General features: G+C 41.4%; 2 protein-coding genes across 2 annotated transcripts; one reads left to right on the top strand and one right to left on the bottom strand.

Moving 5' to 3' along the window:
- Positions 1 to 22,488: 22,488 nt before the first annotated feature.
- Positions 22,489 to 37,419, bottom strand: CTCFL (CCCTC-binding factor like; the record flags this gene model as incomplete). Its single annotated transcript, XM_080354633.1, is given in 14 exon segments — positions 22,489 to 22,518; positions 22,522 to 22,591; positions 22,593 to 22,641; positions 24,659 to 24,779; positions 25,564 to 25,746; positions 27,200 to 27,360; positions 28,815 to 28,964; positions 29,313 to 29,433; positions 30,188 to 30,321; positions 30,779 to 30,949; positions 32,515 to 32,767; positions 33,681 to 34,189; positions 35,931 to 36,018; positions 37,276 to 37,419. Coding segments are annotated over 14 exon segments (2,184 nt in total).
- A 9,851-nt stretch (positions 37,420 to 47,270) lies between these two features.
- Positions 47,271 to 53,632, top strand: PCK1 (phosphoenolpyruvate carboxykinase 1; the record flags this gene model as incomplete). Its single annotated transcript, XM_080354771.1, has 9 exons — positions 47,271 to 47,494; positions 48,579 to 48,760; positions 49,289 to 49,492; positions 49,803 to 49,990; positions 50,943 to 51,105; positions 51,236 to 51,460; positions 51,554 to 51,685; positions 52,417 to 52,512; positions 53,111 to 53,632. The coding sequence occupies 9 exons, from the start codon at positions 47,271 to 47,273 to the stop codon at positions 53,563 to 53,565; spliced, it is 1,869 nt and encodes a 622-aa protein (XP_080210897.1). The 3' UTR covers positions 53,566 to 53,632.
- Between the last annotated feature and the right edge of the window lie 18,457 nt (positions 53,633 to 72,089).

Below are 72,089 nucleotides of genomic sequence, written 5' to 3' on the forward strand. Positions count from 1 at the left end.
CCGTCTCTGTTCCCACCGCGGTTAGCGAGAGCACAAGTGGGACTTGCCATTGAGTAAAACTTGAACCAGGCTGGAACACGGCCAGGACACCGAGATCAAGCCTCGCATTCATTTGGAAGCCCCTGGCACAATGGCCCTGTTGATCAGGACTTTGGGTTTACATCTTGTCCTAAACAATGTAGCAAGCTACAATGGGGCACAAAATTATGCCATTTTATTAATAAATATGTTGGTAATTCATAATTTTTTATTTTTCAAGCACTCAAAGATAAAAATATTGAAAGAACAAGCAAAGGAGGAAATACATCTCAATTAAAACCTTCTTAAATAAACTATCTATGTCTTAACAGAGTAGCATGTAAGCAAAGCCAGCCAGCTCCCAACCCTTTTATATACATATAAGCAGAAAAATAAATTCCTTCAAAAGAAGCATTGAAGAGCAAAATGAAGCATGGAAGTTACAATATATTAAATCATACATCTAGTAAAACAGAGTCATTAGCCCAACAAATGGGTTATTAATGATTTCAGGCTTGCCTAAAGCCATAAACTGATAAACTAGTGATTAACCAGTATATTCTGGGATGCTGCTGTTGACAGCTGGCAGCCTGGTGTCACAGCGCTTGTCCACAGCTTAGGAAATGCAGAAAAAATAAAACCAATGGGAAAAAAAAAAAAAGAAAAAAAAAACAAAACTGCACTGTCTTTGGGCCATGGAAACAACTGAAGTTTTTTTAGAGTGAAACTCCTGCTCTGAGGCATCGGGACCCACATCTCCCATTAAGACACCAGATCTGCACTCCATGCACTGGGATTGCAAAACACGGGGCTTGCCAAGTCCAAGTGGAACCAAACAGAGAAGCCAGGAGAGCCCCTTCCAAGGCAAGAGAAACTCTATCTGAATATGTCTGGGCACATTGGTGTCTACTGGAAATCCTCTGCTGGTGCCCACCTGGGACACCTCCCTGCTGCTCCTGCCCTCGGGACCAGCCACCTCCCTCTCCAAGGCCACACTTTGGTGACCCTGCAGCATTTACATGGAAAGTAACACCACAGAAGTGTGCTTGGTAGCTTCCTTCAGACATTTCTTAGCAACTGGTAATAAAAGGAAAAAAAAACAATAGGCCGTTTGGCCAGCCAGCTCTCTCCAAAACACCCATACCTATTGTCCTTGCCACAGTTTGAAGAGCTGAGAACGCAGGAAGCAAAACTTGCACAAAATAGTCCTCTCTAAGGCTGGAAACGGCAGAAGCAGGAGGATGGTGCCCACCTGCTGTTGTCTGGACTGCAGGATACACAAGAGCTTACAGAGATATTACAGTGACTTGCACAGGGCAAACTTTCTGAAATGAAAACACAAGCGTGTGCACAAACCTCACCTCCGTACGAGTGGACATTTGTCAACTCAGTTTCATAAGTAAACCACTTCTTTACAAGAACAAATACAGCGCGCTGGGTAACATTACAGGTCCAAAGAACTGGGAAAATGAAGCAAAGTTTTTCAAAGGACATATTTGCTCAGTAATTCAAAAAAGAGAAAGGAAGCAATCCAGCAAATTGAAGAAAAAAGCTGTTCACCCCTCAACCAGCATCTTCAGCAGCAGGCTCAGCAAAGCCCCTCAGCTTGGCTTTACCGTGGGCACAGGGTCACACACGAGCTCCCAAAGCTTTGAAAGAAGAAACACCAAACTATTCTATCTGCCCCTCTCCTCTCTCTGGCTGATTTCTGCTCATCGCTCCCTTCCTGTGGCGAAAGGCAAAGGTGTAGAAATGGTATTTCTTCACAGCCATGCCAGGCACTTTGCCGTTTGCTTCCCTGAGAGCTGCTAATGGTTTGATCTGACAGAAAGTTCTCACACTTAAAATGAATGGTATAAACACAGCACTCTCCAGGAAGGTCTAAAAGCGAAATGAGAGATGTTTGATTTAAAGAAGCTTTTCCTTGAGTAATTTTTAATGCTTTTAACTAACTGGTAGTTCCGATGTCTTTTTATTAAAAAAAAAAAAAGTCGAAGTATTTTCCTCCTCAACTGTTCTTGTAACCGAGGCCCAAGATTTATATTTCCATATTAAAAAAAAAAGAAAGAAAATAGGATCATCGGATCCCATTTCGGTAGAGACAATGGTAAAACTCCCACTGACTGCAGTTACCAATAGAACAAGGCCCATGTGCAAACTTCAGAAGTAAGTTTTCTGGAAACTATTTACTAAACACTGCTAAGAGTTCACAATTTTTTCTTATTGCAGTAACATTTTAAGTACAACCTCAGACATGGGTTTTTTTTAAACCTCCCTTAGTATTTCATACAAGTCATATGTATGCTTTATGATTCTTCACCTAAATGCTGGTTTTTTTCTTATTATCCCTACAAAAGGAACAAGACTTGATTCCAACAGCAGTTGCAGAGACTTCAGATTAAATATAGCAGTAATTGACTTTCCCTGAGACTGAGACACTTCTGAAAATAAGCTTTTTGGCACCCTCTAAGGAACACACTGAACATCTTCTTTAGTTACAAGCCCTCAAAATAAAAAGAACTTATAAAGTTCTTACATGTATCTATAAGAATTTGTTTTGAGATCTTATTTAGCTCTCCTCATAAATATTCAGAGCTGCTCTTGTTCTCACTGAAGTCAGAATATCTTCAGTGCAATCAGTGGTGGCATCGCAGTGAACAACTGGACAAATAAGATATAATTAAACATAAGAATAAAATTATTCCATTTTAATAGCCTCACCTGTATTTGTGGGCTTGTACCATTGAGGCCATTTAAAGGACACCAGAGATACAACCTGCACTAGATCCTGGATGCTGGCAGCTCTAAACATCTCCAGCGCACACAGCTCTGCCCTTCAGTCACAGATCTTAATATTTAAAATGACCTTTCCAAATCTGTATTGTTTTTAATATGTTAAAAAAATCTTTCCCACTGAAGTGAGTAGATTTTCCAGTGAACTCCAGCACTTAACCCTGCAGCATTTTACTATTTCGAGATTACAGCATGAGTTTCAAAATTTGTCCTGGAGAAGAAATATCCACACGAAGTTATGATGACGTTGTAGGGAGCCTAAGAGTCATCCTGGAATAGAAAACAATCCAAGCAACAGTGTTTGGCTCTGGAAAGAAATTTTCCCAGAAGTTCAGGAGCAATTACCTCTCCTCCCCAAGGCTACAAATAATTCTGATTGGGCTCCCGTGCATGGCTCCTGGGGCTGCCATACTGGATAGCCTGTCAGAATTGAATATTCTGTCCTGAATATTCAACAGTTTATATTAATACCTTTTCCAATTCTGCTTTGTTCCAAAGATTACTTTCTGAAGGGGGCTGCTCCTAATAGGTAGACATGCCTAAGTACAAATGCAAGCAGACTTTGCAGTGTCTTCAACATTTACCTTCACAAGGAACTACAACAGGTTAACAGATTCGTATTATTTCTTAGAGATGTTGTGTTTTGCTGAAAAAAAACACAAACACAAGCAACAAAACAAATGAAAACAAAGAAAACCAACCACAACAAAAACCACAAACAAAAAACCACCACTACCAACAAAACCAATACCACAAACCCAAACAAAACACCACCCAAAACAACCCAGCAGGAGTGTTTTATTACCACAGCTGACCACAAGATGGAAATCCTTTTCCATAAGATGTCTCCTGATTAGGAAAAAGACTACTCAAAAAAATTACAGCCTTTTTCCAGGAAAGTGTTTTAGAAGAAGCAAAGCAGGGTTTCTCTGTTTTGGAGGACCCATCCATTTCAAGTTCTTTCTCCATCTAGGAAAAAGAAATAGAAGGGACTTCAGAGATGATGGGGCAGCTCCGGGGCCTCCCCCTTTGCAGCCGCATCTTCCTGGCACAGTGGCAGCAGGAGCTGAGAGAGGTGGCAGCTGTGTCACCTCCAACATCCTCCCTGGCCCAGGACAAGCACAGCTCCTGGACACAGACACGAGGAGGGTTTTACCAGCAGAAATCAAGAAGATCCCTTTACCCAAGTGGATAGCCAAGCTGTCCTCAATTTAATTTATCTATCAGAAGTTTAATTATAATTAGATCAGAACCCAAGTCTTTTTCTGGGAAGTTTTCCCTTTCCAAGAAGGGCAGTTTCACTCAGAAACCGCTCTGATGGAAATCCCTAGCTTGCCCTGGTTGTCCTGCCAGCAGCTCAGATACACCGGGCAGAGAAAAGCACCATCGACGTGTGTTCATTGTTTAATTTGGAAAGGCAAAGGATAAAGTAAACTCTTTCTTCATACCATTACAAGGTTTTTTTAGAGCTAAAAAGTCCTCTGAGGAATGGTTCCAGCCACCCAAATCCTGGGATGGTAGAGCTCAGGGAATTCAGCGGGGTTTTATTTAACTTGCCACACTGCACAAACAAAACCACTGGGCTGGCATCTAAATGCTAAATGCCATTTATTTTTGTTATTGCCTGTTTACAAAAATATGTGGAGACTTGCATTGGGATGCCACCGGGCATCAGCAGAACTAAAAGGCCATTCCTGTCCCCAGGGGTAGGAGGTGGGTTCCTTTCCCACCTCAAAGCCACCCGGGAAGCAGCATCTCCTGCATCCCGGCCGGGAGGGCTGGATGCTGCGGGACCCTCGCCCGCACTGCAGCCGGCCCAGCTCGCTCTGGCTTGGCTTTGAACAAACTCTTGCTATGAAAGAAATGAAAGAATAGCTTCTATGCTTTTAATTATCTGATCGAGTTTCCTACTCTAAATCTAATTGAGACAACAAGCAGGGAGCTACATTTAAAAACAGACAAGACATTTGCATCTGTTTTCCTGCACATTTTACTTTAAACATTGATGGGTTGCAACTGCTATTCAAATTATATGGAAATTGCTACTTTATACTGAAATTTCCCTTAAGCAACAAAGAAAAGGATTAGCACATGGCTCTGTTCTTTCTTTTTCTTTTATCTTCTTCTTTTCATTTTAATAAAACACGATGGCAGTGGAAAACTCTTTGATGGTTCATGAACAACACCTGTATCTTTTAATATTTTATTCACAGCAAGTTACAGAATATTTGAATCCTTTTGTGTAACTATTATGACAACAGCTTCTAAGTAAAATATCTTTCTTTGTCTGAAACACTGAATTAACTCCATTTTCACAAGACCTCTTTACCACAAAAATATACATATACAGGCTATATGGATAAGCATGCAATGGAATTAAAGTACCAGAAATGATTTATAATTATTTTCAGATTTACATGGACCTAATCAGCTGGATGCCTTTGTAGATTCTGTCTTGTTTGCACATAACCAAGAAAAAATTCTCATGCAGTCATTCCCACTCTGTTGTTACAGAATCTTTATTATCCCATCATGTACTTTAATCTGAAGATCCCCGCTCACCATGGCTATCCAGAATCTGTGGAGAAAAGTAAAAGCACGGTACAAACGAAGTACTTTAAAAATAATCCCATGCAGAAACATTGGCAGAATTCATTTGTAAAACAGTCTGTCTAAAGAGACTCACTCACAACGTTTCTATGTTGATAGAAAAGCTTTCAGGCTTCAGGGTGCTAGAACAGTGAGAAATTATCATGTCTTGACAAAATCAGATACTTTCTTGTTCTTGAAATCAGTTAATGAATTTAAAAACCTAAAACACTGAACTCAGCCACTGGGTTCTTGTGTTCCTTAAGGGCCCAGCACAGATCGAGTGAGAAACTTTCAATTCCTCATATGTGGCTTCGAAAGAGAAACGCAAACAGAATAATTAAACACAACAGCTCCTTTCTCTCGCTACCAGGTGTCAGTGATCCCCACGATGGATGGCAATGCCGATCTAGAACTGCCTGCGCTACATGGGGACACAAATCCTGCTCTTACTCGCTCACCCCTGCAACTCCACTGCATCTCGTGGATTTTTTTCTCACAAAAGTAAAAAGGACAACGTTGCTTCCAAACACTCGCCCTGCATTCATTGCACTAAAATGCGCACAGCAGGGCCAGCTACAATATATTCATGCAGGAGCTCTGATAACCGTACTTGCACTTTTGGTTTTGTTAGTCCCACATGAATATTTATGCATGTTTCCATGACACGTCCCCTGGTTTGCATAGGGCACAGTTGTCAGCAGCTGAAAGCCATTTCCATCTGACAGCTGCTAAAATAGCTTGTTTGAAACAAATAGGTGGTCTCGGCCATTGTGCAGCGGGCAGGTGATTCAGGCTTTGTTACAAGCTGCATCTTCTCTGGCAGCTGCAGGGACAAGGATGGTCTGTTTTGCGCTGCTCAGACCTGCCTGGTGGAGGGGAGATTTAATCACTATCACTACATAATGGGTAGTTTGTAGAAGACGAAGACCTGACAGAAACAGATAGCAGGCAAACACAGGACACAAATCGCAGCCGATGAAGTAATTACAGTCCAAATAAGAGGGTACGAGCTGGCTGGGAGCAGCAGATGTTGCTGTCCATCAGCATCTCCATATAAAACATATGTTCAAACGTTGCTTGAAAGACAGACAGCAGAACATTATTTGCAGAGCTACAGGATGCTGGGGGATGCTCAGGAGGGAGACTGGGATTCTTGCTCAGTTTTTGTTCAAGTCATGGCATGTTGCTTTCTCAAAACCAAAATAAAAGCATGTGTTGGGCAGGGATGAAATGAGATGGTCAAATACAACAAAAGAGAGGTACAAGTGCAAGACAGCCCTTCTGACCTGCTGCAAACACTTGTCCTCATACCACACTAATAAACACAATTATTCCACCCAAGGCTATTTCATAAGTTTGTTGGGTTTTTTTTTTTAATGATGTAAAAGCAGGAAATGTCAACATGCACACATTACTTCCTTTCAAACCATTTTCTTGGCAACCACCCTGTCCGCTCTACCTCAATCTTCCTTCCAAAAGAGATTTTCTATTTATCTTCATAAACTTTTCATTTAAAGAACTTCTGAAACGAGTTTACCTACACAGCATCACCTTCCAGACTTGTGATGCTGTTATTTTCACCACATTTCATTCTTTCAGCATTCCTTTCTTCTTCAAAACATGTGAATAATAACCATTGTAAACACCTTTATGCATCAGTTAAAAAAACAAATAAATAAAGCCATACTCAATAGCAACATAAATTTGGGTTGTAACTTGCCATGCAGTACTCCATCGCATTATAAACGATGAGGCGCTTATACAGCTTCACTGCCTTTGATGCAAAGCCAGAATCAGACCTTTTCAACGTTTTCTTATTAAGCATGAATTACAAAACCAACCAAGCATGCTCGAATGAGATGGCCTTGAAGGGAATGGTGTCCAGGTGTCAGGATTTCTTTGTTTGACATTGATATAGCCTTTTAAATATTGCGGCCTTTTCTCTGGAGACATATAAAAGTCTCAGAATCTTGTTTGTTTTCAATAAAAGCATCATTCTTACATAATGTCGACCTGAAGAGAGAATCATAGAATCACTTTGTTTTGAAAAGACCCTTAAGATCTCCAAATCCAAGCATAACTTAACTCTGGCACTAAACCATGTGCCTAAGAACCTTGTCTCCACGTCTTTTAAACACCTCCAGGGTGACTCAGCCACTTCCCAGGGCAGCCTGTTCCGCTGCTTCACAACCCTTTCCATGAAGAAATGTTTCCTAATATCCCATCTGAACCTTCCCTGCTGCCACTTGAGGTCATTTCCTCCCATCCTATCGCTTGGTGCAGAGGAACAGGAACCCATGGAGGCTCCAAGTTCACCTCAACTCTTTTTGAGCACATAGGGAATCTGCACTTCTCCCAGCAGATTTTTTCCCATGTTCTGTTTATATGGTTACTATTATAATCACAATCACAGTGAATGTTTGTGCAAGTGATTAGTTCTGAACCTTCTTGGTACTTTGTACATCTTTGTTACTATTTTTGTTTTACTTGTACTTTTAGAAATAGTGAGTGTGAAAATATACCCCACTTTCCTGGAAACATTTGCACAATATGGCTCTAATTCACAAAACTTGACATTAACAAGAAGAGCAAACGTTTCTGCCTGAAATCACCAGTGAAGAACTGACCTCCATTATCCAGTCCCAGGGCTTACGAAATGCTCATCGCTGCGTGTTTGCGCAGTGTATTTTTAAAACATGCACTGTTTAAAACACGCACAATTAATATTAACAAAGACCTGTAGTTCTCAGAGCGAGCGGCTGGGACAAGCGCTGCCTTCTGTCTGATGTGCAATGACCTTTTGAAATATTTTTAGGCACTGTCCTATAAGCAATATGTCTTGCACAAATTACTTCTGCCCAGATATAAAGCAACATTAACCACGAGAAGCAGAGAGCAACATGGGATGAAGTTGTGTTTGCTGAAATTAAGAGAGAAAGAAAATTAGCAGGGTTTATAAGAGGATCTATAAGCAGTATAATTTTCTCTCTTGTTTCATCTAACACATGGGATCATGTGCCATAGATAAGGACATTCACAATGGACCGAAGTGTTATGTGATTCTCCCATTTTTGAGTATAGGAAGATGACTACAGTAATTAGTTCATTGTAAGAAACAGAATTATAGAATCCGTTCTGTATTTAAATATGTGTTGTATCTTCCAGGGAGGAGAAAGATTACTGTAGGTAACTACTAGAAGTTTTCAATCGTCATAGCACTAAGCTGAAAACTGAAGTTATAGAAGAAACCTGTGTGGAGAAATACCACTCTGTGGTATAAAAGTCAATGTAGAAATATTTCTGATGCAGGAAGAAAATAGAGTATTGCATAAAGGATCACCCGCTCTAGGTGACACTGCCAGACTATTTTCTTCCCTCTTACATCACTGTTGGGTCCCTTATTAAGCTCGTTTCTTTAAAAGTCACCCACAAAGGCCCCATGGCATCCTAATGCCGCGTTCACAGAGGCTTTGCTGGAGACAACAGGCTCCAGGCTCCACTGCTGTCCAGAGCACCAGGGATGGCAGCCAGTGGTGCTTCCAGAGTTAACAGCTTGTGAAGGAGCGAGATGGGCAATTTTAACACACAGGTAGCGACAGGCAAAGCCTTGCCAGCTGCTCATGTCCATCTTTCCAGCTGCTGTGGATGTGGACCTGGTTCTGATACCATGCTGCAGTTCTTTGTCTGACCCAGTGCTCTCTGAAGCTCACTAGTATAGACCATGGTCAAGCTTGAAACTCTGCCACATCTAACAGAATGAGTCCTGTCCTGAGAGGACAGCCAGAATCTCAAGGCTTTAACCCTTACCAGATCTCAGCCATCTCACATGCATTTCACATAAAAATCTCTATCTATATTCAGCTCCACAAGGCTTTATTCTTCCTTTCCTCATTAAGTGTTTGAGCCACGTTGGCATGCTCAGTCCAAAATTTGCTGCAATTTTAATGACGTATGTTGTTGAGAAACACAGAAAACAAGCTATATAATCTAACTGATATCCTAATTAAAAAAATACACTTTTTTTTTCCCATGAAATCAGATCGAAAGGTGTAATTTGTGGCATTTCATCTACTTAAGACTTGGACATTAAATTATTCTGGTGTAATGGTGCCACCAGCAGATGATAGTTAGAACTGGTTTTAGCTGAAAAACCTAGACAAGAAAATGAATTTGTCATAGGTAGGCTATTTAAGCTTCCAAAAATGTATTCTTTAATTTTTTAAAACGATATTTTGATGAGAACATGCAAGCTAAAAATCAATTCTAAATGTGATCTATCGGTAGGTAAAACTTCATAACTCTCTATATAAGTTCCTTGTGTCTTCCTCTATGTTTTATAAAGACAGGGAAGTGTTTGGGACAGTATGAGGTTTTTTCCAGCTGTAGAAACTGGTGATTTTTCATGCCTGAACAACTGACAAACATCGGAGCAGTAACAACAACATCAGACTCTGAGAACGGAATGACAGGAACTCCTCAGTTTTGTTTATATGGATATTGATCTGATAAACACTAAATATCTGAGTGAAGCAAATATTTTTCTCCAGAGAGACACAGGACTCTTGTCACTTCTGTTGCAGCGGGAGAACTGAGAGTACGTGTCTCTCCAGCCACTGCAATGACAACATTCCCGATGCTGCTGTCACCTTTCTATCCATAGCACATCTAATACTTTAAAAATAGGTTACTCCTCATTCATATTTACTTAGCGGTTTTAGGAATTTGGAATATAACCCAATCCATCCTCAGGCAGGTTTGCAAGCAGAAAGAACTCCCAAGAAAAAAAGTGCAGAATAGTGGACACCAAGAGGTGTCACCCCTCAATTTGTTAGAAAGGCGGAATAAAACCCGAACATAGAACCTCGCCACCGTTCACCAGTGCTTTTTCATTCCCTGGTCAAATTTTCATACCTCATGGAATCTTGGAAGGCATTATGTACTTCACATAAAAAAGAGGCAGCTGGCAGTTTAGGACGGGCTAAGCAATGCTGATGCTACAAAGCAAAAATGACACACAAATTATCCTCCCTGTAGAAAGAATCTCATGTAAAACTTTAAGGAGAGCAAGGAAACATCAGAATAACAGCTAACCCCTTTTTTAACCCTCAAAAATAGCCTTATATTTTGCTGCCTGTGACAAAGATTTCATGAGAAAAAATGCTGCTGTGTCAGCCTACAGCTTAGCATGGCTTTTTCTGCCATTAACTTCTCTGGATAATAAGTCAGTCTTCCACTGTATCACTTCCAAAACCACACTAAAAAAAAAGCGATAATCCATCCCCAATTTCATGTTGTGTTTTGGTTTTAGTTTGGTTTTGTGATGAAAAGCACGTAAAAAATTACAAGCTGCTCAAATACTGCAGTTAGAGGAGCTTTAAAATACCTTGATATATTTTTTTCCTGGTTTTCTCCAAATACAATTACACTGCAAAGAAGTGATCCATACCATGCAGGTGTGGATTTCCTTTCATATGAGGAGCTGGGAGTTTGCAGCACCACAACTGAGCTAAGCACAACTGCCCCCAGAAGGTTTTCTCCAGACTGAAATATGAATAGGGCAATACAAGAATCAGCTCAATTAGCAGCAAAAGAATTTAAAACAAGTCTTCTATCAGCTGATTTGCAGGTTTTGAATACAAGAATATACATAGGAAACACACATATTCTGCAATCCTTTCCAGCCATAGCCATAGGTTTAATGGGGCTAATCTGGGGCACCTCCGGCAGCCCCGGGGGTCCCTCCCTGCCCAAACCGCAGCTCTAAGTCACTGTCACCCCTTGTGCGTTCACACTCTTGCACCTGCACGTTTTATTTCACACACAAAAGGTCAAAAGCTTGCCAGCAGGCTGCCCGCCTTCTCAGACACACAATGCACCGAGAAAAAGAACTCCAAGGAGCTGCTTGCTGTAATTTTCCACAATTTAAGACTATTTATTTTTAAAACTTTTGCTGCCAACCTCCCCATCTGACTGTCGTACTCTTGCTGAATTTTATCATCAGAACACAGTAATTTATTAGAGATCAAATCCAACCAGTTATTTTATTGTCTTGGTTTTAAATACTACTCAGCCTTTTAGCTCCTCAGGGCTCTCTATAATTAATGTTTCTTTAGCAGAGGCAGTAAAGGACTGACTGCGCACAGCCCGTGTTAACCCTTTGCTGAGACCAACACAGAACCACAGTCAGGGCTGCGTTAGCAAAGGGGTCAAAACAAATGATCCACAGAATTGTTTCTATTTTGGCATTTGAAAATGACTCTAATACAAGGGGGCTGAGTGTAGCCACCATCTACCCACATGACTAGAAACTGGTCTGTGCCTGCAAATGTTAATTAACAGATGGGGGGTCGCACCCACACATATGGCGTTTTGGGAGAGAATGGAACTTCTGTAAAGGTTTTGTGGTGGCTGAAGGGATTTGAGATGAGTGAACGGGAATGATCAAGAGAAAGGCTGAATATTTGCAGTGTCAGGTGACTCATATCAGCCACCTCTACCCAGTTGTCAGAAGCTTCTGAAATGGAGCTCTGACAAGTTTTCACTTGTAACACCAAGGAGCACGTCAATGAGCACTGGACTCTCCTTGAAAAGCAGAAGTGAACCATAGAACCACAGAGCAGCCCAGGCTGGCAAGGACCTTGAGTCATCATATGGTCCAACCTTTCTTGGGAAAGGGAGACTAGATGAGATTATCCAGCTGCCTGGCCAACTGCATCTGGAAATCTTCCAGGTTGCTGCTGGCCCCTGGAAATGCTCCTTTGTCCCTAGCACAGGTAAATGTTCAAGCCAACTCCTGTGGCCTCCTGAAAAAGCTCGATCTGACCTCGTGAACATGGGTTCCCATCTACAGCAGCATCAACGCTTCTCTTGCTCTGCAGCTTGCCCTGCAACCTCACTCTCCCCCATTTTCCACACAACCAAATAGAATGAAAACAAAAATATTTGAATAAATATTGAATTTTATTCCTACATTGGAAGATAATCTCCTGTGCTCTTTAGGTCAATATTATCGTAGTGCAGAAAAGGTCAAATAGCAGGTATTTGGCAAGAAGTAAGAACGAACACCCAGTAACAGCAGCCCAATAATGAATACATTTTCCTTTAAATTTTAGCATCTTGTTATCTTATTTTTCTCCAGCCATGTGACGTATTGCCATGAATAGAAGAAATATAATCTAGCACAGGAAAACAACACTATTAATCAAGGTCTACTCTCAGCTGTATATTTTTGCATTAGTGAGTTTGTCATAGTTAGGAGGGCTGAATTTGACTTCAGAGCATTCCAATAATCTCTTGTAAAGCAAAACCACAGAAAAATTACTATATTTGATATTTACTTATAAAAAATTTTTACTGCATTTGGAATTCTGAAGGGGCTGCCCTAAGAAAGCTTTGTCCTTTTCGGGTGAACTATTTAAGGCAGTATCCTCGACTGAACTTCCAGCATTCTAGCTAATTTGACCATGTTTGTCTTCTACCCAAAGCACTCCCAGCAAAAATAGCTGCCAGTGCTCTTGGGCAGCCGGTGTCTCAAGAAGACAGTCTCCAGTTTGTGCAGTTCTCTCGTACTGTATTTTAGGAAGACTTTTCTCCAAGTCTCACCAAACAGCTTTTAGAAGCGGCACATTTGTTTGGTGTATCTGTTAGTTTCCCATGAGCAAGAGCTTTGGGGAGACTTTCAAGAGTATATTTGAATTATAGACACTGAATGAATTATAATTAAATATGAAGGCCTACGGTGTGCATGACATACTGTTATACATTGTTGCTGAATAAGTGCCAAAGAGCATAAACTAAACCACCATAATATCAGCCTATTTTTCTGTTATTGAACTAACATGAAATAACATAAAATTCTATTCTGAGCTATAGATTCATTATTTCAAAAGAATTTCTACCAAAGTAAGCAGGGATTCATTGAATTTTACAAATTGTATGCATATTCTATTGCACTAAATGAGTCTGAAACCTATAAACACTTTGCACTAATCTAAATCTAAATGTGCTAGTCTATGTTGGCATGATTTTTCTTATGACTATGTTACCTATTTCATAATAGTAAAGACAGGTTTAAATTAATACTTGCATTAGAGTTATGTGATGTAAACCACTATGTCTCTGATACTTCAGCCCCTATCAGTGTGAAAATCTCGTAGCAATTTAACTGAACAAAAAGAAAACCTGACTGAATAAATTGCAATAAGAAAGCAAAGCTTTATTATTCTAATACCTCCACTGGCATGTGCTTTAGAGACAGGTACTTGTCTTTCCTATCACACTTTTTTGAAGCTTGAGTGGAAAAATCTGTGAAGGGGGAAATAACAGCAGATTTAAAAAAACTCAAGTGGTTTCCAGAAAATTGTATGTTCCCCCCACATTTGCATAAGTGTCGTAGGAAAGGAACATGTCTCAACAAGCAAAGCAGCCCCAGAGTGCATCAGAGAGGAACAAGTCTTTGTTTAAAGCAGCGCAAGGTTCCTCCCACACTTCTTTATTCTGTCAGCTTCTTGTAACCATAGAAAACTGATATACAAAACACACAGCCTGAACGGTGAGTGCAATCGTTAATAAACAAGCTCATATGTAATGTTGGGTGCTTACTTACCTTCCTCACTAACGGTTGGCTCATCAGGATTCTTTATGTAGTTTTGTCAGAAAATGAACAGAAGAACTTCCAAAACCAAACATTTTGCTTCCAATCCCTTGGATATTTGGTAAAAAAAAAGGGTAAAGGAATAATCTATTAACATAGAAAGCATCCAGAGGTATATGCATCATTCAAACATCATGTTGTCCAAGATAAAAAACACAACCTATTTTATGTATTTGAGTTAGTTCCTGCCGCTTTAACTCCTCCTTGGTGAGCACAATCTCTGTTTAAGCTTTCTTATTCTTCATATAATAAGACTCTTAAGTGCCAAGTGCTGGACTGACAGATAATGGTGTTACTTTTTTTCCTTGGTTTTGCTCAGTAATGCAACCACAAAGCTTTTGGAGTTTAGTCCTATCCAGTGAGAAGGATGAAACTGGCTTTGTTCTGTAACACTAAAAAGTAGTGTAAAATGATGTCATTATTTTTGTATCTTTTGTAAGGCACGAATATAAGCTCAGAACAGACAGTTAATCTAAAACGTCTACGCTGCAAGGAGCGGAGTGCTGTCAGTGATCAATACTATTTACAATTTCTAAGTGCACAGTCATAAAAAATTGAGTCATATTCGAAGGGGAAAAAAAGCATTCCTAACAGCTGAGCATTATGGTAAACGTAAATAAATGTACTTATGTGCCCAGTTTGTGCTGATTCCCAGGCTAGATGCGTGTCCCAGAGAGCGTGGGCCAGAATAGAACAAATCTCATCACTTCCTCCCTTCCTCGCTAATGGTCTCTGTGTCATGCAGCACAAGGGCTTATGTAAGTTACTTCTTTATTAAGCAAGAGTACGCATGTATTCAGGCAAGATATATTTTCTCAAGTCAGAGCACTTAAAAACCCCCAAATTTCCATTTTTTTTAAAACAGAATTTGATCATGAATCTCATTCTTTCAGAGTTTTAGAGGGACTTTTACCAGTTTCATAAACAACCCCAGAACGATCTGGATTCTGAAAAATAAAAATTAATCTTCAATCAATTATTTCAGTGGATGTTACATCCCGTGGCTTTGTCTATACCCATTCAACAGTGGCTGTTGTCAAATTCAGGCTGGCTTTCACACCAAGTGCAGTCACAAACAGGCTGGAGAATGCAAGAGTTTGTTCACCTGGAAACAGCATCAGGTACCAGAGCAATCACCCACCCATTGATGCTTCTGAAAGCTACATTTAAACATATTTTGAGAAACATAAATAGCTTTAAAATTACTTGTGTATTTTCTAGGAAATTCAAATGGTTTCACCTTCTTCTCATGTACAAGTTTAAGAAGTTAGGGTCACAATATCTAGAATTGCTACCTAGCTGTTATGAGACTCATTTTTGAGTTTGAGCTCATAATAGTTGAGTGTTTATTTAACATCAGCTATTCATACACTGAGAAATTGGATGTGCTTTCATTGCCTCTCATTTCCCAATACAAATTCTCATCCTAATGCTTTACCATCGCTGACTTCTGTGCCTTGTGAAGAGGTGGAATGAAGAGTTAATTTTGTGGTGGGGATGCTGTTTGTGTTTGGTCTGTAACTGTTCACCCTCCAACAGAAAAGCTTTTTGTAGTTACTTGTAAAGAAGTCACTGGACAAACTCAAGAATAAATTACCAATAACTGTAAGAAAAATATGTACTTTCAAATTAAATATTATGAATTGTGTATACTCATTCATGCTGCCTGATGCTATTTGTTGTGAAATAGCAGCAGGTAGTGTATTCATCAAAAGATTTAACACTAAATGGTATTGTTATGTATAAATCACAACTATTTCTGCTTCAGAATGGGACTTTTTCCTGTTCACATACTGACAGAAGAAAACATGGTTGGATTAAGAAAAAATCAAAACAGAACTTTCTCCTCTTATGTCTCACAAAGGAACTTTCTTGATTTAAGGCACAGGATGAAGTTCACTGTCAAGTGTATATTTACAAACAGAACCGCTGCCTAATGCTTTGCGGTAGGAGTCGCATCCTCAGGGTGCAATTACCGCAATTATCTGGATGGATCTTCTCATCTGTAACCTTTGACTCATCTTCGACTGACTGTCAGTCTTCATCATCAAAAGGGAAAAGGAACGTATTGTTTCCATTCGATCAGCTGCTTCTGAGAGAGAGAAAACCCCAGTGCTAGGACAGCCTGCCCGCCCGGACGTGCGACCTCCTGTCGCGAGCCTGCGCCTGCCAGACGGAGCAAACGCCGGACGAGCGGCACTTCGCTCCTGTGCTGGTCTCTGTCAGGAAAGGCTCCCTCGCACGCTTCTGCATTTCTTTTAGGAGTTTCAATAGAAGCAGAAAAAAAGTCTTATTGCATGCGAAGTAAAGCTATATTACCTAATCTTCAAAGATGCTGAATATCAGTCTTCAATGTGATTTGTTGGTGAGGCACCACTTCTGGAAGTTGGCCACAAAGGAAGAGACCACTGCCTCAGCTCCCACCTAACTGGAATGAACTCACTCATCTAAGCAGATTTGCTATAAACTTACACCTAGGCAAAGATGGAGCATAGTCTTACATTAACACTATTATGACATTTATCATCATACAGTTGTTATTGAAGTAAAACTCCTGTGAAAGTTTTGCTGGAGGGCATGGCGTGGAGGATACAGATCTTTTAGAATTAAGTGATTTTAATTCACAGTCAGTAATGCTAAACAATAAAGGGATAAGTAGTTCAAAGAGCAGAACCTTTAAAATAGGATGGGAAAGTAACTACTGTAAACATTTTTATAACTCTCATTTCACAGTGAAACAGATGATTAATTACTATAGCAGAACAAGGGAGGATAGTTTAGTTCTTCCAGCCTATAGTTCTTCCAGAGAAAGGATGGCAGTTTGAAAGCTTCATTATAATCACCGTTAGCTGCTACCTACCGTTTGATTAGTTGGTAATAAAAGCAAGGCTCTTTCTCATAAAAGCAAACAGCAATGTCACTGCTTCCTTGCATTCCTCACATTACCTGTAAGCGTCGTTATGTGGGTGGGGCAGGGATAAAACCAATAATAGACTCAATTTGGGGAAAAAAAGAAAATAGAAAAGCTAAAAATAAACAAATCATTTACAGAGGTAACACAAACACTCAGCTACCAACAAAGAAAGCAACTAAATTCTTCATTGTCAGGTGCCAATTCCAAGTAAAAACAGATTGAACTAAAACTGTCAGAAAATTCTTTACTAGTTTGTAACGATCACACACCCATAACGCCAGGCAGAGCCCAACTGTTTCAGTGACTAACTTCAAACAATAGCTGGGCTGTGTAAAAGCACAACACCAGGGCATGATGCTTGCCTGAAGGCATACTGTGTTAATGGAAATTGCTTTCAAATGCGCATTTGGTTTCTTAAACAAAACAAAAAATAGATATTAAACTGTGTGAGTGGAAGTTACTGTTACAGCCATATACAACACTGTCAGCTGTAATTCAGCCATGCATTAGTGAACTTGTATTCAGTGGGGAAGACAGCAAAAGTGGCCTCTGTTTGTGCAAAGGAAAACGTCATCCGTTTTCCTCTTCCACTTGAGAAAAGCTTTAAGACTATGGAGTCCGCATCTCCTTTATGAACCTTCCAACTACCACTAGATGAAACTCCGTATTTCCTCCTTATATCCTACAGCACCACTCACACCCACAGCCGTTAGCCATGCTGCCATAGTGTCTTCATATCATCCTAAGCACTGACCTTTAAGAAGTTATAAATGTTATTTCAGTTTTAATATCCTGAGTTTAATGTCTCTGGAAGTGATTAACAACACTGGCTTAATGTCATGAGGTCCTTTCCCATTTGTTCACCTCCTTCTGCTAACACAACTTAATCGTTACACGCCGCAACACCCTGGCTTTCTATTTAGAGTTCACTGAGATCAAACTAGTAATGAGCAGCAGCATTACTGTATCGTCAGTGGGCTTCATTGCTCCTGAAGGCAAAAGGATTAAGTCAGTGATTAATGTTGTTCTGTGTAGCATCTTCCTCACCTGTACTATGAGACACCATCGCTGTGGTTGAGAGAGACAGTTAGGTTTTCTCAAAACAACAGTTAAACTCTCGTCTATTAATTTTTTGTCATGAATCCATGTCTGAGCTTCTGCCGCGGGAAACCCAGGGAAAATGAACTTCCCCAACAGCAGGAATTTGAGATTTGACAGTTCAAGAAAATATCTTGGAACACTGACAAAAATGCAAATCAGCTGGAAATCCACTATTTGCCTAATGTACTCTACCAGAATGATGCTTAGATGATGAGTAAAGGTCACGTCATGGTAAAATCTTCCATCACAGCATGCAGAGAAAAGACCTGGTCTCTGTGGTGACACTGACTGTGCACCATTTGCACACTGTTGTGTCAAAGCTGAACCTGGGGAAAAATGAAATCTATAGGTTTTGAAAAGCTCACCTTATTATGAAGGGTCTTATCACCTCTCACAGCCTGTGCACACACTTCCACTCACCTTAAAGGACTTTATAAATTAGCCTAACAAATACATTGTTTGTTAAAAGCCTTAAAATATATTTTGGCTAAGGATTTAACAAAAGATTTCTTAGATAAACATCTTAAAGTATCATTAAACAATAATTTTACATGTGCTAGAATGATTTATCAGCAACAGAAAAGATATTAACATGTTCCTAATGCACATTCCATATACCTCCCTTGCACTTGCCTGACCTTTCACTGCGCTAACTCACCCAACTAAGCTGGAGCAGATGCCAGATGCAGACGACACTTAGTACTGACATTAGGACTTATTAACTTGCTAAGGGGAAAAAAAATACGAATAATTATTTTTATATAGCCTTGAGATGCATAAAATCATCAGGATACCTTACTTAGTCAAAACGAAGACATTAAAAAAAAAATAAAGCACCTTCGACATGAATCATTTGCTCCTCCGCTTAACTAGATGCGAACATGTGCTGCCATCTACGGGCAGCTCCGCTAATTACCTCTACCAGTCATCAACTCGCAGCACAACGCTTACTTAAACGCCATCAGCCGAGCACAAACATCCAACTTACAGCCCCACCCTTGCTGACAACAGCTGCTTTTCTTCCTTTCCTTGGCAGGTTCTAGCATTTTGGGGGGAACAATTCTTGCAATTCTCTGAAGACTCCCACCAAAATGGACTTCAGCATCATCACATGCCACAAATTAGCATCGTTGAAGTTACTGTGTTTCAAGGTCTTCGTTATATTATGGAAGTTAATTAGTAAAAGTGAATGCAGAGTAATGTTTTTACTTTATCTGCTTTTATCTACCGGGTATGATGTGTTACACCTGCCTCTGCAGAACTGTGCTTTTCCTCACATTAACTATTTAAAGCACAGACAATTTCTGCCTGCAGAGGAAACTTGGACTGTGTGCTTTGTATCACAGGGAAATCTTATTTTCCAAGCAACAGAATTATCTGAGAACACTGCTAGACAATACTACCTGCTCCATGACTTGGATCATTCCTGTATATTTAACAATTCTCCTGTAATTAGTAAATCAAAATATTTTAAAATTGGCATCTGTTCAGAATATGTACTGGTTTAAAAGGTATTAATACATGTGTACTTGTCTACAGTAGATTAATGCTATCGTTAAATTATCTTTGTAAAATAAACATCTGAAAGCCATAATAATGCAAATTCTTGTTCATGAAGAACAATCACTGTTTGTGGTTAAAAAGTGCGAGAGCACCCAGAATGGCTTCTGAAGAGGTCAAAGCATTCTCCTTGATTTTCCAAAGGACACATTCCTAGCTTCTAATTAGTTAAATAGTAATTTTCCAAGTTCAGAGATAGCAACGTCTTTTATTATGACATTCGCATTCCACCTCATGCAGTCTGATTTTCAGATGTCAGCACAAAACGAGTCAGCTTTATTACTAACAGTTCCAATTAACAATATATAGTCAGAAAATGGATCAAATAAGTTATAAAACTTCCAAATTCCATTTTAACAAAGAAATCCTTTGCTTAGAACTTGTGGCACGGATGGAAACAGCACAACAAGAATGAAGTCAACAGTATTATTTATGTAATTATCATGGTCAAAAGTATCCTTGACAAAGCACCCAGAACACAACATTAACTTACTAAAACCAGATGAACATTACCATTGTGAAAACAGACACAAACCAATAATTATGAATCTTTATTAAACACTCAAAGAACACACTATAATGGAAAGAGGACCAAGCTGATGTTGATAAATTCAAATACACTGACTTCCCAGTGATTGATAAACCATAGGCTACAAAAGTGAATGGGGTTTCTATTACCACAGTGGTAATTCTTATTCATATATTTGATTGAGCTGATTGATTAAGGTCTTGATGAGGCCCCTCTAGTGTAGAGTGGTGCCCGTCTTCTAAAGTTGGATCATTTATCACTCTAAGAGAGTAAGTATCTCTTGCTAAGGCTGACACCCTTATCTCCTAACCATGTACACAGAGATACTTAGGACATTGCAGGACAGTTGAAGCTCCTGAGCACCATCAGCTTGGGTCTTACTGGCAGCAGAACAGTTCCCAAATTAAAAAAGTTATCCTGGTAGAGCCGGCATGTAGACGTTATCAAGTATAGGATAAAGCTGATTTTTTAATATACTAACTGGGAAAAGAAGACAAACCCTAAGCTTTCATTTTTTAACAGACTTTTCAAAGTAACAAAAGTGAAAACGTCCAGTATTTAGACCTCAAACTGCAGTTAATCCAGAATGAACAGTGCAGAGCAAAATTTACTGCTCCTGACTGCATGAGCGTAAGTAGCAAACACAACTTGCTCAGCATGTAAACCCAAACTATTTTATACTTGCTGGGCTCTGTATTATATTTATAATGAAGTTAAACACAGATGTTAATCTTGAAGTTAGGATACGGGTTTGGCATTTTAATTAAAATTATCTGTTACATGACCTGATATTCTTAAAAAATGGTTGGCAATGCTAGTCCTTATTTGTAATGAATCACAGAATAGCAGCATTAAAGGTTAAAATCTTAAATACTTTAAAAACATTCAACACGTTTCCGCATATTTATTATAAATGACAAAAAAAATGAGCAAAGAGTGCATAAATGGGAATTGTGATCATTGTAACTAATCATAAAAATCAACAGTAATTACTGTAATAACTCCAACTATATTATTAACTAAGCAGTAAAACCAGTAGCTCTTAAAACGTAAACAAAGTTAGAGAATTGTATCTGATAGTTAAAATTTCTCCAGTTCTTAAATGTACTATGAACATGAACTCTCCTAAGTAATACAAGTATGCTTTATTGAAGGCATAATTAAAATCAGAGTCATGGGTGTGTTACGGATCTAGTGCCAAATATATGATCCCAATCTTACATGGATACATGGGCAAGAAGGCTGTTTAAAGGGGAAGGAGTGAGGTTGGAAACAGCTACCACCTGCCATCAGGAAATAGTTTCAGGCAACAGAAAGTTTTGCATTCCCAGAAAAGAGTGATCCTGCACTTTTCTGACACCAGCACACACTTTTTCTGCTCTAACGATCGTGCAGCTCTAAGTCTGTCCAGCTAATTGATCTGACCCAAACTCAGACAAGAGAATAGATTAGTTTCTAATTAGATCTGCGTGCTGATCCAACTCGCCCTGCAGCCAGGGGGTTGCCAGAGCTGAAACAAGAGGGATGAAAGAAATGATGCCCAGGACATGGGGAAGAAGATAGAACAGGCAGGTGTTCCAGCTGTGAAAGCGGAGCCCAAAGCTTGCAGGAACTTACCTAACAAGCCAAAAAGTAAGTGACCTTCCTCTGCTACTGTTTTCCATGCTGATGTAAAACTAAACAAACTCTTCTGAAGGTAATGATGTTATACCTGTTGAAAACCACTGGGGGAAAGAGAATGGAGCTAACATGAAATGATTACTAGAAGTATGGGGCATAAAACCCTGTGCCTTTTTTTACTGCAAAATTGTGTTTTAGCGTCGTGAATTCTATTAGAAATGAATGTGTTTGCAGAAAGGAGATTACTAAGTGCTCCTTGCCTTAAAAAATCATTGCCTTTCACGTGCTCACCTCAGGAAACTACAAATAGACTGAAGTTCATGCAGCTCTGAATTCTATAGAGCTACCGAGGAATAAATTTACTTCAGTATGCAATTGTGTGAGTACATCTGGGAGAAAAATGAAATGCAAGGTGAAACAAATCTATCTACTTTTTCATAAATTACTCTGAAATCAGCTAATTTTTTCTTCATTCTGTTTTTACACATATGTAATAAAACATGTGAAGGTTCCCTATAACTTTCACACTTTAGTAATATTGTTTAGGTTACACAGTAGAAATTGCAACAAAATGAGAAATGAGCACAGAAGAGTTTCAATAGCTTTCAAACAGTGACTTCTACAGCTTTCTCACTATACACAGTCACACCCGTTGAACTGGCCAGCTATAGCCAGTGAAAACAAGGAAGACCAGAGTCTGTTCGAGAGTTATTTGTCCATCATGTTGAGAATCATTTCTCAAGTCACTTCTGTTTTCTGTTCTCTTGGAGCTGCTGTTTCTATTCCATTTAAAAGAGGATCCAACTCACTGACAATGTTGATTTTTCACAGTGGAGACATCTTGGAACGATTTCAGGTCAACTTTGCAAACAAACAAACAAACAGAAGTGGGGATTAGACAGAAAGACATGTAAATATTTCAATGCATTTAACAAACAGACAATTTAATTTAGTGGAAAAAATACAACCAATATATAACAACAGTGTATATTTTATATCACAGTTGTAAAGCCACATACAGGATCCCATAGGCCCCTGCAAGTTGAGCAAGGAATAGACAGTGATATATACTCGCAAATGTCAACTTTAGGAAAAAACCTTCTGGAACCAGCACAGAAATTCATAATATTTGTGTGAGTCAATTAATGGACTGAGTATTTGCATGAATAACTACTAAAGACGCATTATCTTAGCTCTAAAACACCAAGCTTCCAGATGAAGGTATCTGGAAGATATTGAAAAGAAATTGTTTGCACGTAGCAAAACATTAATAAACAGCAAAATCTAATTACTGCAAAAACATAAACACTGCAGCTGCAATATTTCTCTCTAACCATACCATTACAGCCTTACCAGTGAAAACACAAGTGTCAATGCTAATGTAAACTCAGCTGCTGATATATATTCATTAGATTCAGAAAAGCTCCAACATTTCTTCTTCTCACTATGTCAAATTTTCTCGGTGTCATTGGCTGCGAATCAGTGTAGATAAAATCTGATATATCAAAATGTAAGGTTTTAGGAGACCCAGACCTTAGATGTATGTCTATTCTTGTCTCCTACTCCATAAAAATCACCTGAAGAATCCTATCCAGGGGGCTACTATGGCTTTCAAATGGCACCTGGAAGCAGAGGGGCAAGAATGGCAGGATATTTCGGTCAGGTAAAGCTATTTTTTTGGCCCTGGTGGCCCTGAAAGTGACCTCAGGAACAAACCACCAGGTCTCACCCTGCAACAGCGCACAGATTTAGCATTAGGCCCATGGCCTGACCTGAATATTGTGCATTGTGCTTAGCCTAATCCAACACAAATGCACATAAATGAAAATATGAGCAGACAACCCCTCTGGGTCAAATTTAGACTGTAAGGTGAAACTGCTAGAATACTACAGATGCGGTAGCAGGCTAAGGTTTGTTTCAGAGGAAAAAGAATACTTCATAATTTTTTTAGAATTGCAAATAAGATAAAGCATAAATGATGGTATCAGGAGCGTACTAGCATAACCCAGACAGAAAAAGCACTTCATTTATTTCTCTGGAGTTCTCCCTGACAAGACTCAACTGACCAATTACTCTGGCATTTTGGTCTGCCAAAACATGAACTTCCTGGGAATCTCAACCTAGTGAGAGAAGATGAGGAGCAGAAGCAAGAGAAGGAAAGAGATAAACTATGGACTATCTTTTGGTTTATATTGAAGTTTACAGAAGAAATGCTCAGTGCTCGAGAGCTATCCACAATGAGTAACACTAAGTAATCAGAAGTGAGTTTCTGATTGCACAGACATGCGGAACCAAGAGCTCTAAAACTGGCATGATCACCTCTGCAGTACAACAGAATGAGTCCAACTACTTAAATCAGTAGGATTTTTATAATTATTTGATCACTATCTGGTCTGAGAGAAAGAAGATGAACAATTTATTAAGATGTGCCAGATCTTTTGTGATGAACACACAATTTGAGTTCTGAAACGTAAAAGTTTTCAACTGGTCTGTATTAAAGCAGTATATTATAAATCATGAGCTCTTAAGAAAACTCAGTGTGGCTCAATGCAGTAATGATGTGTTTCATTCTCTTTTATAAAGGCAGAGGGAATTTGCAAGAGGGAAAAGAAAAATGCATTTTCAAGTAGGGAGTTTAGGAAGACATTTGCAGAAGCAGGGGAATAGAACTCCCAGAATGGGTATGTGAGCAAAGACTCAACTCATGACAAGCATTTCTGGCACACAATAAAGACTACTCTGAAGTATTCTTCCATTATTAGCACTTAAATTAGCTTCATTGTGAAGCAGTAATTAAACAGCAGGGAGATTCACTGCCTTAGCCTTTTATTCTTGATTCTAATTTACATGATTAAATTCAAACTTATTCGCTGATTACCTTCTTGCTTCACATACTTTGGGTTCTCATGGGTTTTATTTTTGCCCTTGTTCCTTTTTCTGGGTGTAGCAGTTTTTGCCCTCGCCAGTCCACAATTTTCAGCGTGCTTATGCATATTGTTCTGTTAGCATAATGAAGCATAAATATATGAATCAAATATTAATGTATGTAAGCAATTTAACATGCACGCAAAAAACAAATATGGTTTTGACAGACAAATTTTGGAACACTAAGTGAAAGGCTGACTTAGATAACAACATCCATAAAACTCCTGATGATTTTCCAGGATACATATTAAAATTCTGCTTTAAAAGAACACTGTCATTTGGTGGGTATTAAAATCAAATTTATGATTTTCTGGTTCCTGGATAAGCAATAATGTTTTACACATTAAATCTGTATGTGGAGAAAAGGTTACATTTACTTTAGAAATGTGCACAGTTAACCCCAAACCAGAGATATGTTCTCACTGCATATGGTTTTGTAGAAGTGAATAATAATTTCTTACTTTCCTTGCTGAACTGGTCCTAACACTCCTGCACTTCAATTGTCTTCACAAGTTCTTTAATTTGTCTTAAAATTCAGACCTCCACGCTGCCTTTTTATTTAAGGCTACTCTATTAAACATTAGTAACTTCAATACTGGACTGCACAAACCAGTACCAACCCTGAAAACACAATGTGGCAAATATTTTCTACCTAAAGGAGAATACTGCAAAGTACTTTATTAATCCACCAATGTAAGGTTTGGGAAAGAAATCAAACAAGTTGTGCTGGCTTAGCGTTAAGGAGTGAAGATTCCAGCCAGTACCCCACTTTTTACTCTCAGTCCTTTGTGACAATATGACCTGCAATACTTATCTAAAGATAACTCCACTGAAATTCCCCAAAAAGAAGGGTCTTACCTGGGGTGAATAGCCCTTACCACACTTAGGGCATTCATAAACTGTTGGCTTAGAATTAGAATAATGGTTCTTCCTAAAGTGGGGAGTGAGAAGCTGCTTCTGTCGAAAGCTTTTGCTGCAGCACAAGCAAGTGAAGGGCTTCTCACCAGTGTGGGTTCGTTGATGTGCAATTAAGCGTCGTCTCTGAAATGAAGAAAATATCTGTAACATACCTATCCAGCTCTGTGACACATTCATAAAAAATACGTGGGCACACAGAGAAGTGCAAGGATGATGTTTAATGAACCTCCACACTGCAAGCAGATGCTGAAGAACACAGGATACTGACCACTGACCTGGAGAGGGTCTGAGGTTTTCACAGAATCCCAGAATGTCAGGGGTTGGAAGGGACCTGGAAAACTCATCTAGTGCAATCCCCCCATGGAGCAGGAACACCCAGATGAGGTTACACAGGAAGGTGTCCAAGCGGGTTGGAATGTCTGCAGAGAAGGAGACTCCACAACCTCCCTGGGCAGCCTGGTCCAGTGTTCTGGCACCGTCACGGAGAAGAAGTTTCTTCTTAAATGTAAGTGAAACCTTTTGTGTTCCAGTTTGAACCCATTACCCCTTGTCCTATCACTGGTTGTTACCGAGAAGAGCCTGGCTCCATCCTCATGACACTCACCCTTTATAGACCTGTAAACATTAATGAGGTCACCCCTCAGTCTCCTCGAGATGCTCCACTCCCTTCAGCATCTTTGTTGCCCTGCGCTGGACTCTCTCCAGCAGTTCCCTGTCCTGCTGGAACTGAGGGGCCCAGAACTGGACACAATATTCCAGATGTGGTCTCACCAGGGCAGAGTACATAGGAAGGAGAACCTCTCTCGACCTACTGGCCACCTCCCTTCTAATCCACCCCAGGTACCATTGGCCTTTCTGGCCACAAGGGCCCAGTGCTGGCTCATGGTTATCCTGCTGTCCACCAGGACTCCCAGGTCCCTTTCCCCTACGCTGCTCTCTAATAGGTCATTCCCCAACTTATACTGGAACCTGGGGTTGTTCCTACCCAGATACAAGACTCTACACTTGCCCTTGTTATATTTCATTACATTTTTCCCTGCCCAACTCCCCAGCCTGTCCAGGTGTCACTGGATGGCGACACAGCCTTCTGGCGTGTCAGCCACTCCTCCCAGCTTCCTCCAAACCGTATAAAGGTTAACAGAGAAAATAATGAGAATGGAGCAATGGTACACTCCAGCAGATTGAGGCCAAAGCAGCGCTATCCTAAATGTATTCTTTAAAATAAAATTTTCTGTTCAGACTGAATTTATTCTGTGACACATGAAATCCTATTTGAGGTGCAAATATTACATTTTGTTCTCATCACAATGTCACTGAAAGTGATTGCTCTTACTTTATACTTCTAAGCAGTTCATGTACAAAAGATTTATGAAGAAAATAGCCTCAGACTTTCCTGAATTTCAATTTTACTGTTTATTTGTGAACCATTTGTCTTGCAAATAAATGTAACTACACTATTTTAGTTAGATTGCAGTCATAGAAGTTTTTATCTTCTTAAGGTAAATACAACCCAAAGCAACCCTACCTTAGCAAACCATCAACTGAATAAGCAATCATTTCCAGTGAATTTAAATACCTGCTTACATGCGTAGCTGCACTGATCACATTTGAATATTTTTTCATTTCTGTGAGTCTTCTTGTGCTGAATAAGAGCATAGCGCTCATGAAAAACAGCTTCACAGGAACTGCATTTCATCGCCACTGCCATGTAGGAATGCAGATTGCGCAAGTGGACACCTGAACAGTTATTAAAAGCAATTAGTTTTAATGGTAAATTCTTGATTTCCACGAATTTCCACAAGTTAGTGCAAAAATACATTAATAAAGAAATTGTATAGATGTAAGTAACAATTCTGCTTCTACCTTCCAAATACTTAATAGACTTCAATGGGATCTTTATTTGAAAACATAAATAGATGCTAAAGACATCTTTGTATGTCTAAATATTATTTTATACAGCTTTTTTCAAGTATTTCTGGAAAATTAAGATTTTGTATAAGTTTTGTTGCTATTGGTCAGCAATACTGCCTCAAATACAGTAATTATGCTATATTTCTAATACACAGATTTATTAATAAAGCTCTCATCTGTACAAAACCATTTTCTTCCTAGAAAAGAAGGTGAATTTACATATAACATGTATGGATAGAGACAACTTTACTGGTATTTAACACAAGCGCTGTTCCAAAGAAGAGCAGACAAAAAATTTAGAACACAACATTCCCAGAAAATCATGGTGGCTTTTATTTCAACAACTATGTTTTGTACAAAATTTTAATTTTCCTTTTCAATTACAATTATAATTTTAATTTCTGTTTTCAGTATCAATCTGTATGTTAGTGCCATTTGATAGTGATGGCAAAGAAAAAACTCCATTATCTGCTTATAGAATGAAGATGAACTTATGCAATAATTTGTTCTTTGCATTCTGGGGAAAAAATCCCAACCAGCCAAGAGACATTTGAGTTTATTGTATCACCTTCAATGTTTCATGAGTGCTATATTGCACTTTGATATAGATGTAATAGAATTCAGAATTCTAAGAGTTTTGAATGCTGGGAGCACAGTAAAACCATTGTCTGCTGTACCAATGAAGTCAAACTTGAAATATTACTTGTAGTTTACTAACTAATGCAATTACCTGTGTTTCTTTAACTACACAATGTGCTCAGCAACTAAACACGTGGTACAATTTAAGATTAAGAGGTAAAAAGCTGATTTGGTATATGCAAAAAAAACCCCATATATAGTAAAACATTCAATCTAATTTATTTTCTTATACAGCTAGACACGTACGTACATTTTAACTAGAGCTGAGAAAGAAACACAATGGAAGAACTGAAATGGCTTTGAGAAAAAAGTTTTCAATACAACCTGGATATACATTTTTGTGAGGCACCTTCTTACTGAATAACAGGAGGTCACAATGTCACAGGTACTGAGCAAAAAGAAAATTAAATGTTTGCTTCTTTGCATTTTAAAGAAATTAGAACATCAACCACAAGATGTCACCACATCTCTTTGTAGGAGAAACTTACCTGTAGAACAACCAATATATTTTCCATATAAATATTCTGTAATGATATAAAGTCATATATAACATATTTGGTATCACTGTAAGCAGTGAAAATTAGACATTTCACCTCTAAGTATCTCTACATTTCATTTTGACTTTTTTCCTTTAAACTCACCCAAGTCACCTTTTCGTGCAATAAGGGCACTGCAACGTGGACACTGGTATTTTGGTACATTATCTCCGTGCTTCTGTAACATATGGCTTTTCATGGTACCACTTTGAGTGAATCTGGCCTGGCAAATGTAACATTCATAGGGCTTTTCACCTATAAAACATATATTAATATAGCGCACCCTTAGAAACTTTACTTATTTGACACAAATGCAAAATTCCCACTGATCTCAACATCTATGTTCTAACAGGTACAGTCTCCAGACTGCTCTCCTAATATAAAAAAAGTTCAGGAAGTACTGCAAGATTGTAACTACCAGCACTGTACAGTTAGACTTCAAATAGCCAAATCTAGAAAATCCAAAGAGAATGTGTTTTTCAGGCACATTCTTATTGAAAATCACAAATGAAAAATGTGCTAATTTAGAGTCTGAAATTAGATCACTGTAACCCTAGGAATGCTAAGGGCCTAAGTACATAGACTTGATCGTTAGAGTCCTACCTGAATGAGTTATCATGTGCCTTTTCAGTTTAGACGCATCTTTGCAAGCGTAACTGCAAAGGTCACAGGCATAAGGACGCTCTCCTGTATGTGAGCGAAAGTGTCGTTTCATTTTGCTTGCCTAGTATAAAAATAAGAATTTTTCTGCAATAATATTTACATTAGAGACATAATCAATTAAAATATAAGCAATTTTACAAGATACATCTATTGCAGTTTTAAATACTGCATCAATCCCAGAATTAGCACTTCCGCATCCTCTTTTTTCCTGTACAATCAGTCCGTGGTGGCTTTAGGTAACATTTCTGTACTCCTTCCCCAGATTATCTTGTGTCCATGTTTAGTGTCAACGCAAACAAAAGGAGAAATTTTATAAGAAGAACATAAAAGCTACAGGTTTTTACATCAGCTGAAGGGGGTACCCACTGCCTTCAGGCTATTTGGATATGCCAAATGTAAAAGTATTTGAAAATACTCAAGAAAATTAATGAAAGATGAGACTCATTTAGGAAGGTCTTTATTCACCTTCAAGTCCCAGTGACGCACTTTCATAGCAAAAGTTTAATTCATTCTACTTTTTGGTATTGTTGTTGTGATATGTCCTACATAAATATTGTAGGTATGCAAGCTAAAATAAGGAGTTTCCTTTTTCACAGTATTGAAGTATTGCAGTAACCCCCAGCTTGACCATTCCTCTGACAATAACCAAGGGTGATACGGAGACCAAAATATATGCACAGGTAGGTCTCAATTCAACCAAAATTTCTCAGGGCTAAAAATCCATACAAAAACAATGTAACTTGACAGTGCATTAAAATCGTAGTATGTGAAAACCTACAAACCCTCCCAAAAGATTCAGTTAAGGCTGTACTTACTTCTACACTAGCATATTTGCACAGTGAACACTTGAAAGGCTTTTCTAAAGTGTGCTTGTAACGCCTGTGTCGTGAAAGCTCCCCACTGGTCACAAATGCCATGTCACAGTCACTGCATTTGTGGGGTCTGGTCCCTGTAAGCATACACCATTTCTCAGAATTTTATTTAATAACGCAATTTGTCTGCCTGGATCAACATGCGCAATTTTTTAATAGACCCTGTTTTTGAGATTCTGAATTTTTATATATAATATATATGTATGCCATAAGTTTATCATAAACATGATTTATATATTTGCAAAATGTAAACATCACCAAAAAATCTATTATGCATGTAGGAATAAGACAAAACTGAAGTTAATATTCAGTTGTCAAAATTTTTTAGACTGGTATTTGACAAAATAAATGAATATATACACAGAGAGCTACTAATTACAGACCATGGCTCTTCAGTGTGGAACTCCAAAAGAAATCAGAAAAACTTCTGAATACAAAATGATCACAGAATACGGCTCTAAGACAAAGTGATTTGCCTCTTAATTAAATTTTGCAGATAATACGTAAAATGAAGTATTTTCACACACTAGATACCTGTATGTGCATTCACATGGTTATGCAGGACAGCAGCTGTACGAAAAGCCTTAAGGCAGAGGTAACACACATGACGCTTCTCATCAGAATGGGTTTCCACATGATGCTTAAGATTTGATGTTCTGAGAGATGTGAATGTGCACAAACCACAGCTGAAAACCGTTTTGTCTCCTGTGGGAACAAAGGCACATTTAGATCATAGAAGCCGCAAAATAATGACTTTATATTTTTTTTTTAAAGTACCAATTTCAACATAATTCCTCTATTTTGGGTAAAACTACTTCATACTTCTACATAAAAGGACTTCAAAATAGATTACAAAAAAAAAAAAAAAATCAAGCTGTCAGACAGAAATTATTGTATCTATTTAAGGCTTAAGTGATTTGCCCAAAAAATAGTGCCATGTGCTAATGACAGAGTTTAGAACTTTATCTCAGGAAACTCAACCCCTAGCCTGGCTCTCACCTCCAAGACAGGAGGAAACTTCTTCTCTTAATAGCATCATTAAGACGTGGTTCATCAAAGCACTTACAACCTGTGCAACACACTTCTTGATGACAACTGTATAATTAGTCAGCTTGTTGAAAGATTTGGAAAGGGCAGGTTAAGCCACTCTCAGCTTTCTGGAAGCACTATATCTGTAAAGTCTACGTCAGAACATCTTGATGTAAAAGCCTCTCTAAAATTATTCGTTGAATTTCAGGAAAAAAAAGGACTGATTTCTTGAAGAAGTGATAGAATAAAGTTATGCTTTTTGGATTACATAACATTTCCAAGTTCATGGCACAGCAGTAATGAATTTCTTTTGAGCTTAACAAGTTAAGAGTAAATGTGCAACACTTTCAGTTTTGAAGATCTGAAACTGCGAAATGGCAAATACATCATATTTTAAGAGCCTTTCCAGAACAGTTGTCTCAGCTCCCATGTGCACTCTCTGTAATAATTTTCATGCTGAGACCAAAATGTATTTTATACAATGGTTTATACCACACAGCAATGTGCAGTTAACACTTCACTTCAGTAGCAGCAAACAAAAACACTTTATTGTTATTTATTCTTTGTGGATTCATGCCCACACAAAACATTGTTAGCTTTGTTGCAGCTGCTTAAATGTGCTTCCTATAAACGCAGTAACTAAAACGAGGGACATTAACAATTTGTACTATCTCCACACTTTAAACAACCTCAGCCAAGATACCTTAATACCCAGGTAGTATGACATACATGTTTACAGACTCTTCAATGTAACTGATGTCATCCAGCTTTTTCAGTACACACATACAGTTTCTAGGGAAACAGTCACTTATCCATTCCCTCCTGAGACAGTCCTTAACTTTTGCAACATACTTTTACATCCCTAAAACGTTAGTCAGCCATTTTCTGTTACTTTTCCTTAGATTCTGGGAGATATTTTGCTGACGGGCACTGATACTTGCCCACCACCATCAGCCAGCAACATACCACATAGTGTTCAAAAGACCATTAATTTCAAAGTGTCATCCAAGATGTCTCTCCTGAACACAAGGCAGATAACATCAGCCTGAACAAGTATCTTTTACCACTTAAGGCTGAAGGGTATTATTCCGCCTTCCAAATTCCCACAGATTGTTAGATTTAACCTAATCTAAACTTAACAATAAACACTGTAAATATTTAACATAAAATGTCAACCTCACTTCAAAATCTAACTTAACATATGTTATCTAAAAATGCTACAAAGATTATTAACCTTTTACCTATTTTCCAACGCTGAGTGCAAATCTGAAATTTTGGACTCTTGGGCTTTCTTACAACTCTCTGTTCTGGTGCAGTTGCATATTGCTGCTCTTCACCTTCATCACATGTGTCTGACAAATCACGACTGGCTTTGCAGCTCTGGCTCTTTTTTTCCCCAAGAGTGAAAAGCAGCTCCTTTCTGTTCCCTTCTTCAGATGGAGTCACTTGCTGGACCTTATTTTCAAATGCAATGACATCATTACCTCTGTCAATCTATTTAAAAAAATAAAATGTTTTGCAGCTTCCCTAATCAAAGGGAGGTGCTAGTGGCAAAACAGCTGAGCTATCAACAAAATGCAAGCTACTAATTCCTTTTGATTTTCAGCTGCAAATGTGATGGATAAAACCGCAAGAAAAAAATTGCATTTAACATACAGCAGCCTAACTGGGAAGTGAACAATTACTAAAACTGAGCCCCAGCTCTTCCAAATTTTATAGAAATTTTCAGAGCATCATTTTAAGATTACAGTACTGAGAACACAGAAAGCTGCATCCTCATTTTTAAAAAGAATTTAAATTCAATTTCAGTACATTTACCTTGTTAGAGAAAATGACAAGAAAGTATGCCCCTAATTTTTAACCAAACTAATATAGGGCTTTTGCAGCATAATTGTGATGCTTTCTTTGTCCAAGGTTGTGATACCTTTTTGCATTGGATAAACTTAAATACAACTGTACGTCAGAAATAATCTATGGTGGCACTTGAGTTTTAATAGAAAAAGAATATTTAATTACAAACCAAATAGCTAGAACAGGAAAATGTCAAAGTTTGCATGTCCTTTTAATAAATGAGACCATATTACATATCCAGCTTTAACAACTACTGCAGTACTGCAGGAGAAGGGAAATTGTCTAACACTATTCAAGAGATCTAGACTGTCAAACCAAATAGCACGAAACTGACGAACTGAATTAACTCATCTGAAATTCAACACCTAGAAAGGCTAAATTTTTCGTTTGCCTCTCTAAACATGGGATTATAAAAAGCTGTACAAAGGATTAGATACTTAAGTCAAACAAATTTGAACACCTAGAAAAAATAACACTGAATTTAGAACCAAATCGGTTCGATAGTGCAAACTAACAGCTAATGTATGGCCATCTTCACTACATCTAGAACTTGTACCTCAATCGGGAGCATATCTGGCGGTTCCTCTGTTCGCTTGCTTTCTGAACTCTCTGCTTGCCCTTTTTCTTGCAAAACATTAATCTGCGTCAGCCCTAGGTCATAAAAAGCACAGATACCTTCCCGGGCGGTCAAAGCAGTGCCCGCCGGCACAGTCAGCCCTGACTGCACCACCGGCTGCAGCACAACAGCCCCGTCCAGCGTGGCCATCACCGGCCCCTTGGAGGTCTGGCAGAGCCGCCCCAAGTCCTCGGTCTTCAGACACACAGGCTGCAGTGTCACCGAGTGCTTCTGACCATCTTCAGCAGACAGGGACCATTGTGGAGGGGACACTTGTCCCCGTCCGTGTGTCGAGTCCCACACTGTGGCGACTGGCACTGCCGCTCCCTTCACTCGGATTGTTGTGTCCCCGCCACACTCTTCTCCTCTTCTGTCCCTGTGTTTTTCTGCACCCTGATTTTGTTGAAAGGCTCCAGGAACCCTTAGGCCATGTGTGCAGCTGAGTGAACCTGTTCAAAAGGCGAGGATAAAAACAAGGGCAAATCACAGGCTTTTGGGATAATGGCCTCGCACTCCAGCCCCTAACCCACCTTATGCACCCTGACCCACACAGCTGCCTGCAGCCCTGGCCCCCTCACCCACCACCCTGCTCCTGAAGCCTCCCGGCCGGCCCTCACCCCTCCCAGCTCTCCCTGCTCCTCGCCCAGGGGTTCCCCTCACCCCGATCCGCCCCACAGCCCGCACTGGGAAAACTCCTATCTCCGCCCGCTGTTCTCTGCTCCTCCCCAGGGTGCGGGCGCCCTGCAGCCTCAGCAGCCTGTGACAGCAGGAGTGCCCGGTGCCCCATCTCATCCCCTCAGGGAGAGGCCCCAGAGAAGCAGCTCCACACCAAACAGCCCCTTCCCCGTTGTTCTCCTCGGCATGGCGGCCCCAGCAGGGAGCCCGCTCTCAGCAGCAGCCGGAGGGGCAAGCACAACCCTGGGGAAATGCTGGTTCCTCACCTGTTAATTCCACAGGGGGCCCAAAGCTCTGACATGGCGAACATCCAGAGGCCTCTCCACGCAAAGCCCGTGCCCAATGCTGAGCAAAGAGCCCGTCTCCTCATGGTGAACGCGCAGCAAACCCCTGCTGCGCCTGTCACAGCAGCCTGCCATCTTGTCAGGCTCGGCTCTTGGGGGAAGATCTCTCAGTCCTGATTACAGGCCCTTAACCTTCTGCTCCCACTTGGCTGGAGACCATAGGGCTGAGCTCAATTGGTTTCCCCACTTGCAGACGATGTGAAGTACTTGCCGCGGTTCTCTCATGGCAACGCTTCAGCCGGGTGCCGCAGCTCTGCAGAGCTGGCTGGCTGCTCCTGCCGCCACATCTCTTGTCCTGGGAGACGAACCGTTTTACAAAATGGGCTGAAGTACATTTGCAGAGGCAGTAGAGCGATATATATAAGCACCATTACGCTATACTTTAGGCCAGGATTCGTTATTCAATGAGAACATAAAGTTTTAGACTTAAGAGCTCTCCAAAGGCATTGTAAAAATGTCTTTGAGGCAAACTTGCACGATTTGAGAGACTTAACGTTTAATCTTGTGTACCCTTCTAGACTAGCAATTTCCGAGTGTCAAATATTTTGTCAGGCCCACTTACTATTAATACCCTATTATACACTAGCGCAAAGGATAGATTTGGAGCTTTACCTCTAAATATTAGTTCAGTGCTGCAAAGTACAGTACATTGCAAAGCGACTGTAGTCCAGCGTGGCCAAGATCCTGCTAAGCCATGTACTGAACTAAACAAAACCAAACCGCGAACCAATTTGTTGCTTTCCTCGCCTGTGTAAGTAACTCATGAAAACTGGCATTTGTGAAATATCTTTAGCACAAAATAGCAGCAAATGCCTCTGGCCTGTTTAGCTGTGCGGTTCCATCAGACAAGGTGGTGTTTTGCACAAAGCTGGTATTATATGGTGTGTTTCTGAGCACAGTGAACACTGCTGGGTACTCAGGAACCACACGTCCGCTTTTCCGCTGAATTTGACAGGGATATTCTTAATATTTCTGTGCTGTGGGTGCCCGAGATAGTAGGGCTATATAGCACCATTGGAAAATCCAGGGATTCTGATTGCTGCAAAGGATGCAGCTATGAAAAGTACATTGGCAGGACCACTGTAACAAATTGTAAGAATGAAAAATTAAAACCTTCACATCTTGAAAAACGAATCTCATTACAAGCCTGATTTTAGGTCATTGCCCTTACTAGGCCTTATCCTCAGAGCCAGCAAGTTCCTGTAACTCCCATAAATACCCTTGACAACAATTACTCTTATCCACAAATCTGTAGAATCCTAAATGTAAAAAGAATATAAAATTTTTACATTTAATAACTGCAAATTAGTCATAACTATTATGTTACTTGGAATCAACACAAAGCCAAAGCATTTATTTAAGGCTGAATATGTATTCCAGCAATTTAGGGCTGATATTGTAGTTAGATACCACATTATTCATTATCTACAGAATCTGTGGGCTCTCAAAACCAAAGAACAGGATGCGGAATACACAATATATGCATATAATTATGCTGCTGGTGACTGTAACCAGAGATTATACTTCTTACACATTTCTGAGTCTTTTCAAGTTGCTACATACGCTATGCAATTATAACAGTTGAAGGGCACTGAAGAAAAAAGTTGTTATAATACGATACTCTCCTCTAGGTCATTTTAATGAGTTTTTCTGCACTTGAACAGTCATCTGTATCCAAGAAATGCCCTGCCTTGTACTTCTGCATTATTAATACCAGCATCATCTATGCAGCTCCAGTTAAAGGTCTGTCATTATTTCCATTATAAACTGATATTTTCAAAGATTTCTAACCCAAATGCAGAATAGCCCTTCAGTTCATTTTTGTTGAGTTTAAAGGAACCACTTGGATCAGCAATCTACAAATTCAACCACTTTCTAATTACATTTTGACACAATAGAGGTTAACAGCTCCATAATGGCCGTTATGGTCTATTGTATATACAATCTCCAGTTACCACTACTGCCTACTGCAATCAAGCTTCTATCCACTCCTCTAAAGGGTCTTTTTCTTTTAACAGTCTGCATGAAAAATGCACCACAAAAATAATAGAGGAGCATTTTATTTTGTTTAGTCATAATTATATTGGGGGGGTTAAACATATTCAATATAAATTATTGTTTGTTAGGAGTATTTTATAAGGAATATAAGGAATTTAATGTAAGTACATTCTCTTATGCTAAAGTAATGTTACACAAAGAAACAAAATTCAGCCACAAGATTGCAGATGAATTGTTGATAAGAATCTACCAGTGCATGAAAGTGAATACACGGACAAATGAAATCCTAAATCAGCAGAGTAAATTCTACCCTTGGCTTCACTAAGGAAACACAGCAAACTTTGTTCCAATCTGCATTTTTCCACTCAACTATAAACAGCACAGCTGACTATTTTGATGAACAGAATATTTGATTATCTGTTCAGATTGTCAGTCTTAAATCTGAACAATGACTTTTATAATATTTAAAATGCTTAATGCTTGTTAGATGGAGCTGACTTGTTTAAAATCTCCATTACCATGTACATATAGCGTATTTCACCTTGAAGGTAGTTCAAAGTCTCCAGTTCCATTCCTTTCCTGTGGTTTAGAAAATCACTTTGGATGATGGCGAAGGCTGTAGAACCAGCCTCTACTGCTTTGCACCTCCATCTTCCTATCATAGGTCCTAAACTATAATCCTCTGATGCCAACAGAGGGTTGCCATCGATTTAAATGGGTTTGGAATTAGGCCCAGAATAGATACCTCTGTGAAGCAACATTTTTGACCTGTCCACCAAACTCAGAGTAAATCAGGAGTGTTGCATTACACTTGAAAGAGGGGGAAGGAAAAAGAAAAAAGAGGAAAAAAGAGGTCAAAGCCAAGCAAAAAAAGCAAACAAGCCCCAATTTAACCTTCAATGCTCATAACTGTTTCATTTATTGTATTCTGTCTTTTAGCTGAAAACTGCATTCTTCTCCAGAACATGACTCCTGTTAGTCTATGAGACAACCTAGTCTTTGTTGTGACTTATTTTGAAAGCTTTAATATCATTTTCCACCTGGCATCTGGAAAGTTTTCCATTTTCGCTTTCCTCCAAATGTCTCACTTTTGTTTCCAAGTATATGTCGTATTCACACTACACCTGTTGTAGTGGTATCTTTGTGCCTTAACACTGGTCTGAAAACATACACACCTTTACATGTGCTTTTACACCAGGGACAATTCCTACACCTTCATCACCTGATTTGCAGCAAGATATTGCCCCTCTTAACAATGACAGCAGAGATAACCTCCTTCACACCATCCCCTGTTTTAGAGAAAGCAAGTATGCTTTTGTAACCTCATTCTTGTGTCTTCTTCAAATATTGTTCAATTTACGAAGCTGTAGTCACTAAACGGTTGAAAAGTTTTCGCTGTACTTTCTGGTGCTGTTGTCAACTTGTTCTTTTAGGATCCCACTTTCACACAGATGAAGCACTTCTTCAGAGATCACCACAAACCTTAATAAAAAAATCAAAGCATGGCAGCTAATGAGTGAGATTAAGGCAGGGGGGAGCCTCGCTTTGCTCTCTCTCCAGTGCTCATCTTGCCTTTGAGAAGACAAATCATCTCTTTAAATATGAGTAGAAGAACCAAAGCAACTTTGGTTGAGTTAAAAGACTTAATGCTTTTAAGTATTGCCTATGCTTTTTAAATCCTGCTCCGTGCTGTTAATGACTATAATTATATAGCATGAAAAAAACACAGGGCATAATAGCGTACAGATGTGGGATATATAAGAGAAGTATTTAACATAAGCTTATTGGAGCTGAAAGTACCAGGGATGATTGATTGCTCAGACAAAAGTCAGAGAAGTGGTCTAAGAAATATTAACCATAATTGCAATTTATCTATTAACTGTTTCATCTAACATCATGATATATTTAGAAGCAATTCTGCCATCCAGTAATGCACCGTGCCTGGGTCTGTTTGGAAAAAAGATGTTTACTTGAGAAGCATATTGCTTCTTCCATTTCAAAAGACATTAGCACGGTTATACAGTTAACTGCACCTCAGTGACTTCCACTGTTTTTACAGAATACTCTTTAATCCGAGAGATAGCAAAGAAAGTTTTAAAGACAACTCCCCTTAGTTAGTTAGTAAAGGTTTCTGCCGTTGTTTGTGCAAGGGTCAAAGAGTTAAGCGTTTAAAAGGCAGAAAGTTTTCCTCTTGTTTTGACTAAGCTGGAGGAAACATGCTAGAGCTGTGCAGAATTTGATTGCCAAACACACAGTGAACACACACAGTGAGAAAAGATAGTAAAGGTTTAACCCAACTGATGTAAGAAACTAACTCCAAGGATGCCCATGTTTCCTTGCTTTTATTGCACTGTTAATCTTTAATCAGGAAAACAGTTCTGAGAACAGCTCTTTGCGCACAGCTAAACAGGCTCCATTGCTTGGAAGTTAATGGCATCGCCAGAGAACAAGACTATTAAATCATTGTCCTAATAAATCAATGAGTGAGGTGTACAACCCAAAGGAGTCCAAATTCTGCTTCCACGTGGATATGCAGCGAGTGCACATTAAACCTTGCAAAATCAGCAGAAACGCTAGTGGGTGGGTTCAGGAGCAGTGACTCCCCGTGCAGTTTTTTTCCATCTCAGATCAGAAATGCACATGGACATTAAAGTTCCTGAGGAACCCGAATCAAGCTTCCCAGTTTCAAAGAAATCAAGAATGAGGTACAAAATTGAAGAACATATTTAAAGACACATACAGCAGCGTGACTTCACTGACAGCAGGGGATTTAGCCCTTGATATTTATCAGCAGTGATACTGTAAATCTTAATCTTCCTCTGTCCCACAGTGACAAATCCTCACTTAATGACCAAAAGCAGATAGCCTCATGCCTCTCCATCAGGAGCTGGTAACAGAAATACGGTATAGCAGCCATAGTTGTACATCTTTTGTGCTCTTGTAAGAATAAACAAAGCCAGCCTTCTAGTCTTTTTTAAACAGCAAGATGAAGTGCCTAGAAAACAAATGAGAATTGCTAAGTGACTTGTTTTGTGAATAATGGTTATTACTCTGTTCAGAGCTGCCTCTACAAACTTACAGTCTCTTGATCTGTCATTCCTACCCAACTTTTGTTCTGTCTTCACCAAGGTAAGGTCTCCTGGGCAGAACACATTCGTGCTTCACCCAGAATAGCGAGGTACTGCCTTAGTGCTATTGCAATGGAAATACCTGAACTATACAAGGTTAACAAGTGGGTTACTTGTTTAACTTTATTTGCAGAATGCAAGTTCGTTGCTATTTATTTGTGCACGTTAAGTTAAGCTCATGTGTAAGAAATTCCTCTTTAAGTAAACAGTATTCATATGCATATGAGTCATCCTGAAACAGTAAATTTAGAGACAGGTACAGATGGTCAGTCAACAGAAACCTATATAGCAGAGTCAAAATTCTGTCTTCCTAAAAGCATAAAAAAAAAGTAGGATCTCCGAGGCCCACTTGAACCCTTGACCTCTCTAGTGAGTGCTTTTTGTAGCAATAATCCTACTTGTGGCACTTGTCTGGTAGGAACCATTTACACTGGCAAAGCAAAAACGCTTTTCCATTGAAAAAATCCCATTGTGGTCCACCCATGTTGCCTCCTTCCCATTAGAAATGTGCAAAGTGTAAGTGTACAGTATGTAGGATTTCACCTGATCTGTTAGCAGTTACATCAGATTTTTTCAGTAAACACAGGATCTATTACAGAGGTAACTGGTTTTTTGTAATGTTGATTTTCCTACAGTGGTCAGGTTCAAGAACCAAAAGCTATGTAGTGCTTGACATAGGCATGTTTACCTTCTGACCTTTGGAGGTAGGCTGGCTTCTATTTCTGCACAATCAGCTTCTCTATCCTGCTGTTGTCACTTCCAGTGTTACAAAATGCTTGAAATATTCATGAAAGCTATTTTCCTGGAAAAAAATATAGAACAAAACTCACTTGAAACAGAAAACACAGTTCAGCCCAAGTTGGTGTTTTTGTGTTGCTATCAAAGGAGAAGAAAACAGGTTATAGTAAATGTTTTTTATTTCTAATAAGAACATACTATTTGCATTACAATAATCTAGAGAGGACCCAGCAGGGACTATCTATGGCTCAGATATAAAGATGAGAAGAGGTAATGATCTTGTCTAACTAGTTTTTAACCTCCTCCAGCCAAAAACTATTGACCAAACTAGGAAGAATGCACAAGAACTCATGGAGAGAATAAAGGCTTGGGGATGTAAAGTTACATGCCAAAAATCAAACGGGAAATCCATAGTGGAGGAAGAAATAGAACCTAAACTTGCGAATGTGCACCCACACTTGTTAAAGCCATCCTTCTTTAAAGAAGTCAGCTCATGAACAACATGTGTCTGGTGGGTCAGACTGCATGTAATGAGGGATTAAAATGACAAGAGAGATGAGAGGTAAATGAAAGCATTTAAATAAATGAGAAAAAGTAAAACCCATTGCCAGTCAGGTAGACAGAGCTATGTAACCCTGAAATGACAACTGACAACAGTGCTGCTAGCGAGCAACGGATGCCAGAGAAATAATGAATGGCATGCAAAAGGAAGGAGCAAAAGAAGCCAGGGTTATCTCATCCTAGAAAAAGATAAACAAGTTTAAATTTTAAAAGATAGCTGCCGTGTCATTTCTTAAGGCATGAGGAGGTGAAATCTCAGTATAAGGACAGAGTTAGCAGGACTCTGGCTACCAGCAGGAAGCCAGAAAGCTGCTCTTGAACAACATCTTGAAACATCTCCTGCTGCTTCAACCCATGTGCAGGGATTTGTCATTTACCCTTTCACTGGGTAGGGCACAGAGATCTCCTGACAGCTGCAAACACACAGCTCTGCAGTAGACAGCTTGCGCTCCAGCAAGGGTTACCTTTCTTATTTTAAAAATGAGTCTCTGTGCCATCTGGGCTTTGTATGAGTGAGCAGAGCAGATGCCGCAAAGGTGAAGGAAAACACACCAACGTATGCTGACTGTTTTCCCCTCTGTTTAGTACAGTTCGTCCCCTTCTCTCCTGGCTGTGCTTCTGCTGTGCATCCAACCAAAAAAATGCAGTAACCATGCAAAAATCATAGTCATGTCCTTATCAACCATGTGCCGGCTGAGGTGAAGTCAGCTAAACTCTCTGTGTGCCTATTAGACCTTCTACAGGAGATGAGAAGAGCTCCTGAGCTCACACTTGGCAGGATCACACATACCTGGCCATGGGTCGGGTACCAGTGGCTGTGGGGTTTTACAAAAGAAAGCACAGTGTTCCTTTGGAGCAGAGTCCCCAGAGTAGAGTCACAGCTCAAGAAATGGCTCTGAAAGAGCAAGTGCTTATCAAGGTTAAGATGACATTAATCAATCCCATCTCCAGAGCTAACGAGCTGGTGCAAGAGAAGGATGAACAGTGAATAACACGCTGCTCAGAGCCACTAATTAAGCAAACACCATCTATGGGGAGCTGCTTGCTGCTCTGCATGTGGAGTCCCATCTCCCACGTGAGATTCAAGTGTGAACTTGGAGTCCAAACTGTCTGGTGTTGCTGAGAAGGATCGTCACTGTGACAGGAGGGAATTAAACCCTCAGTATCCCGTGCAGGCAATGTGTGGACAGGTCAAGGTACCTCCCTAGCCAAGACTCCAGGTTTTGTTCCTTACAAGAGAAAATGAGAGCCCCTTACCTCCCCTGGTGACTGTAACAGTGTCTCAGAGCCTGTAAAAGTGAGCTTAAAAATAATTTAAAAAAAAATAATCATTAACAAAGAATTAATAGTTTATCTACCAAATCAGAAGAATAACAAGCAAGGAACCAGTGTGCCCATGGTGTATGTCAGCCTTGGCATGTACTGTGGCACAACCATGACTTTCCCTAAAATACATCTCAAGATTGAGCACTTGAGCTGATACTAAATGTATCAGAGGTTGGTGACTTTCTTCAGAGACCATAAACATGCACTAATGCATGTTCCCGCCTGCTGAGATTTCCTTCCATTTGCTTTAAGAACTTTTAGCATGTCTGTTGCAAAGATGAAAATGCTAAAGGGGCTAGTGCAAGTGCAGTCTAATCATGATAAAGCTGGGTATTTTTTACCACTTTCTCATTCCTCTGCCATCACAACAAGCCACTGAACTTTGAAGACAAGCAAAAAAGTTTATATTACCTTAGCGATCCACAAGCATTATATCTTTCAATCTGCCCAAGCCAAATCCTGTATCATTTATGGCTGGAGAAAGGGAGGTGAGAAGGGAAGTGCTGTGCTCCCAGTTTGCTGCTACCTGTTCTGCCTGGTCCCAGGGGCTCAGTCTCAGGGTCCACGAGGAGAGGAATGTGCAGCACTTGTGGCCAGAGCCCCCAGACCTCCTGCAGCTGGGTCAGTGCCGAAGAACTGCCTGTAAGAAAAGGGGCTGTGAGGTGGAAATATCACACAGGGTCCAGAATAAACACTTGGCTCAGTCACAGACTCTTTTGCAACTGCAGATAATTTGCACAGTTCCCATTTTCTTTTGCACGGTGGGGGAGCAGCCCCTGCCCTGCTCTCTTTGAGCTCTGTGCTTGCAAGGGCTGCCCTTGGCATCCAATCCAAAAGCAATTGCAGTATGTTTGGTATCAGCTGAGCACAACTTCACAGCAAACACAACAATCAAGAAGCAATGTTCCTCTGTTAGGAGAATAGCTCAGCGAATCTTTAAAAAAAGCTACAATTTTATAATAAAGAAAACCCAAGTGACAAACTCTCTGGATGTGACAATATGTAGGATAATTAGCAATGGGAGGGAAGTAGAATTTCTGAGTATTATCGTATGTCATTAACAACTTTCGGATCTCATTGAGAGTGCTTTGTTGCACCTTGGTTTGTAATGATGAGTTAAGCTTTCTTATTACACTTTTTTTCTGAGCATCTAAGAACCTTTATGGTTATTGAATTGAGTTCCAGTAAGTCAGTGCAAGTCAAACAGCTCAAAACCTCTGTTTTGAACAGCCCGAATAGTGTCCATCAAAGCAAATATCCCAAAAACACTCCTTTCAAGGCACTTGTTGAACACTATCATCTCAAAATGTCAGATTCACACTCATTTAAGTGATTTGACAGCTTCCACGAAGACACCTGATGAGCATCACATTCAAGTGTCAAAAAGCATAGAGAAAAAGTGCCAAGAAAAGTTCAATCTGAAGAAATTGTGTCAGCTATTAGATGACTATATAATACAACTACTACTAAAAAAGATTTCTCATTTAAATAGAAAATAAACTTTACATTCAAGACTTTTTTTTTTATTTTTAAAAAAAAAAAAGACCTTGCATTTCCCCCGTACCACCTCCCACGTTTCTCACTACTCAGATCTTCCAGCAAACTGAATCCAGAAGGCGGACAGCAGTGCACATGGTACTGGGTGAACACCTCAAGGCCACTGTAACTGAGCCATTGGAGATGCTACTTCTGGGGGTTTTTTGGGTTGGTTGGCTTTTTGTGTGTGTGTGTGTTGGTGGTGTTTTTTGGCTTCTGGGGTTTTTGTATCTGTGTGTGTGTAGTTATGAGAATTTGGTATCTTCAGATTAAACCTTTAATGCCGTCTGTTGGGTATCTCTAAAAGCTGAAGCGCTAAATGAGAAAATTCTTGAAAAAACTCTTGGCCCCTATTTGCATATGCTCCAGTTATTTCATTGCACCAAATACTACACGTGTTTTATATAGGGGCTTGAGGCATACTGTGTGTTTGTGATAAGCTTTGAGATCCTCTGATGGGAGGTGTTACCTAAATACAAGTAATTTGACGCTTAAGTGTCTAGAATTCCCAGTGGACATCTGCACTCGAGCCCTGCTGCCATCACAAATGAAAAACATTTGGAATCCTTAATGTGATTTTTAATGGACATATGTTCATAACACAGTGCCACCAATTTGGCATATTTAGTGTCTTCTCAAGAGAAGCCCACAGTTTGTATAGCAAGATTGTGGGAGGTTAGGATTGCAGTGTGAGAAAATTTGCACAACACCTGCCTGACTATAATTTAATTGGCAGAAACTAATGCTCTGGGTTTGGGGATTTTTTTTTCTTCTGCTCAAAACTGAAGAGACACTGGGACTAATCCCTGTCTTACACTGTCAATTTTAAGCTTTTATTCTGACTTTACTTGTGCTGCAATATGATCATTTTCTGGTCCACTCTCTTTTTCTGACAACCGAAGCATTGCTATTTTACTCTCAGTTATTCACATGTACATTATCTGGCCAGCAGGAAGGACTCAATATTTTTGTACTTCACTGAAAAGGGGTCTGCTTAGTGTTACTGAAGATTATGTCACATTTCATTTTTAATGAAGTACTTAATTATACATTTTAAAAGGAAAACACTTGGCCAAAATATTTCTGATCAGCTCCGCCAGCACCACGGTGTGTGGACTCCAAAGACAAACACCACTGCTGTGATTATTAAATTGCCTTTGATTTCACCTTTGCTTATAGCAGGGCAGAGTATCTGGAGCAATCCTTAGCACCTCTTATCCTATCAGATTTTTGTTTTCCTTTCCAGGAATGTTTGGCCTTGCAGTGCGTCAAGGACAGTCCCTCTTACTTCACTGTTTTCTTCCCTTTGCATTTACAAAGCATAATAAAAAGCTTTGCGGGAGAGATAGCAGGTACAGTCTCCAGGGAAGTGTTCCTGCAAGCTGAGATTCAGCTCCGTGGTATTTAGACTTGCAGGGCAGGAAGGTGAGCTGCAATCCCCATCCGTGCTGCTCTGCCGGACATGACTGCTCAGGGCTTGGGAGTCTCAAAAACTCTGCTGGAAACATCTCACTGACTGCACAAACCTGAGAGGGTGGCAGGTTATAAACATCCTTTATATAGGATACTCTCATAAATTTTGTTAAAGAACTCCCTGAAACTTAGCTGCGACTCCCAGATTTCCTGTTCTGCAAAATAGTGTTGACAATATTTTACATGCATGTTGGAAGCCCCATCTATATATATATATGAAAAAAAAAAAAGACAGTCTGGCATAAACACATCACCTCATCCAGGCCCCAGATGCTTTGCTGGGACGGGTGTGAGCAGAGTGAAGTGAAATGTCAGCAGGATTATTTCTAGGGTTTTACTTGTCTGAAATACTTCATTCTTCACACACTCAAACTGCATGGACAAATGGACACAAAGTTCAGCCTTTCTTTATGGGCAGGATGGTGTAAAATGGAGTAGGGGGAGGCAAAGAGCTGACAGGCACAGAGCCAAGACCTCAAAATGTCCAAGGTCACCCTGTCATCCTCAGAATTATAAAAGTAGTAGCGGCTGTTGGTATCATATACTGCTACAACAGATACAGATATGTACAGATGTTTACATGTACATATGCATGCAGTGCACTTCACACATGGAACCAAGTGTGCAGCCACATTCCTGAGCATTTTTGAGCCTTTGAGTGCCTATTTAAAAATCATTTAATATTTTATGACTCCCATAGGACTCCTGGTAAAATAGAACAGTGTTTAAAGACAGGGTTAATTATTGACACAGTTACTGATCTGCCTCTTCTGAGCTCGTAGCAATAGAAAATAATTCTTCAGTTTTGAAGAGCATAAAGCAAGCCATAAGCAAAAGCTTTCCAGTGCTGAAGGAAACACAACATATAGATTTATATCACTTGGACAAAAATAAGGCTTCCAGGCAGGCGTATAGACTGGTTATTCAGGCCTGTCAGTGCTCACTGTTGAACTTTATCCCCGGATCAGGCAATGTTCCCAAGGTGAGTAAACATACCTTGGACGAGCCCCCATTGGACAGCCAACTAGCGAGCATTTGCCTACTGAATGTGCCAACCGCGCTTGGCCTGGACAACCCCCCCGTTCCCAGTTCCAGATACTCGTTGTACTCAATCTTTCCCACACGCAGAGAAGTTATGATGCTTTTGGTTTCAAAGCCAAATTGGATCAAAGTTTGGTTAAACTGCTAAATTTTGTAACTGCCCCAAAACAGCAAACCCAGAGGATAAGAATCTCTTCTTTCAGCACTCATTAATCAAACCTGTTAAATGATTACCTTGTTAGGGCTGCTTTGCTGACAACTCTTTCATAGTGACAATGTCAGTGGCACTGTCCCAAGAAACAGCCTGTGGTGACGTAAAGGAGAAGCCTCCTCCACCTCACCTAATGGGATGGACACTAACACAAAGAATATTTAAGGAAGGAGGATGCACCCTTGGACAACAATGACTGCAAGAATACTCCAAAGCAGGTGGCACAGGTTCAACTCTGGCATCCAACTCAACCTGATAAAGACAGTAAGTAGAATAGCCTCTATTTTTTTCCAGCTTGAAATTACCAGTGATCAAAGTTCCTGTATTGATTTTAAAGCAGAAGTACATGATCAAATCTATTATAAATTCTATCTTTGCATTATACTTTGTTAGGAAGTCTTGCTGACACTGTTTAGAATGCTAACACACCCAATATATTTGATTTTAGATTGTGATCAGTATTTCAAAGCCAGCAACAGGATCCACTACAGGGCCAGCAATGCCACCCCAGTTGAAAGCCGAGGTGAACATCATGCCCAGGGTTGTCCAGGGGAATTTGCAGAGCCTGCCTCCAGCAGTGAGAGATTTCATTCAAAGTAATGCCAAGCTCTGCCAGCCTGAGAGCATTCACATCTGCGATGGCTCGGAAGAAGAAAACAAAAGACTTCTGGATGTCATGGTAGAACAAGGCATGATCAAGAAGCTGAGCAAGTATGAAAACTGGTGAGTAGCCTGAAGGAAGTCAAGTACCAACTCAGAATTGCAATATGCATTTTCTATCCTGTTTACTTTTAAAACTGCTTATAACCCTTCATTATTTGCTTTCCATGAACATTTTGGCACTGTATCTTATATAGGTGAAATACTCATAAAAAGCAAACTTTTTCCTCTAAAAATTAACATAAAGCATATTATTCAGTTGGACTATCAACTGTACATTGTCTCTGTTGATTAGTTACACCAGGGAACTGAAATAATGTCATGAGACTTATGTAACTAATCATTAGCAATGGCTAAATATTATTTAGCAAATACTTGTTCTGAAGAATTCTAGTATTTCAGTCAATTAGTTTATTCATCAAATACTTTTTTGTGGCATTCAAATAGCTCTGTGGGTGTTCAAATATTATTCAGTTCAGGCATTATTCATATCATGCCGATGAGCTTTGACTGTAATGTATTCAGCAAATACTTTTTTCAAATATTTCATCATCTCTCTCAACTAACCCAACATGAAAGGAGAATATTAACAACAAGTACATACTCAGGAATTACGTGCTGACCGAGAGATCTTGATGGAAGAAATCTGCGAAGACTTTTGAATAACTAAGTGCAGGAATTTGGCAATCTGTTTGCAGACTATTTGGGAGAGAAAAGGGCAAGATTCACCAGATAAATTATTCATTGTTAATTATATGCTTAGCTGTAGTGATGATGGTTATGACAGCTCAACTAGAACATTTTTATACTCGTGGAAAATTTCGATGCACAGAGGTGAAGATGTAAAAGAATCCTCTCTATTGTAAATAGATGGCAAAAATTCTTTAAAGAGGAAAAAGAATTCCCTTTAGTAAACTCCTTCACTTTTTGTGATCAGGCTTATACTCAGTATTTCTTTTGCAATGCCTCTAATTAAAGGACTATGCCAATCCACTCAGCCAGGTTTTGATCCCGCAGGCACTTATACCAACACTTTAAGGACTTGCTTGAGATCTACTTTTTTGTGCTAAACCAGCCCCATGGAAGGGTAAAATAAGTGTTGTATTGATAATTAAAGTTTAATTTCCCAATTTTTGGTGAAATGCAGCTGGTTGGCTCTCACTGATCCAAGAGACGTGGCAAGAGTTGAAAGCAAAACCGTCATCGTTACTCAGGAACAGAGAGATACCACTCCAATCCCTAAAACTGGAACTAGCCAGCTGGGTCGCTGGATGTCTGAAGAAGATTTTGAGAAAGCCTTCAATACCAGGTTCCCAGGCTGCATGCAAGGTAGGCAAGAAAAGGATGGTTGCCATTGAACTTCTAGAATTACAGGGGCACTACTACTCATAATTACTGTAAAAAATACTAGCTGAAGGTTTAAGTGCAAGGATTCTTCTTTCCAGCATTTTTCTTTTCATAAAGAGAGGAGAAGTCATGTAGGAAAATCTGAATGAATTTTTTCAAGGAGTCACACAGCAACTAAGCAGCAGATGGGGGGTGAGGTGAGAAGGGAGGGCTGCCGTTCCCAGCAATAATGTCAGGTTCAGGGATTTACACCAACAGAGAACTTGGCCTCCACCCACCTTTACTACTGGCTGGACAATTTGTCTCAACAGCTGCATTCAGCATTTAAGATAAAAGTTCTCACTACACAATTAGACAAACAGAAAAATACAGATCTTTAATCACCATCAGAAACACCCACAAGACAAACAGCTTTTAAAGGAGTGAGAAACAACCTCAACATTAATAAAGATTACTTCAAAAGTTCCTTGTTTCGGTCTCCACCACATCTTGCTACTCCCTGTTTTACAGGACGTACGATGTACGTCATTCCCTTCAGCATGGGGCCCATTGGGTCTCCTTTGTCCAAGATTGGGATTGAGCTGACGGATTCACCGTACGTAGTGGCCAGCATGCGGATCATGACACGGATGGGAACAGCTGCTTTGAAAGCCCTGAGCAATGGGGAGTTCGTAAAATGCCTTCACTCGGTCGGATGTCCTCTACCGCTAAAAGGTAAGAGATACTTAAAAACTGTCACCCGGGGAATTCCCTGGGGCACGTTTCAGAGCTGGCTGCGTGTGGCACACCTACCACAGAAGACCAGTGTGGTTTGTTTAGCAGCACTGGGTTCAGAACTCAGTTAAAGGAATCAAAGCTCAATGAGGGTTTCATGGAAAGGAGATTATTATCCCCAGTACTTACCAGGGGGTTTCCTTTGAAGCATCTGGTACGGGTTGCTGTCAGAGACTTGATGCTGATGAAACAACAGCGTGATCCAGCATGGAAATTGCTGCCTTTATGAGTACAACATTCTGTTCTGCAGAGCCATTAATCAACAACTGGCCATGCAACCCGGAGTTAACGCTGATTGCCCATCTCCCGGATCGCAGAGAGATCATTTCATTTGGCAGCGGTTACGGAGGAAACTCCTTACTGGGGAAAAAATGCTTTGCTCTCAGAATTGCCAGCAGAATTGCCAAAGAGGAGGGCTGGCTAGCTGAGCACATGCTGGTAAGAGCTATTAAATCATGTGTGTTTGAACAGCCATTAAGCACTAAATTAGCTCTACATAAATACATCATATCTTGCTATCAATTAAATTAGTCTCATATGGATAGTCCTGTAACATTAGATATGAATTTATCGCATGTCAGGCTTATGAGAATTAGGAAACTGCTTGCAAGGTTAAGTACCAAACATTTTAAAATAGTACCTGTAAAATCAGGAATTAAGAAAATATTTCGAACTTCTGACAGTGGCTAATTGTAGGAAGACACATGTACTTGAGCAGAGGCTAAGCATCATCACTGGGCATCCACACTGCCCCTAGAAGTCTGTAGCAAAAGATTAATGCAAGTTTTGAAAATTGTATTTCATGTTATAAAGAGGTCTATGCACTCAAAAATCTGAAAATGTTAGATTTTTTTAAATGAGTTCTGCTTTGTGCCCTTCCTGCCTTGACTTTCTACTGTAATTTAGACATTCTACTACCATAAAATACCACTGAAAAAAATAATTTCAAAGTGTGTAGGAGAACAGACTCAGAAGAAATATCTAGGGACTCCAAGAAGTGCAGAAGTATCAATACATGAAGGGCTTTCACTCCATTCATGCAGCCAAAAGAACCTTGCTCGGTTTTCTTCTGTCTCAGCTGAGAAACATAGCTGTGTACAGTCTGTCTATCTTTAATCAACAAAGATAAATGTTTGAATTATATACATACCTGACATTTAAAAAAAATATAAAAAACTCCTTACAAATATTTTAAGGGCAAGAAGAGTAGACTTTGATTAATAAAGTACAGTTTGAGTTATTTGTCACCTATATTATGTGGTGCTGCTTCTGTAAGAACAAATTTGCGTAATTAAATATTCTATCATTACCACTTGCTGGGAGACAATCTTCAAAACAAAAAGTGCAAGAAAAAAGACCATGTTTAACAGTTGCATCAATTTTTCAATAGATCCTGGGCATTACCAATCCAGAAGGCGAAAAGAAGTATTTTGCTGCAGCGTTTCCTAGTGCATGTGGAAAAACTAACTTGGCCATGATGAACCCAAGCCTGCCAGGATGGAAAATTGAGTGTGTGGGTGATGATATTGCCTGGATGAAATTTGATGAAAAAGGTACAGAACTGAAAATGGATTGTTTTACAGTCCAGTACTGGTTGCTTTTAGGTTCAGCAAGACATGCAACATAATTCTGAACAGAATTAGAACGGTTTGATTTACTTACATTTTGTCATTTAACTTCCAGGCAACTTAAGGGCAATCAATCCAGAAAATGGCTTTTTTGGTGTCGCCCCCGGAACCTCAGTCAAAACAAACCCCAATGCTATGAAAACCATATCCAGGAACACCATCTTCACCAACGTAGCACAAACCAGTGACGGAGGTGTCTATTGGGAAGGCATTGATGAGCCATTACCACCAGGAGTAACACTGACTTCATGGAAGAACAAGGACTGGACCCCAAATCACGGTAACCTGGCCCACCCCACAGTCTCTCTTGGTTTTCTCTGCTGAATTCAAGTTAATTCTGCCATTTTGACCTTTTTTGTTGTACTCTGCACAGGGGAACCTTGCGCTCACCCCAACTCACGGTTCTGCACTCCTGCCAGCCAGTGCCCCATCATGGACCCTGCCTGGGAATCCCCCGAGGGGGTCCCTATCGAAGGGATCATATTTGGAGGCCGCAGACCTACTGGTAAGAGATGGAGCAGTGGAAGCACTGACCACAGAAGGGTTGAAACACAACTGGGCTTGTACATGGGTTTTGCTTTCACAGCTGCAAAAGCAAGGAAATAACCACATTACTCCAACTTCTCTGTGTTAACCTTTGACACACACAGAGCCACTAATATTTCGATGTCTGAATTGTTAGACATTAACACAAAACAGATGATAATAACCAAAGGCTGGAGAGAGATCAGGACCCACTAACCTGGGTGATACATAGACACACAGCAAATTGCTATACTTGTCTCAGTTTACTTGCAGTCTAACTAGTTCAGATAGGAAATGGTTGGAGAAATAAACCAGTTGTTGACAGTTCACAGGAAAGTATATAAAATAAATTGATCTGTTAAAGGTGACCTAACATTGGAAAAGAAATAGAAGTAATGCTAGGTCTGAGTCCAATGTTGTGACTGTAGGACCAGATTCTATTTCCAGTAAAATCTGCTGGGCATTCTGAGGTCCCAGATATCTCCCACTGAGCAACTGAACATCAATGTGTTCAGTAATCAGTAGCCAGTTTTGAAAACATTCATATAAGCTTCTTTGCTGCAAGATAGCAGGAAATGAATTGATTTAAAAACCAGGAAAAATTAGAATACATTATACAGTCACATGCATATGGCAGTATCTCAGGTAGCAAAACCTGTTATAAAAACATTTCTGGACCTCTAATTACTGAAGAGATTTTATTCTTTACAGGTGTGCCTCTCGTATATGAGGCCCTTAACTGGCAACATGGAGTATTTATAGGAGCAGCTATGAGATCTGAAGCAACAGCAGCTGCTGAGCACAAAGGTAAATCAAACTTTAATCTGTCTACCTGTATTAAAAGCAATCCTCTCTGGACTGCCTGCTCTGTCCTCCCCCTGGCTCTTTCACATTTCAGTCTTGCCAGCTAATTTTGTAACTTGTGCATTTTCACAATATAAAATATTTGTACTGGAATTAAAATCCAAATTCTCTGTAAAAGTCAAATTAAGCAAAATAATCCCTTAGGTGACAAGCATACAAAACAGGGTGCAGGCATGGGGTTGCCAGAAGACTTTATATGCGGTTTTTGTTACAGTCTGGGATAAATAATCAATTTTCTCTTATGCTAGATCTGCGCTTAAATACATGGATGGTGAAATTCAGCTCTTGAGGATCTTTATTTAGGCTGCTTGACCTGAGATTTAAGAAATTTCATTTCCAGTGATTACCAAAATTAATATAAATTGTACCGGTTTCGTACATCAAAGATAATGCTTATATTGTTTCGTGAAGCTCTTTGGTTCAGATGCAGAATGGTGGTTAAGGGACAATAGATACTATGTCCTGGGAAGATCTGAATCTTTATGCTTTAGAACAAATATGCTGTTTATTAACTTAAATCCTGTATTTGTGTTGTCAACAGGCAAAATCGTTATGCACGATCCGTTTGCCATGAGACCTTTCTTTGGCTACAACTTTGGCAAATATTTAGCCCACTGGCTCAGCATGGCACAGCGCCCAGCTGCAAAACTACCAAAGATCTTTCATGTTAACTGGTTCCGGAAAGACAACGAAGGGAAATTCCTGTGGCCTGGCTACGGAGAGAATTCCCGTGTGCTGGAGTGGATGTTCAACAGAATTGAAGGGAAAGCCTCTGCCAAGCCAACTGCCATCGGTTACATCCCTGCTGACACTGCCTTGAACCTGAAGGGTTTGGAAGATGTCAACTTGACCGAACTGTTTGATATCTCCAAAGAGTTCTGGGAAAAGGAGGTAGATGAAATAAAAAAATACTTTGAAGTGCAAGTTAATGCTGACCTTCCCTATGAAATAGAAAGAGAAATGCTTGACTTAGAGATGAGGATAAAACAGCTGTAGCTGATCAAAACCCCAATTATTTATCAAGCTACACATACTAAGACAGAACAAACACATTTTACCAAATCCCCACTGGAAGCACAACAGCACACTGATGGGCAGGGAGTTATAATGAAATGTAGGTCTTAGTTTAGTTAGAATGCAAACAGGGGCATTCTAGAATTAACTCCAGACCTAATGCTTTATAACTACATCAGTTGTTGTGAATAGGTGAGCAGCTGTGGGAATGTATGTGCACATGGTCTTCTAAACCCTGATCTGTCACTTACATGCACATATAGCCATGATAGGTGTAAATTACTCACCTATTTCTGCCTATACAATCCAAACCAATCCAGCCTTCAGATATAGCACATTGTTTCTATCATGCAAACTGCTAGAGTCTCAGGCTACAGGACAGAAGAAAGAAAAGAGATGCTGTATATATGTGTTACTTAAATGTATTTCACAGCTTAAATACTTTTCAGAAAAATGGAGTTGTAATTTTATCACAGTGAAAGATGACTTTGTATTACAAATGCATATTTAAGATATTGCTATTATATATGCCTCATATTCCTGTAATTTTCAGATGTTTTGAATGGCTTGTTCTTTAAACTATTGAAATAAATGTTTATACAAAACATGATCTCATTTCCAGCATTCTCACTGTTTATAAACTACACGCATATAAATTTGGCCTCCTGTCAATACCACAAATTCCCATGTGGAAGTTAGATGTTGACTAGCATTGATCTACTAACTCCTGAGCCAACTAGTTTAAGCCACATAGTATCTTTGCAACTTTTATTCAAGTCAAAGGAGTGATTCAGAAATTATGATACGAGCTGCAAGCAGTCATCCAGCTAGTGACATGCACTCCATAACTGGGCATTGTTAGTTACTTCAAGCATTTATAAAATAAACTGCTCTCTAGGAAAGACCCATGTTAGGACTTTGCTCATTTGCAAAAGTCATAGGATTCGTCTCTGTTCCACAGTACTTTGGCTCCTGCAAGAATAACTAGTAGAGCTTGTTTAAGTGAAGAGTTTTCTGGATTTGTTGAGATGCCTAAAGCCTTAGAGCTCAATGATAATAGGAGTAGGAGCCTGTGTTGGCTTCCTTGTAGGTCCAAGGTACCAAAACTATCCCATGTTCTCCAAATTAAAGGTGTCTTTTCCCACATTTCTGGCAGGTATTCTGCTTTTCCACTTCACATGCTTGATCTCCCCAAATATATTGCAAATACTTGCCTGGAAAAAAGAAAATCACTTACATTATGTAATAAACCTTTTTATAGACCCTGTTTCCTTGCTAAACAAACAGTACCAGGGCTGGTCAACAGATGCCCTTCGAAGTTTGCTAGGAGAGGTCACATAGCCTGAAAAGCCTCTAACTACCTCCTGACTTAACACAAATATTATTAATTCTGAAGCGAATAACACAGCACAAGTCAATACAGATCACCTGAAAAGCAGACAACAGAAAGCTGTGATAAAACAGTGCAGCCTCTGTCGAGATCTAACCTGCTTGCTGGCTAAAACACACATCTGCATGGATGCGGTCTCATCCTTAGCCTGTGTACTATTGGAGTGGGCTCCAAAGTAAAAGAAAAATCAAGGTGGAAGACAGTAAGTCAGAGGAAGTGAGCCAAGAGAGACGAGTATATGCACTCCTCAGATTCAAGAATTACTGTCACTTGTATAACAAAGTTGGTTATAAAGTAGTTCTATATATAGATGATGAAAAGCTTGGGCTGTTCCCAAACAGATATGGCAGTATTGGAACTGGTATTTGGATAAGTCTAAGAAAGAACAAGATCTAAGAAAATCTGTCATGCTACTATCAGAGTTATGGCCAGTTAGAGTCTCAGAGTTTCTTATGGGCCTCATGAGAGGATCCCAGTCCTGAGCAGTGCAAACGCATTCCAAGCATGTTTTGAAATGCTGCCCAGGAGATGTACAGAAGCTCAGGGCTTTCCAGAGCTCTCTGAGCATCTCCAGTGCACTGTTCTCCCTTCTCAAGCACAACCAGGCTCAATATTCTGAATATTACAGAACAAACAACTCATACTTCATGCCAGAGGAAGCTGCACTGAAGGCCTGAGTTCAGCCGGCAGATGGACATGGGAGAACTGAGTGACACCTATTCCATGAAGATCTGCTCAATGAGAGGATAGCAACCATCACTGTGGGGCAACATAACTGGGACCTTATAGCACATACCTGGCTAGCAAGGTTGGTGTAACAAGGTGCTAACTGCCTTAAGAACATCATACCCCAGCCTAAAACACTGGATTTTGTATTCTGACTAAACCTTGGCTTTCTCCTCCTCATCCCAAGAGGTTGGCAGACTTTCCTCCCCTTGACCGCTGTTGCCGTCAGGGTTCTCTTCTGGCTATTCTTTCCATATAACATAACACAACTCATGGGAAGTGGCTATCACGAGCACTTCTGGCAAAAGTATTCAAACTATTTGTGGTTCTCTCCCTCTACACATTTTAACCACATGCACCTTTTCAAACGCTGCTCAGAGACTGACAGGCATGCAAATTATTCCAGAAACTACAGAAAATGGGGGAAAAAAACCTGCTGCACTGTTAAGGCTGAGAACAAGAAAATAACTTTTTGCATGAGTCATTCAACAGCTCCTTTATATGTAAATATATCTGCAAACCATCAGCATCTATGGGGAGTACAATTTACATTTTGAATGATCAAAATGTTTAGTATTGGCAGAGAAAATGTTTAAAAAGAGAGAAGGCGATGGTTTAAAATTTAGAAACTTAGTCAATCTTGCCAGATTATGATCTCAACTTCTCTCCTTCCAACAAATACTATGTTCCATAAAAACAAAATGAAATAGAACAAAATGCTTTTAAATTGACATTTGGAAGTTCCCCTGATTTTCAAAAGAAAGAGAGGAAGGCAACAAATGCAATAAATTTCAACAAATTAGTAGAGAAATATAAAACTTGGCCCATTAAATATGATTCAGAGAAGGGAAGCGCAGGAAAGACTAACACATGAAGTGTACAGAGCCATAACATTTGCAACAGCTGTGTTATGAAATGCACTTGGTATTCTGGGAAGCGAGAAACAAAATACTTTGTTAAAACACTTGTGGATGTACCGGTGGCTGAAAAGAAGAGAGAAAATCAAAATCACAGTTTAACCATTAGCGCCATTGAGGATACGGTCTCTGGTATGTAGTTTATGCCGTGATTCACTGAACAAGACACCTCAGTGATGGAGGTATCATGTCCAAGGGACAATGTGCTTGACTCCCTTAAAATTAGTGCAGTCCCTCTAAATGACCTTTATGCAAAAAAGGCAAAAAGTCTGGCTTCAGTGCCAAGTACTCCTGTTAGCACAGATAAATCCACAGAGCTCAGATCCAGACCTTGGTCCAGTCTTTGCACAGGTTGAGAAGTCTCATAGCCTGATGCCATACACTTTGGACTCATTTCTAATGTTTCAAGGTCAAATTTTGACTGTGTTTTGTCTTGTTCCTTCAAATCCCTTTCTCAGATGTCAGTCTTGGTAGTAATTAGTTTAAGATACCCGCAGACCTGTATTCTGTCAACATGACGAAGGTTAAACCAAATAAATAAATGAAATTGAAAAGCAACATCCAGCTTGCTGCAGAACTCTTATTGGAAAAAAAGTGAAACTTCAAATCTCACAATTCTCTGATTATAGTGCTATTTGCAGGAAAAGAAGTAAAATTCAGAGAAATGGCATTTGTGCTCTGGGAAATACTGTTTTCCAAAAACCTTGGCTACCATAGTAACATGATTTATTCCATACTCTCTGCAGTATAGTCGATTAGCTCCCTAACTGAAAGACAATTACCGTAACTAGAGATGTACCTGGCTGGAAGACTACTGAAATGTTGCTTATGAATGGCGAAGTAGAGCGCTCTAAATTCCAAATTAGTAATCATTACTGTCAATCACGGAGGACATTTCTGGCAGTGGTTTAACCTCAGCAATACAGAAGGGCACATTTATCAAATGGATGCTGGCAAACCCCAGTCACCAAGATTCCAAAACACCCCCTACCACATCTGCCAATCTGCATGTGAAGCAGCTAGGTGAAAAGAAGAAAAAATTTGCTCTTGTATGCCTTTACTGCATTCTGCAGCCATCACAGATATAACTTTTGGCTGCAAAAGTGTAACAGAGAAGGATTTTGTGAACAAGTCGCAGAAATCCACTTATATTAATATGCAAAATTCAGGCTGTATCTAGTTGTTGTAAACACAAACATCATTATGGTGTCTTTGCTCTCAGAGGCCATGCAGAAGACCCCTGAGCTGTCCCTATCCAGCATGAAGGGCTTTATGCCACCTTCATTACCATCAGGGACATCGATCACCCCGGGCATTCATTTTGCTGCTCTTTACACTTGGCTCCATTGGCCTTCCCATGTTTTTTCTCCAGCATAAGTGTGACCAGATGCGTATTCTGAGATTATTTGACTTCAGCTTTCATTCAAGCCGATAAGCTGCTAGCAGAATTTCTTCTAACACACATCCCAGAAACATTCTTTGTGTCTTCTTTAGAAATATCAGATACTGGCCATTGGAAAAGAGAAAACATCTGTTTTAATCCTCCCAAAGGAACATATCAAAGTTTTAATGCAGCTTCAAGGCCTTTTATTCAACTAAAAACCACCCCTTCAAAAAACTGCTGGGTTTTTGTTATTGTGCTTTTTTGTTTTTAAACAAAGCTACTAGTTTCTGTTCTTTTTCTTGTAAAGCACCACAACACCATTTCCCAGGTTGAGATGGCTAAGGAATGGTCCTTCCCAGAAATTTACTCCTGATAAACAGCTGTTCTCCAGAACAACCTAAGCTTATCCTCCACAAAAACTATCTTCTAGGCTCACAGTTAACAGATCTTACCCCTGCTTTGTGGAGTTTTGGAAGCTTTAGACTAGTTAAACTAATAGTCTGAATGCTTCCTCCTCCTCTCCATCTCGTCAGTGAAATCCCAGGAAGGCCCTGTCACCATGGTGGAGGCTGGCACAGCAACAGCATGTGGGTATGAATGCCATCTCAGCTATGAATGTGAAGAGCACAACAAAACCTCATTTTACCCACCAGAAACCATCACTATATTTATCTGTGTCTTCCTGAACAGCTGAGAAACTTCCCATGGTGTTCTGGAGCTCCAGATCCTGAGAGCAGCTATGAATAGCAGCTTTAAATTTAACCAAGCCTGGAAAGAGAGTGAAACCTAAATGCTACAAGACGATGCCAGTTCAGCTGGCTCAGAAGCCAACAAAGCCTCACTTTGCAAGTGGCATGGAGATAAATTCCAGCCCACAGGGCGAACAGCATCAATGCTGCAAAAGTGGTGTGACTTTGCATGACTTAGGCAGGGCTGAGCCTGGAGCGGTACAGCTCTCCCAGGAATTATTTCTGCTGGCAGAAGCCAGAAGGGCAGTGAGACCCAAGTGAACCTTTTGGAGGTGACAGCAAATTGCATGGACTCTCGCTGAGCAATTTGACTCTCACGTTTCTTTTCCTACAGCTTGTTCAAGTACAACCAAGCTAAGGTAAGTGTGCCTGAACTCTTACTCCACCTCCACCACTGGGTTGCCTTAATGCTAAATAACAGGTTTATGAAGAGCCACATGGCAGTGACAGCAGAGCTGGATGGCAGAGCTCCTGCTGACTTCAGCAGTGACAAGAAGAATCTGTGTGTTCTCTGCTGAGGTTTGGTTTTGTACATTTGGTGTGGTTTTGCCTTTCAGTTTGGGATACCACCACCAGTGACTTGAAGCTCCAGAGGCGGCCAGCAGGGAAAAAAAACAAAACAAACAAAAGACACAAACCTATAAATTTAACTAGGACAGCACTTGGGAGAGGGAGTGGGAGGCTGTTTGAGAACTGTGGGTTGAGTGGTGGTCTTAGAGTATAAAAACAATATCCTTCTGACATGATTAACTAGAGGTAGGCTTCAGATTTTGTGGAGTTTTCTTAGGCTTTATAGAATAAAGACAGAAATCTGGCTCTATTTCATCATAGTTATCAGCATGCCTGCACCCCTCCACCCTTGAAGGAGATTAGTAGTGATAATGCATCTGGTACCTGCCCCAGCAATAACAGATCTATGTGGAGAAGATTACAAGAAATTGTTTGGACTTCTGCCCAGTCCTAGAAGTCCCATCAATGATTTCCAAGAGTCCCATCAGTTTTTATGGCTTGTCTCTCAAGAAGGCTGCTGAAACCTACATGAAGGAGACACTTTAAAAATTTTTTTTTGCAGACATTTATTTCTGGCCAAATTAAGATTGCTTGGAGGAAAAAGAAGCCACCATACAAATCTTGTTAGAGACTTCAGCAGGAACTCACAAACCCATGCAGAACTGAGATAAGCTAAAAAAAGCAATAGCATCCAGGAAGGAAAGACAGACCAGCCAGCCAAATGCGACTCTAATTCCAACCCGTGACAGACCCCTGGGGCAGCTCCAAAGCCACTTAGCACAAGTGTGGAGCTGGGCCAGGAGGAGATGCTGGCACCAGGCGAGCAGCTCTAGCAAGTCCGGACTGCAACTCAATGATTTGCTGAGGGGGACAGACTCAGATGGGCTTGTTACCCCCAGCACCACGAATGGACAGTCCCCCATTTCCAAAACCCTCCAAGTCAGATGGCTCTGAGTACACTGTGATCCCTGAGCTCCCTGAAGAGCAGAACGAGCGCTTTGTGCATGCGTAGAAAAAAGGGTAACAGCACATCTGTTAACAACACAAAAACGCGCTGGCAATGCTCGCTGTGGCTTGGGGGAGGAAACTCTATCAAGCATCTGCAGTCCAAGGTCTAAAGGGCGATCTGTCTCCAGAGACGCCTGCGGCTTCAAGGATCTGTGTCCTGGGGCAAAATCGGTGCCTCTGCAGCACAAAGTCTGCACCGGGCCCCCGAAACCTGCCAAGGGAGTGCTGTGCCCGTTTTGTGCACACAGGAGGTGAATTTCCCAGGGGAGTTAAGAGGAAAAAAGCACGCAGGGCTGATAACGTGCCTCTCAGACCCCTCTAGCTGCCCTCACTGGACGGACAGCTCTGCCAGTGCAGGCGGACTATGTGGGACACAAGCACACATTCACTGGGTGCTGGGAATATTTACTACAGCAGGGACTGGGAAATGGCCTCCCCCTCACTTCTTTTTTCCTCCTTTTTTTCAGGGATACAGCACATAGAGCTGCCAAGGAGGTGACTGCACCGATTAGTCTCGTGCAGGACTGTGAGACTGGCGACAACTGTCTGGCCTGGGGGTCCCCAGGCAGCACACTGGGTGCTCTATGGGGGAGGTAAAAGAGAGGAACCAGATACTCCAGGACCAGGCAGTTTCTAGCTATGACAGCTAGAAACCCACCGCAGGCTGTGTCACACTGCTGCACTCTCTCCAAACAAGCAGCTCTTTCCCATATAGTTACACCCTTAGAAAGTAGAAGCTGGAAGCTGCTTCTGCTCCAGTTGCTGGAGAGCAGGTCCCAACCTCCTGGGTCCAAGTGAAGGTGTTTGCTGGATGCTATCCCTGCTGTAAACCCCATGGGAAGGCCAGGGAGGGCATCTGTAACCAAGACATTTATGATGTTGCTGGGGTTTTTTTGAACCACCAATTTGAACAGAAACTATGTTGCACCTTAAATGTCACTGCTAAGCAGAAGGAAAGCCATGAATCTTTAGCAATCTTCCCAACATCATGATTTTCCAGCAGAAAATGAATATACATTGGAAGGAACACTACAGCTGTGACTGCCTCAGTGAAGCCATTAACAAATGCAGCTTAACACATCCAAGTGCAGTCAACCCTGTCTGGGGGATTCTGGGTCTCTCTCCTATCCTTCTCTCCCCACTGCTCTGCTTATTGTTTGCTTCATTGTTAATCCCACCTAATTTAAAAATAGGAAATTGATTGCTCATGTATCCATTACAAACCAAATCATTTCTTTATTACAACAAGGATCATATTTCATAAGCAAGTCATGGAAAATTAAAACCATGCCTGTTGTTTTGATGAAATAATAGAGAGAAATGCTGGAGGGGAAGGCTCAGACAGCTGGGGGCTGTCATGCAACCAGTGGTGCAAGTTAACTCCTTGCAGGCACCCAAGGCTCCCACAGCTGCTAGTTTTCCTCCCCAAAATTCTGTTTGCAGTGCTAAGCATTCCCTTATCGCTAAACCTCAAAAGCATTTAAGAGAAGGAATACAATCCCTCTGAATAAAGTAGGTCAATGATTTTGGTGGCTGGAGATGATGTTGTTAACAGGAGGTTTGCAGCCTGCCTGTGTGCAGAACCCGATACCTCTCCATATTAACACTACTAAAATCAGGTGCCTGACGGTTGCTGTCGCACAGTGTATACAACACAAGAATACACAATACCAGCCACACGTTATGCTACAAGAACTTCTAGGGTAAATATTTCCCGTCCTTCAGCATATTAGACCATTGTGCTTTGCTGCCAGGTAGGGGGGTTTGGACTGAAGGTGAACCACATTTGCCTGGAGAGATATTCAGTGTACACTGCACACAGGGCATGTCGGCACAGCAGGCACCTCAGCCAGATCAACAACTAGTGAGCAGTGTACTGTGACTTGGAGTCGATGATAAATTAAAACGAAATCCATTGTGTGCATTACTGAGGATTTATGGACTGCTCTATGAACCTCCCTGTGGCGTAGACAGGACATGGGTCCTCTGAAAAGTAATCCAGATAAGTACAACAGCTCGCAGGACATTGCAACACCCAACCCAAAGTTCATTGACTACTTCATTAACATATCGATCTCTAGCATTTACAGCCAAACAAAACCTCTTCAATTTCCCTATCAGAAGCAAAAAGATCAGCAAGTTATCACACTGTGCAGAATGTTTTTTTAATGTACTATCTGTAGATGTACCCATGTAAAATTACCGTGTCTCAGGACAAAAAATAAGCAAAACTATCAAAACCAGACCACAAACAGACTCCATAAGAGTGAAGGGTAGCAGAAGTGATCATTTCAGAGCAGTAATTCATACCTAGTCTGTTCACCTCTCTGAGCAAGAAACTATTTGCCTTCATTTATTTGGGGTAAGAGTCTCCCGTTTTGACGAAAGAGCACATCAGAGCATCTTGCAAGTCTGTTACTCTCAAAGTCTGCCACGGCTCAGGAACTTGCTGTTCTTTCTAAGATTTAAGGCCAGCAAGATTATCACACTGCAGTGATTCCTACAGCAGTTAGAGGACTGCAAACAGAGCCACCTCACCTCATCGCTCCCCTGCTCCGCGAGGAGGTTGAGCAGCGAGCAGCTGGCGCTTGCCAGTTCACTGCAAAGAGCTTCCATGCAAGCGAGCCAAAGAAAGTCCTCTTAAAACTCTTTATGGTCCTTTTGCACTGGTGATTCTTAGAAATGGAAAACAAGTTTTGTAACTGAATGGGAGTGAAGGAAACAGGCTCCTTCCAGGAACATCCTGCATCATCTGTCCTGCCCCCACTTCCAAAGGGCTTGTCTAAAGCTGGCGCTGGGAGATACCAGGCTCTTTTCTGCTAGTTTCTCTATTGGCTGCTACTGTGTTGAACCAACTTATTTATGCAATGAAGATCCCAAGAAACAGTCCATGTAAAAGACTGCAACTTACCACCAAGCATCTCCAAGATCAGCTAAAACGGCCAAAGCTTTCCCAGCTCTGCAGGGTTCTCCTCCATAAGAGGCATTCCCTGTTGTGGGAGTTGCTTTACGCTACTTTCTGGGCTGCCTTTGCCAGAAATTCAGTCTGCTGTAGTTTCTATCGGCATCTTAAAGATTGCCAAGTACATTATAGAATTATTTTCAAGAAGTTTCTTCTTTGGAAAAATATCCTCCAGTAGTCCTAATAAATATTTGTTTTGATGATCTCTTTGATAAGACAGTCACAAAAAAAAAATCAAAATCAGAACTCCAGAAGCATTTAATTGCACTTGCACAACAGAGCCAACTCACCACACTAGTATTTTAATGGAACGACTGGATGTTTTCATTAGCTGTGTTTGCCACTATGACAGCAACAATAACTCCCAGACAGAAGTCAAGACAAGACATAGTAATTAGGTCAAACCTTTGGGATAAAGCTGTCATCGCGAAACATAAATGTAAGTTACTCTCCCACTGCCCCAGCTCTGTGAGCTGTGCTATTGCTATGGGTTGTCTAAGCAGGATAAAGAAGTGGAAGAAATGAGGGTCATTCTGCCTTCTGCTGTTCTTCACAATTACCCCATGTTTAATTGATCTTGATTAATTATTTAAGGTAAATGGAGCTTTCCTGACCTAATGGCAACATGTAAACTGATTAGCCTTACAAAGCCAGCAAAATGATCTGCGCAGTGAGATCAGCTCTTGCAATGTATTATTTAGGCCAAGTTATCTTGTGTCACTTCTGCCAAACACAAGACAGCAATCGCAAAGGTGTGATGTGGGTCCCCTTGGGGTGGGGTCAGACTCCCCCAGTCCCTCAGCACTAGTGGGAAAGGAGGAGGAAGAGGAATATGAGGAAGAGAAGGAGGAGAAACTGTCCGATGGCAGCATGTGGTCCTTCCCTGGGGCTGGGAGCATGTGGGGAGCTTGGGGAAGGCAGCGGAGATGGGGAATGATGCATCTTGCAAGGCAGGTTTGAGAAGCCTAGAGGGACTGGGCTGTGGTTTGGCCAGCAGAGTCAGAACTGCTGCTGGCACAGCCCAGCGAAGCGAATGCAAACTGACCCTTTGACTGGCTCTGTTTTGGCAATCCTGTCACAGTACCCCACTGCAACATCACTAGAGGTTAACGAGGCAAAAAAGTTTATTTTGTGCAGAGAATGCCTATCTTTACTAGAAATCAAACCCAGATAAAAGCTTTCCATGAGATTCTGCTTAGATTGAGGTCTGAGCTTTGTGAGGGGAGTAGCAGTGCCCTATCCAGACTGATAAAATTGATTCCTGGAGTATCTTACGCACATCAGAAGAAAGTTATTCGTTTAGATATCTACAGTACAGTATTCTCCATCTCTTCTGGCCAGTCGCTGGGGCAGGTACACAGATAAATGAGAAGAGAACACTCTTTGGCTTTAGCTTTGGCTTCAGGAGAGAAGCAGATAAGGCTGATAAGGCAGTAAGTGAAATTCTCCTCCAGGCTCCCATGCAAATACGGGCTTGGGCAAAGGCTGCTCAGCTACAGGAGAAATACTGCTCTGGCTGTTTGAAATAACAGCAGCCCCAGGCACAAACACGACAATAACCTCTTGTCTCCATCAAAAGCTCCTTGTCCAGAGAACTTACAGTCAAAATGGGCAAGACCCAGAGCAGCTGGGAGGAAAAAAGAGGAGCCCAGAGGCACAGGGGTGGGTGGGATCCACAGGAGGTGGATCTTTAGACACAAGCCAAAGCCACCACCCCTGGGGAAGAAGCCTCCCTCAGGCTGGCTCTGTCCTTGAAGGTGCTATTAGTTTATAAAATACAGAGGTGACAGAGATGGGGGCACCAGAAGCCACCTCACAAGCCAATAACACCAGTGAGGTCCCCATCACCACAGATTGGAAGGAGACAACACCCCATTTGGTCAGTAAGAACTACCTCAACCATCAGGCTATGCCACCAGAGGCTTTGAAATCATCCTTCTCCTTTTTAAACAGATTCATAAAGTCTAACGAGCCATATTACAAAAATAAAAAAAATTATAGAGACTTTCTGCCAAATTGCTGAGACTTTAGGGTTCCCACCCAATCAGTTACTTTTACATCCCAACAATTCCATCCCTGTATTTATTTCTACTCCATTTTCTACCTCTGGGACCAAGCAAGCCATCGAACCTGGATTAAACATGCCAAAAAAGAATTTAAGGCTTGACATGGCCAAAATAATGGTTTCCAATGAAACAAAACAAAAGGCTAAGATGAAGTAACTATTTCAGCAGCTTATACAGCCATGTAAATAGATGTTGCCAAGGGAGACTGAAGAGAGATAAGACTCCACCACCCCTCTGGAGCTCACAAAGGAAGCGTTCAGATCCAAACCCCACTTCCCAGCAGCATTCACCACTCCAGCTTCAGCTGAAATTGTGGATAAATCACATTTTTCTAAAAAAATAAATGTTTTAAGAAGGGACAGAAAAATTCAGACTTCCCAGCTGGGCACTGGGAAGGCATTTCCTCACAGGGTGGGCTTCATTTCTGAGCAGTGGGACATCTGCAGTCTCCTAACCATGAGGAAGGGATCGAGCAGAGCTCAGGCCTGACCCAGGCCAGCAGCAAGTACGAGAGCACTCAGTATTTGTTTATACTGAAAAAGATGTATTTCTTTGGATGCTAATCTTCACTGACAACCCCCAGACCTACCAGGCTGCCTCACTCCAACTACTCCAAAGGCGAAAACCAGGCAGAAGGGGCTGGCAAGGCTGGAAGAGCTGAGCCTCAGGTCCTGAGATGCTGGGGGTGTGCAGTGGGCTGCACCTGGGGAGGTTCAGGTTGAACATCAAGAAAGTTTCTCCTGGAGGGTGAGTGCAATGCAGTGGGGTTGCCTGAGAGGCCGAGGAGTCTCTGTCCTTGGAGATTTCCCAACCCAGACACAGCTGACCCAAACTAGCCTTGGCAACAGCTCAGACACCAAACTGGAGTCCTCCTGAGGTCCCTCTCACCCAGCGCTTCCACAAACACAAAGGGAAATGCTACAAAAGGAGATGAATACAAGATTTACCACAAAAATACGACCAGCGGGTACAGGAAAGAGGCAGCTCTAAAATAAGTGGATTTATCCCTGTGTAAGTATTAGCACTGAACCTGATAAAGCCTAACTACACATTGCTTTTAATTACGGGGACACCTGGCAGTTCCCCCATCTGCTCTGTTATCCCAGGGACACCCACACCAGGCAAAAACACTCAGGAATGCAGCTCCAGCTCACCCGCTGGCGTAACGTGTTTGTTCCCCGACGTGTTGGATTCCTGCTCGCAGCCGGCTGTGTTGGCCGTACGGTTGCACTTTGGTCCAGGAACATTTCACCTGGATGTACAAACCGAGTGCTACAGCCACCAGGGTAAACATTGTCTTTTCAGAGGGCAACACACACACTGCTTTAAGTAAACTGGTGGACATATCGACTTTATATGTATTCTGCCTTCTCAGCAAATTACCAGGGCAGATTGTGCCAGTTTTGCAGAAGTCATGGGGATTGTGCTGGCCTGGGGAGGGCTTTTCTTTCCAAGGACGGGGCTGGCGCAGCAGTTATGGGAAAGCTGGAGCCCAAAAGCATTGCAGCAGCCCAGGCCACCACGCTCATGGGCTCCCACTCCTGGGGAAGCAAAACCTGTTGCTTTTTGGAGTGATCTGGGTTTGGAGGGGCGGGGGATAAGGGAAGAGGCAGGGATGCTGAGTGGCTCAGGCTGTGGTGAGCAGGAACAGGCAGCTCAGGCTATAAGCACTGTTTGGTTCCTGGGAAGAAAAAAATCTAACTAGAGCCCGCAAGTGTGTATTAGTCTAGACACTTAAGATGCATTGGGAAATAATTCCTACCCAACCGCATCCTCCCCAGTGTTGTTGCCCTTGGGCAGAGGGGCAGTACAGCTCCAAAGGAAACCTGGCCCACAGTCCTGCACACTGCTGCCACGCAAGTGTTTGGTGGTGCATGGAGCATGTGGGGTTTCGGGGAGGCTGCAAGGGGACATGTGCCTCCAGCAGAGACCAAAAGCGCCGCAGGCTCCAAGCAGACGGTTCATGGCTCGGATCACGATAGTGACATTAAGCACATCTCCCAGTTACCATAAGTTGCATTGTCCATGTGATGCCTCCTTGTCTGCTCAAACCAGGTCCCTTGTCCTAAGGAAACTGGTCCATGAGAGCCAGGCTGCTCCGACTACACAGGATCCCACTAACATGGGCTGCGTCCTGCACAAAGCAGCAAAAAGTCCCGTCACACGGGGCTGGGTGCCCACCCCACAGGACAGGCTATCTTGGATCACTTCATCTCAGTGCTGCACAAAAGAAAGCAGGATTTGGGGTTTCTGTAACTGTATGTTTTGTTTGTTTTAAAAGTACATCCTGTTTCAAGTGCTTCAGGTAACCGCTGAAGGGAAGTTCAACATTCATGGTGCAAAAAGTCTCCCAATGAATACACATGCATGCACCGGTTTAGGAGAGAGCATGCTGCTGGGACTTAGGTTGCCCCTCTCAGCTGAACTACAATCCCAGGCTGCAAATGTGCTCTTAACAGACTGCATTAACCTAAATTCATTTCACAGGAGGCTGAGCTACACAGCACACCTGCTGAGGACCAACAGGCTGGTTTCTGTGGCTCCACTAACATTACCACCAAGCTACAGGGCCTTGCCCATGCATTGAAGCCCCTCAGAACAATCAATGTTTAACCCCAGTAACCTAAAATGACCCAGCAGAGAGGTGCCTCAAGTCTGGATACCTGCCAAACAGTTTAGAGCAAGCCTGAATAAACTTCACCTCCAATGGCAAGGTGAAGCTGGCCGCACCTGCATTCATTCCAGCCAGAGATCTCCCCTCACCCAGGCACTCTCTCAAGATAAAGCTTCTGTCCCAGCTAGGACCAAACACTCATATTGTCAGACTGTTAATGAAATATGCTGCTTATATCTTAACATACAAATAGAGGGAGCAGGGCAAAACAACCTGCCTCTACCACCTGCTGTCTCGAAAGGACAAAATACACAGAAGTTTCTGTGCACCAAAAATGAAAAAAATAATCAAGATACTCTGGACTGCCACAAATTATAACAACTCAAACAGGTCTGCAGGTCAAAGCATTACTGAAAGAGTGCTAGCTGTGTGTCTATTAGATTACTAATTTCCATTACAAAGCAGCTGCCATAACCACACTAATTTGTCTTAATAGGGTAATAAAGTAACTGTTGTGATATTGAAAGATAAGGGAACACCAATGCCGACTGCGTGCTGCACCACCAGGATTCTGTTCTGGAAGTTACAGAGCTGAACGTGCTCCTGGTCCTTCTATAGCAGCCAGAACAAGTCTTGCTTCTAAGTCACAATTATGCAAACCACACCAATCAGCAGCACTGAGGACACATTTAGACAGCTCACGCACAAATTCTGTGTACAAACCCTTTCTGTTCCTGCAGACAGCTTTTCTAGTGAAGGCGTGAGCTGCTTTCCACATGAAGCTCTTCCAGCAGAAATACCCAGGGGGAACTAGCATGGCAGCCCCTTGTGCAAACTGGGGACAGGCTGGTTTGGGGATGACTCAAGTGCTCCCACCAGGTCAGATCACCCAGGCAGGCACCAGGGGAAAATGCACAGCCCAGCAAAGGACAGTACCCATGTGCATCCAGTGGAGCAGAGCACTCCAAGGACAGGAGACAGCTGGTAACTTCAAGGGAAAGCATCAGCTGGGCAAGACTCAGCCCTACAGCTCATCATTGCTATACTGCAGGGCTCACTCAGAGCCTGCCCCAACACCCATCGCTCACCTTCACAGAATGGTTACATGGGGCCACACATTCCCCTCTTCCACTGCACCCAGGAAAGGGCCTTTCTGCTGCTTCCCAGGTAGCACCTCCAAGCAGAGCTCCAGCTCTTCCACTCCTTCTTGTAGGGTCTGCCCACCCTCCAGGGGCCTCCCATCAGCACTAAGTAGGCTTCCTGCCCTGGCTCTGCTCCTGCTCATCCCAGATGCTGGAGAGGTCGGGAAGCAATGGGTTATCCCGGGGGTAATGGGGATGGAGGGGGAAACAGCCCTTCCCTTGGAGATTTGGCTGTTGCCAAAAAGACAGGTAGTCAAGGGGTATGAACCACCATGGGACACACAAACATGTATTACCAAATTCTGCTCAGATCATTTCAAACATCCTTATTCTTACCCAGCCTGGCCATGGGTGTGCCTATACTTGTTCCCCACCCTCTTCTCATCCCTTGCTTCAGAAAATCACACTGAGATATCCCACACAGCTGAGAACCGAGCACCTGTTCTGGAGGACAGCCTGCAAAGAGGCTCCTTCGCTCGCCATCTCGTGGTGGCAGCAGGCAGCCTGCCACATCCCATGTCTCATATCCCCATGTCCCATGTCCCATGTCCCATATCCCCACCACCCACATCCCATGTCCCACATCCCCACAACCCACATTTCCCCATCCCACATCCCCACAACCCACATTTCCCCATCCCACATCCCCTTGCCAGGGACCCAGAGCATGCTGGGGATGGGGCAGGGGCTGGGACACTGCTGTACCACAGGGTGCTGGGGACCCACAGCACCCATCTGCACTGGACACTGGTCAGGTCCCCTCTTACTCACAGAATCATAGAATGATACTCCTATGGAAGCAAGTGTGACCTGACAGTGTCAGTGGGTTTACAGCTGTGTAATGTCTGCAGGTCTTTGTGGAGTTGCTCATGCTCAGAGCTCAGTCATACCCCAGAAATCACGCCCAACTTCAATAGGAGATGTATCAGGAGACTAACACGATGTGTGTGATGATGTTTCAACCATGCTGAGGTTTCATGCTCCCAGTCTTGCAATGGATCTTAAAAGTTCAGCTCTTCACACCCCCAGCACACCAGGTCTGGAGGGCCCACCGTCAGGGACGCCAAAACTGCTGTAGGTGTCACAGTTTGGGCACCCTCGGAGGTGCCCACAATGGAGTTGTGCCACAAGAACCCCTCTATGGTGGAGGGACTGCCAAGGCAGCGGGTGGGCAGCTTTGCCCTTGCACAGCCTTACAAGCACCCGGCAGTGCGATCACAAAGCTCCAAGGGCAAAGCTCCTGCCTCACATCCTTGTAGCGTTTTTTTTTTCCCAAGCAGCCAGTGCAGGAGCCAGTATTGTCCCTTCAGCCCGCACAGCTCTGGGGCTGGTGGCTGAGCCCGGTTTGCCATGGTGGCACCCCGCGCCGGGCTGCGGGGCCGGTACTGCACCACTGCTGTGCGCACACACTCAAATTGCAGGCTCAGCCAAATGGTTTTCATTAAACCTACAAAGGGAAATTCGCCTCAGAAAGAGCAGATGCCTGGAAGCTCTTCCAGGCCTGAATACCAAAGCGATGGCTTCTGCAATGTGTCCCCTCGGGCAGGGTCCTCCAGGACCTGCTGTGCAGCCCCAGCCCCTCCTCCACCATCCCTCACCCTTCCTGCCCCTCCAGCATTCCCAGTCCCCCACCAGACTTACCCTTTTTCAGGTTTTCCCCTCTAATTTGGGATGAACAGCACAAAAGAATCAATTTTGCTCCCCACCCCCTTCCCATCTTCCCTCCTCCCCTGTCTGGCAGGTCTGTGTTATTATTAAGACACTTGAGATTATGGTTGTCTGAAAGTCGAAGAATGACAGCAAAGAACCAGATGCTGTACACTGATAAATTACAAGGGCATTATGCAGAGGCAGCTGTACCATATAAAAGCCTAGTTTTTATACCACACCATGATTTTCCATGTGGCATCGTATGGTTCCAGCATCTGGGCGTCACCGTCAATGTCTCCCGTATATTTTGCTGAGCACTGTCATTATGATAATGAAGAAATTGCAGCAGACGTTAATTGCAGTTCCCGCTGGCTATTGCAAGAATTCGAAGGCATCAGAGCGGGCTGGCAGGGCCCCTCTCATCTCATGGCGGGGTTTCTTCACTGTGTTGGCAGCAGACGAGAGGGGTCTGGATGGCTCCGGGTGCTGTGAGCAGCATCCCAGCACTGCTCTCCCAGTGGCCAACCCTGGTCAGGACTGGCTAGCACTGGTCAGAGATGAAGTCAGCAGGTCTCCATTCAGCTCCCACTGCAGAGATTCGTAAATTCACTTCCCCCACTTGGTTTTCTCATTAGTCTTAGCAGAGAGCAGGCACAGACTGCATGCAAGAAGAAGGTCCCCACGTCCCCTCCTCGTTCCCCCATCCTGGCCAGGCAGTGCACAGCAGGGACGCACGGTGGAGGAGCGGGACTGAAGCTCACAGCCCTTGGTTGGTGTTTGGATATGGCCCCGCAGCAGTTAATCAGTTCATAGCCTGGAGGGAAGGCAAAAAGGACTTTCAAAAGTTTATTCTCTGTCTCTCTGTTGTGCATTTAGGGATGTGAAGGCTCTAGGCTGGAGCTGCTGCAGCAGGAGCTGGTAGCACTACAGGAAGGGGTTGCCCAGTGGTGGCTGGGACCCCCTGCACTGGTGGGCTGGTGGTGGCAGCAGCTTTGGTGCTCATGGTGGGGAGTTGGGTCCCTTGCTTAGAAAATGCAGCTGTAAGGTACACATGGATCTGGGGATCTACTGGCAGGACAAAACATCTTCATTTTGCTAATTAGGTCTGAATTTGGAAACATTTAAATTAGGTTCTTCTTTGGACATAAATAGCAAGGCTCACCTTTGTGTCTGTCTTTTCTAACTCCCCTGCAGTCTAGGGAACTCCAGTTGCATGCAAACCTACTCATTCTCAGACATAGTTACAGGATGTATGGAAACCATATGTCCAGAAATGCTCATGATATAACAGAGGCTTCAACAGGGAGCAGGAACATTTGCCGCTTTGATAAGCAATTGCCTTTGTAACTGAGTAAAACCTTTTGCAGGATTTGCCTCACATGCTGGCG

The sequence above is a fragment of the Nesoenas mayeri genome (genome assembly GCF_963082525.1).
Source record: "Nesoenas mayeri genome assembly, chromosome: 16".
In the NCBI taxonomy this organism is placed as follows: Eukaryota; Metazoa; Chordata; class Aves; order Columbiformes; family Columbidae; genus Nesoenas; species Nesoenas mayeri.